This window comes from Rutidosis leptorrhynchoides, chromosome 1 (assembly GCF_046630445.1).
Source record: "Rutidosis leptorrhynchoides isolate AG116_Rl617_1_P2 chromosome 1, CSIRO_AGI_Rlap_v1, whole genome shotgun sequence".
Taxonomy (NCBI): Eukaryota; Viridiplantae; Streptophyta; class Magnoliopsida; order Asterales; family Asteraceae; genus Rutidosis; species Rutidosis leptorrhynchoides.
Genome location: NC_092333.1, coordinates 159,900,335 through 159,972,423, shown reverse-complemented (window position 1 = coordinate 159,972,423; position 72,089 = coordinate 159,900,335). Strand labels below are relative to the sequence as shown.

The window sequence follows — 72,089 nt, the reverse complement described above, 5'->3', positions numbered from 1 at the left end:
CTGGGATTTCTGGTTGTTGAAGTAACCCTGATGGCTTCTGGTGTTCTGCTTTGACCTTAGAACAAGTTAAACACTCCCCAACATATGTTGCAACGTCTGTCTTTAAATTAGGCCACCAATAACGTGTCTTAAGATCTTGGTACATCTTTCCAACTCCAGGATGTATCGAGTATCTTGTCTTATGTGCCTCGTTCAATATCAACTTCCTTAATCCACCCAACTTCGGTACCCAAATACGATTTGCAAAATATCGAATTCCATCTTCCCGTATAACGAGTTGCTTCTCGTACTTCTTCATTATTTCATTTCTTATGTTTTCTTTAGTAAGTGCTTCTCGTTGAACTTCTTTGATTTGTGAGTTGAGATTCATGCGAATTTTTATGTTCATCGCTCGTACTCGAATTGGTTCTCGTTCCTTTCTGCTTAGTGCGTCAGCCACCACATTCGCTTTCCCGGGATGATAACGAATTTCACAATCATAGTCGTTTATTAACTCGACCCACCTACGTTGCCTCATGTTCAGCTGTTTCTTATCAAAAATATGTTGAAGGCTTTTATGATCAGTAAACACAGTGCATTTAACCCCATACAAGTAGTGTCTCCATATCTTCAATGCAAACACGACTGCTCCCAGTTCTAGATCATGCGTCGTATAATTCCGCTCGTGAATCTTCAATTGTCGGGATGCGTATGCAATAACTTTCTTCCGTTGCATAAGAACGCAACCAAAACCTTGTCGCGAAGCGTCACAATATATTTCAAAATCATCGTTCCCTTCAGGTAACGATAAAATAGGCGCCGTAGTCAACTTCTTTTTCAGTAATTGAAATGCACTCTCCTGCTCAGAAGTCCATTCATATTTCTTCCCTTTTTGCGTTAACGCTGTCAACGGCTTAGCTATTCGGGAAAAATCTTGAATAAACCTTCTGTAATAACCGGCTAAACCCAAAAATTGGCGTATCTGCATTGGTGTCTTAGGAGTCTCCCATTTTTCAATGGCTTCAATTTTTGCTGGATCAACCTGAATTCCTTTGCTACTAACAACGTGGCCAAGAAATTGCACTTCTTTCAACCAAAAAGCACACTTAGAAAATTTAGCATATAGCTGTTCTTTTCTCAACAACTCTAATATTAAACTTAAATGCTGCTCATGCTCTTGCTCACTCTTGGAATAGATAAGAATGTTATCAATGAAAACAATAACAAACTTATCTAAATATGGACTACAAACTCGATTCATGAGGTCCATGAATACAGCTGGCGCATTTGTCAATCCAAATGGCATGACCAAAAATTCGTAATGACCGTAACGTGTCCGAAAAGCAGTTTTCGGAATGTCCTCTTCTTTGACACGTAATTGATGATAGCCCGACCTTAGGTCAATTTTTGAGTACACACATGATCCTTGGAGTTGATCAAATAAGTCGTCAATTCTCGGTAGTGGATACCGATTTTTGATAGTTAACTTATTTAATTCACGATAATCTATACACATCCTAAAAGATCCATCTTTCTTTTTAACAAATAGAATCGGAGCTCCCCATGGTGAAGTACTTGGTCGTATGAATCCACGATCCAGTAATTCTTTTAACTGACTCTGAAGTTCTTTTAACTCGGACGGTGCAAGTCTATATGGAGCACGGGCAACTGGTGCAGCTCCTGGTACTAAATCTATTTGAAATTCTACAGATCTAAATGGAGGTAATCCCGACAACTCTTCCGAAAATACTTCAGGAAAATCTCTTGCCACAGGCACGTCATTGATGCACTTCTCTTTTTCTTTCTTTTCGACTTTATTAACATGTGCTAAGATAGCATAGCACCCTTTCTTCAAGCACTTTTGAGCTTTCAAATAACTAATGAGTTTTAGCTTTGAGTTACCCTTCTCTCCATAAATCATTACTGGCGTTTTATTCTTACGAGGAATGCGAATTGCTTTCTTGGCGCACACAACTTCAGCTCCTATTTTGGACATCCAGTCCATGCCGACTATTACATCAAAACTTCCTAATTCTACGGGTATCAAATCAATCTTAAATGTTTCTCCGGCTAAATTTATTTTACAATCACGGCAAATTTTATCGGCTTTAATTAGTTTACCATTAGCTAACTCAATCATGTACTTGGCATCTAGAGGTAATGATGAACAATTCAATTTAGCGTAAAAGCCTCTACTCACGTAACTTCTATCGGCACCAGTATCAAATATAATAGATGCGGATAAGTTATTAATGGTAAACGTACCCGTAACAAGCTCCGGGTCTTCACACGCCTCTCTAGCATTAATAACAAATGCTCTTCCACGTGCAGATCCATTATTCTTCTCTGGATTCGGACACTGGCTCTTATAGTGACCTTGTTTTCCACACCCATAACAAGTAATGGTAGCCAAAGCAGTTCTATTTGCATTGGTGGCAGGAGTCTTGGTACCATTTGTATTTGTAACGAGAGCCCTACAATCTTCAGCAAGATGACCCTTTCGATTACATTTGTTGCATACCACATTACAATAACCAGAGTGATGTTTGTGGCATCGGTTGCATAAAGGATTTTGTCCTTTATAACCAAAGCTTAAACCACTACCCGCACCTCGCGTGATTTCTTGTTTCTTAAAAGATTGTTGTTGGTTACCCCGATCATAATTTCCATTCCACTTTCTTTTGTTACCTGATACCTTCACATCAGTATTGGATGCTTTCTTATCCATGATGACCTGATCCATTAGCTCGTTTGCCATGGTTATAGCTTCATGAATTGTCTTAGGTTTCGATGCTGTAACGTTTGCCTTGACCTTTTTGGGCAAACCATCTTTGTACATTTCAATCTTCCGTTCTTCGGTTGGAACCAATTCAGGACATAGCAAAACTAATTCCATGAATCGCTGATTGTAGTTGGTGATTTCAGTACCAACAACCTTCAGACTTAGTAATTCATCTTCCAACTTCCTAACCTCGTTCCTTGGACAATACTCGTTGATTAACATTGTTTTGAATTCTTCCCATGGAGTATCATAAGCTACATCTCCTCCTACAGCCTTCACATAATTTTTCCACCACGTGAGTGCACTATCTTGTAAAGTGCACGATGCATACTTGGTCATGTCCTTTTCAACACAACCACTGATTTTAAACACAGTCTCCATCTTTTCTATCCATCGGGTTAAACCGATCGGTCCTTCTGTTCCACTGAATGATGAGGGCTTGCAAGCTTGAAAAGTCTTGTAGGTGCATCCTACACGAGGATTTGGGTTAACTGCAGCAGCTCTTGCAGCTTCGACCCATAACATTCTGTCGTTCACTCGCTGGTTGATGAATTCCTCTACTTCTTGTTCCGTCATTCGATTCAATCGCGCCATATTCTTCTATAAGAATGAAAAGAAAATAATTATTCACATGGAATATTATAGATGTAGTGTATATTTACAGTACATTATAGCTTGTTAATAATATGAACCAGGTATTATTATAAAAGCCTTTTCTTCTTATTAGCATTTTATAATTATATCTAGGGTAGTACCTACCCGTTAATGTTCATACTTAATAGCTTAGTACAGAACCAATTACTACCATCTAAATAATACTTAACCATGGAAAATTATTGCATTTCATACTTCACTATTTTACATATGCTTATCTTACATCGAACATTAAGCAAACCACACTAATAATATTATACAAAATATTATATGATCCCATGGTTTAATACGGCAGCGCATCGTTTGGTCTATTTTCTAGGACGTTTAGGTTCAAGGAATGGCCTAACGCTTATCCTAGCTGTCTGCCTATATTTTGGCTGTGGGGCTGAAGAACTAGATGCCGGGATAGAACGAATAGGAATAGCGGGAATAGGGGTGGTAGTGTCTAGTGGAGTTGGTGCCACATCATCCTCTTCGAGATTTGAATTTTCTAATTCATTAGCCTTTCGTTTCTTTCCTAGTTCGAACTTGTCTTTCGTAATTTCCTGTATTTCTTCCTCGGGTTCACTTTCCTCCTCGGGTTCACTTTCCTCCTCGGGTTCACTTTCCGGGTTCCCTATAGTTGGTTCATCCGGAATTTGTGAGTCTTCCCCAAAGATATCATTTTTGTCATCGGATAGGTTAATGACTGGAACACCATCTGAAGATTCTGGTTCGGAGTCGCTGAATGTGATAACAAGTTTTGAGCCCGACATCTATCACACAACAACTAACCCATTAGTACTACATAATATTTACATATAAATTTTAACCAACAATGATAAGCAATGGTTTTTAAATCAGACCCGGTCAAAGTCCAGACTTACTAATGTATCCTAACGACTTATCAGTTAGACACACTAATGCTAACCTGGTTCGCTAAGACCACCGCTCTGATACCACATGTCATAACCCGTCCTTAAGCATAAGAACGAGTTAGATAACGTATGATTTCATTGCGAGGTATTGACCTCTATATGCGACATTTTTAAAAGAACAACTGCATTTATTTTACATTACAAACCATAACTCTTATGTTAATACAAGCTTTAGACAATATAAAGATGATTATCATTTAGCGATAATCTTAGACTTACAAACTTTACATGTGATGATAACAATACGATTTCTAGCATATTTTACATTACAATTCCTCAGATATGCAGTTTTATTTTTGACACAAATATGCATACTCAAGATCTTGCTTAAATTCAACATGTTGCAGCGGAAGCTTTTAGTTATCACCTGAGAATAGACATGTTTAAAACGTCAACATAAAGTTGGTGAGATATAGGTTTAATGCCGGCAGCGATATAAATATATAGACCACAAGATTTCATATATAAACATTTTAATAAAAATATTCTAAGTGGTTGAGCACTTGATAACCATACTTAACATTTAATCACGTCGCATATTCCCTTTATTATGAAATCTTACTACACCGTACCAAGTGTAGTCACGAAACGAAGTACTGTGCAACCGTTGAATACTGGTCGTCCAGTCCGGTTGGGGTTGTCAGGCCCGATAGATCTATCAACAGGATTCGCGTTTACAATACCACTGTAAATAGTAGTTACCAAGCTACAGGGAAGTATGCCAGTGGTACAACTCAACGTAGAATATATTTTTCAGTTACTTGTGTCCATATCGTAAAACATAAAATACATGTATTCTCATCTCGAAATATTTAGAGTTTAAAAGTGGGACTATATACTCACTTTTGCCTTGAAGATATATATATTTTGACTTGGTCTCCGGTTGATATCACGAACCTATCCATATATAATATATCAATATATTTTCATTTTAAACAATCGTCACGCATATATATACTTATAATACTTTTAATGTCTTCTTAGTCCGTAGTTAGCAGTCCGATGTTAGTAATTCAATTTTAATGGTTCATATTTAGGTGTTTAATAAATAAAACCCCCATCGAAATAAATAAAACCCCCATCGTATTCGTATTGGTCGGGATTAATCTTGACCCACGGTACCGGTGTTGTCAAATGACGTGTTGCGTACATAAAGTACCGGTGTTGTCAAATGACGTGTTGCGTACAATCATGGAATCTTATGATTAATCTTCTCGTATTGTTTACGGGTGGTCCTGAAATATATAAAATTAAATTATGAGTACATATATATAAAATATCATGTTATTTTAGAAAGATGTGATTCATTTAATTTTTCTCCAATTATTTTCGTGGCTAAACTAGTTTTGGATATCCGATCTTGTTTTGGTCATAGTTTCTTCGTTACAACTCCGTTTTCGTTGGTTCAACTTGCCACTTCCTTGGATCGAGTTCTTCTTTAAGACTATGAACTATAAATACCTTAGTTTGTATTCGAAATCACAGGTCATAGGTCAAACTTGGGTGAAACTTATGAAGTTAATCATTTTCCCTTATGTAAACAACATTAAATGATTATTTTTCTAAAAATACTTATACTTTGAGTTAAATCATGAAATTTTTATGTGTTATCATATTCATAGTAAATATCATTTTTCCAGAAAATAAACCTCCAATTCAAGGTTCAAAATAGTTTTTAATTATCCAACCCAAAACAGCCCCCGGTTGCACTCCGACGTCGTAAAAACAGTTTTTAAGGTGTTCTTTGAAAAACCAAGTTATACCTTTTTAAATTAGCATATATTTATGATATATTACAGGTCTTGAAGTATTTTAAAAGTTAAGTTAGAAGGATCTATTTAGTTTGCAAACAAGTTTGAAAACATTCAAACTATGTTCTTGTTGTTAAAATTTTATACCATAAAATAAGATAGCTATATATATATGAATCGAATAAGGTTATGAACAAAGTTACTACCTCAAGTTACTTGGACAAGATTTCTGTAAAAGAGGAGTAAAAACCTAGAACCAAAAGAGTGGTGGAGTTGGATCAAAAGGTTGGAAGTAAACTTGTGTTCTTGGAAGGATTCTTGAAGTGTTTTTGTAAGGGTTTTCTTATGGTGATTAAGTGATGTTTTTTTGGCTAGATCTTCATGGTAACTTGCTGAATTGCTTAAGGTGTCTAAGGGTTATGAAAGAGTGTGTGTTTAACTAAGAAATGAGGTTAGAAATTGAACTAGAAATGGTGATCCTTATAGCCTTAAAAAAACGTGTATCATGGAGAACATGATAAGATTTTTAGTTTGTTATTTTATGTAATTAGTCAACAAGCTTCCAAATTCTAATTACCTTATACCTAGGGTAGTAACAAGGGCTGGTTAGGTGGTGATTTGATGTGTATATACCAATAGTAAATACGTATAGAAGCTAGGTATGATACGGGTACATATACCGTAGATATACGTATAGAAATCTTGTGAAAAATGGAATGAGAATTCAAATATAGCTATCTTTTGTGAATACACTTATATTGTTTTATGTATTTAAGTCCTTAAAAAGTGATTAAATACATTACTTATACGATATATGTATAAACATTATAGGTCATAAGTATTTATGTCAAATAACGTTACGTATGGTTATCGTTTTGAAAACTTAAGTTAGTAGTTTCAAAATATACTTATAACTTATTGTTATTAATACAAAATGAGGTATTAAAACATCCTTAGATCATGTTAAATATGTATATATACATATATATACACAAACGTATAATTATCATATATTATATAGTTCGTGATATCATCGGTCAAACTAGACGGTCAAACGTTGTGTAAAACTCTTTTCGAAAACATAAATCTCAACAATTTGGATTGCTTATCATGTTGGTAAGGTTTAATTTAAATAAATATTAATCTTATAAGTATAGAACGATCGAAAAAGTGCGGGTCATTACATTGTATCCATTACATAAGGATAAGTTTTCCTCATAATTCATTTCTGGTCTTTGTGGGAAACCTTGAGTTACAAGTCTAGTTTTGCCTTGTATCTTCATTTGCACATTTCTTTTTCGGATAAAAATTCATTTATATCCCATACGTTTCACATCTTTAAAAGTGATAACGATTGATCCGAAAACTTTTCTTTTATTGAGTGATTCTAATTCAGCTCGTATTGCTCCTTTCTGTTGAGCTCAATCATGTCTATTTTGATATTCAATGACAGATTTTGGTTCCAGATCATCATCTTTATTCATGATGTCATTGTAACATTATATGAAAATATCTCATCAAGATTTTTCATTTCATTTCAGTTTCATAATATTGCATAATTTATTGCAATTTATGTATTTACATTTATCAATATCCTCTGCAGAAGGAGTATTGATTTGTGGTTCTTGTTGAACACTTTCTTTTACCTCATTATCAGCTGATTTTCTTTTTCGAGGATTTTTATCTTTGGAACCAATTGGTCTCCCACGTTTCTGCCGTAGCAAAGACTCATGAGTGACATTATTACCAGCTTTTGTAATTTCAATTCTAGCTGAAGCATTTACTGCTGGTATATATGATTTAGTCACTTATTTTTTATATCTTTAAATGCATAAAGTAATTGATTTGCAAGTTCTTGCATATGCATTATATTTGAACTTTCTTTTCGCATTCTTTTGTGCGATGATCAATATTCCTTAATTGATGTTCACACCATGAAACATCATTTTATTTATATTTCATTTCTCCCCCTAATATAGGGAACAATGTTTCATTAAAGTGACAATTGACAAAACTTGCTGTAAAAACATCACCCGTCATGGGTTCAATATATCTTATGATTGAAGATGTTTCATATCTAACATATATTTCAATCCTTCTTTGAGGAACCATTTGTTGTGGTTGTTCAATTAAAAATACACTGCACAACCAAATGTTCTAAGATGGAAAATATTTGGTCTCCACCAAAATTAAGTTGGTAATGGAGAATATTTATAACTTGCACTTGATTTAATGCGAATTAATGTCACATCATGTAAATTTACATGTCCCCATATAAATATTGAGAGTTTTGTACTCATTTCTAATTGTCTAGTTATTAGCTGTAAGCGTTTATCTATTGATTCAGCTAAACCAATTTTGTGTATGCACATGAGCAACTGGATGTTCAACAACAATCCTTGTAGACATATAATAATCATTAAAAGCTTGAGATGTTAACTCACCAGCATTATCAAGTCTCATCCTTTTAATGGTGTAATCAGAATAATGTGTTCTTAATTTAATAATTTGTGCAAGAAACTTTGCAAATGTCATATTATGGTTTGATAACACACAAACATGAGACCATGCGTTAGATGCGTCTATTAGAAAAATAGTCCACATGGTGGATGAATTGGTCCATATATATACCCTTGAATTCTTTCAAGAAACATTGGTGATTATTTCTCAATGTGCTTTTCATTAATCGCCATATGTGATTTTCATTAATCACCATATGTGTTTTTCGTTAATCACTATATGTGCTTTTCATTAATCACTATTTGTGCTTTTCATTAATCACCATATGTGATTTTCATTAATCACCATATGTGCTTTTCATCATATATCATTTTCACCATATGCGCTTTTAATCATATGTGCTGCGCTTTTCGTCATATGCACTTTTCATTATATGCGCTTTTAATTATATGCGATGCGCTTTTCATCATATGCGCTTTTTATCATATGCGCTTTTAATCATATGCACTGCGCTTTTCATCATATGCGCTTTTTATCATATGCGCTTTTAATCCTATGCGCTTTTCGGTGCTACATATATATTTCTCATTTTCGATTATCATTGACTGATAATCATATCCATTATGATATATATCAGAGAAACTTAACAAATTTCTCTTTGATTTGGGAGAAAACAAGACATTGTTTACCAAAAAATTCGTACCATTTGGTAATATGAAATTTTGCCTTTTTCGTTTCTTATATCAAGTTTGCAAGAGCTGATATAGTATTTATAATTCCTTCATTTGATTTAAATCAATGAAATATTTCTTATATTTGATCATAGTGTGTATGTTACTACTATCTGCAATACATAGGTCTTTACCATTTAATTGATGTTGTATTTCTGCAGGATTCATACTAAAACTTCAAATAAGATATGCAAATAATGAGTTATATTTCAGCAAGATAATCAAATTATATTACCTGCAAACAAGTTATAATATGAAGTACATAAAAGATAACACTTAATAAAACATATGCGTTATGGTCTAAAACCATTTATTTATGAGTGATACATAAAAAAAACTAGGCATCTTAGAAAATTCAAACCATTCAAGTCTCAAGGTAGCTCAGGGTTAATTTAATCAAGATTTGTCAACAGATTCACTCTCGTTTTCTTTTCTTTTGGGACTTATTTGTAGAGCTAAACAAGATGTTCATGTATTCAAGAAATACTAGACTGGTGATCCACGTTACCAGATCATTAATAAGAATCTCCGAAATTCTTATAAGAGCGTCTACTAATATCTTTAATTTTATTCTTTCATGGATCACTGTTATTATTTTTTATTTTTTATTTTATTTATTTTTTATTATTTTTTATTTTTTTATTTTATTTTTTGATAATTAATATCGTATCTATCTTTGAGTATTTTCCATAATACACTTGGATTTTCGATCATATAATAGGTAGATTCTAAGGACTCGTCAATATGTTTGCTAAGAAAAATACTTACTATTGCTTTCTCTTGTTCAGAATAATTGTTATTTTCATTCAGGGTTTCTAAAATACAGTTTGATTCGAGATGTTTTTCTACATTCATAACCCATGTTAAGTAGTTGTTCCCACTTGTTCTAAATGAGCAAATTTAAGCCTTTTCAAATTCGACATTTTCTATTATCATAAAGATGAATAACATAAATCATAATCATAATCAACTTCTATTCATAGACAAATAATAAAATGAAATTAGAATCATTTTAAATTCATAAGCAGCAAACAACAGAATAATGGTATGATTACAAATAATAAAACCACAAGGGCAGGATAGAATATAGGTTCACCCGATGGTATATTAGCAACAATGATGATAGTTAATATGACCAATACAATAGGAAAAATCATCCTTGTGTGAATCATTTTTACAAAAAATTTTTGAGAGTAGTAATCTGAAAAATGAAGATTGATTTGTGAAAATGTGAAAACGGAGATGTTTATTTTATATTTGAAAAATATAGTTGTTGTAACGTCGTCAGTTGACGTTAACAACCGTTATGTATATATGACCGTTGTAACGTCGTTAGTTGACGTTAACGAATAAAGTCACTATATCAAAACGCGTATGAGTAATATAAAGGACAAGATTTTTTTTTTTCTTATTTTAACTTTTAAGATTTACTTTTAATAAAAATACAAACTACTTTTTCTTATTTTAACTTTTAAGATTTACTTTTAATAAAAATACAAACTACTTTTCTTATTTTAACTTTTAAGATTTACTTTTAATAAAAATACAAACTACTTTTTCTTATTTTAACTTTTAAGATTTACTTTTAATAAAAATACAAACTACTTTTTCTTATTTTAACTTTTAAGATTTACTTTTAAGAATAAACATTAGTATGCATGAAATAAATAATGATTAATTGCATAAGTAATCATAAATGTTAGATAATATATAAAGACCCCATCGTATTCGTATTGATCAGAATTAATCTCGACCCATGGTACCGTGTTGTCAAATGACGTGTTGCGTACATAAAGTACCGTGTTGTCAAATGACGTGTTGCGTACAATCATGAGGTCTTATTAACATAAATATAAATGTTAGTGAAGTTAATAAGAGTCAGATTACAGAAAATATAATTCAGGCGGTATAACCGACCATATATAACTTAAATAACATAAATATAAATGTTAGTGAAGTTAATGAAAGTTAGATTACAGAAATATAATTCAGGCGGTATAACCGACCATATATAACTTAAATAACATAAATATAAATGTTAGTGAAGTTAATAAAAGTTAGATTACAGAAATATAATTCAGGCGGTATAACCGACCATATATAACTTAAATAACATAAATATAAATGTTAGTGAAGTTAATAAAAGTTAGATTACAGAAATATAATTCAGGCGGTATAACCGACCATATATAACTTAAATAACATAAATATAAATGTTAGTGAAGTTAATAAAAGTTAGATAATTTCTTACCTTGATTAGTGACGTGTGCTTGCTTAGATAAACCTTGATTATACGGAGCACTTCGTGCTGATAACGTGTTATAATTCAGTAGGCTTATAACTACCTTTAGTGGCCTAGTTCTTGACTGTAGACTACTAATAAGTATATAGAGAGAATATGAGAGAATATGAGAGAATATATTTAGTGTGTGTTTTATAAACTCATAACACACATATTTATACTCAAAAAATCTACTATACAATATCTATAATAATAATAAAATTAACATCCAATTTAACTTTTATAACACTTATTACTTTTATAAAAAATGAAGGAAATAAAAAAATAAGTCATCACATATGTCATATCAGTATTATATTCTACAAAAATACCTCATCACATTTCATAGAGTATAATATCTCACAAAAATACCTCATCACATCTCATCACGCCCTCACCAGTAAATATAGTCTAAATACGAGTATATGTTAATTTGTGTTGTGAACTTGTGATACCATACTTTTTGTTACATAAATTGTTATTCATGTGGTACATAACAAGTTTTTGATGCATTTGTGTTCGAATTTAAGATTTTTTTCAAAAGAAAAATAAAATTAAAAAAAGTATCCAGGGTGGATTATTAAAATGGAGTAAAAGGCACCGACCTTTTGCCTTTGATGAAGGGGGAGTTAGGATCGGTAGGCTCCAAAGATTAGTAACACGTGCCTCCTATTGAGATCTGCGTCATCCTTTTGTATTTCGTTTTCTAGTAATTTACCATATAACTAATACACAAAACTTGTCTTATTTATTATGAATAGTACTATTTAATTTTTTACTTTTTACAAACCTAACCCTCTAACTTTTATTAAAATATAAATCGAACCCCCACTTTATATTTATATTATAAATTATTATTTATCTCTTCACTAACACCAAAAATACTGAATAATAACACCCACCACGCTTTACCGACTTGTACACTGCCCTCAAACAGTAGAACACACATAGGCCACTATTGTGCTTAATTTTTTTTTTGTCTCCAACGATAAAAGAAACAACTTTGTTAAAAGGAACAACCCTTCAATGCTACCAAAAGATGTCGAAAAACATTTTTTTTTACAAAATAGATCAACTAACTTTAACGCTAAAAGAAGCAAACTTTACAAAAGGAACAACCCTTCAATGTTAGATGTCGAAAAAAATTCTTTTTTACAAAATAGATCAAGATTTTTTTTTAACTCGCATTCAAAACGGAGCCCCCAGCGCGAAGCGATGGTTCCACAACTAGTTACGGAGTAATAATCAATTAAAGTTTGTTGTCGTGAGCTTCTTGTACGTAGTTGCTTGTATTAGATTAGCTCACGTAGTTTAATTTTGTACGTTTTAAGAAAATAATTTTTCTTTTGGTTATAAAGTTTTTTGTTTTTACGTAAAAAAAGAATAAATAATAAAATATCCATTTAGAACTCTCTAATCCCCTAATATATCAATATCAATTGTGTTGACAACAGTATATATATATATATATATATATATATATATATATATATATATATATATATATATATATATATATATATATATATATATAGTGGTAGGATCAAGAGGGAAGTAACCATTCGGGGGGAAGCGGGGGGAAGCAAATTTTTTTTTTTTTTTTTCGTTTTTTGAAAAAACTTTGTTCACGAACATTATAGATGAGATGAAAATATGAACATTTAGTAGAGACACTTTGTGATAAATGTTTTTATTTTGGCGGGAAAACTCTCGAAGAAGTAATATATAACAATTATCGTGTTTTTCGAGCGTATTTTGAGGTTTTAGCTATTGGGGTTTAAATATTAGGGTTTATAGGGTTTAGATGTAGTGACCCGAACTTTTCCATGTTTATATATATTAATTGAGATTGATATTTACATGATTAAATGTTTCCAACATGTTAAGCAATTAAACTTGTTAAGACTTGATTAATTGAAATATGTTTCATATAGACAATTGACCACCCAAGTTGACCGGCGATTCACGAACGTTAAAACTTGTAAAAATGACATGACGATATATATATGGATATACATATGGTTAACATGAGATTATGATAAGTAAGTATCTCCATAAGTATATTAACAATGAGTTACATACATATAAACAAGACTACTAACTTAAGGATTTCGAAACGAGACATATATGTAACGATTATCGTTGTAACGACATTTAAATGAATATATATCATATTAAGATATATTAATATATCATAATATCATGATAATATAATAATTTAAAATTTCATTTGATATTATAAACATTGGGTTAACAACATTTAACAAGATCGTTAACCTAAAGGTTTCAAAACAACACTTACATGTAACGACTAACGATAACTTAACGACTCAGTTAAAATGTATATACATGTAGAGTTTTAATATGTATTTATACACTTTTGAAAGACTTCAATACACTTATCAAAATACTTCTACTTAACAAAAATGCTTACAATTACATCCTCGTTCAGTTTCATCAACAATTCTACTCGTATGCACCCGTATTCGTACTCGTACAATACACAGCTTTTAGATGTATGTACTATTGGTATATACACTCCAATGATCAGCTCTTAGCAGCCCATGTGAGTCACCTAACACATGTGGGAACCATCATTTGGCAACTAGCATGAAATATCTCATAAAATTACAAAAATATGAGTAATCATTCATGACTTATTTACATGAAAACAAAATTACATATCCTTTATATCTAATCCATACACCAACGACCAAAAACACCTACAAACACTTTCATTCTTCAATTTTCTTCATCTAATTAATCTCTCTCAAGTTCTATCTTCAAGTTCTAAGTGTTCTTCATATATTCTACAAGTTCTAGTTACATAAAATCAAGAATACTTTCAAGTTTGCTAGCTCACTTCCAATCTTGTAAGGTGATCATCCAACCTCAAGAAATCTTTATTTCTTACAGTAGGTTATCATTCTAATACAAGGTAATAATCATATTCAAACTTTGGTTCAATTTCTATAACTATAACAATCTTATTTCAAGTGATGATCTTACTTGAACTTGTTTTCGTGTCATGATTCTGCTTCAAGAACTTCGAGCCATCCAAGGATCCGTTGAAGCTAGATCCATTTTTCTCTTTTCCAGTAGGTTTATCCAAGGAACTTAAGGTTGTAATGATGTTCATAACATCATTCGATTCATATATATAAAGCTATCTTATTCGAAGGTTTAAACTTGTAATCACTAGAACATAGTTTAGTTAATTCTAAACTTGTTCGCAAACAAAAGTTAATCCTTCTAACTTGACTTTTAAAATCAACTAAACACATGTTCTATATCTATATGATATGCTAACTTAATGATTTAAAACCTGGAAACACGAAAAACACCGTAAAACTGGATTTACGCCGTCGTAGTAACACCGCGGGCTGTTTTGGGTTAGTTAATTAAAAACTATGATAAACTTTGATTTAAAAGTTGTTATTCTGAGAAAATGATTTTTATTATGAACATGAAACTATATCCAAAAATTATGGTTAAACTTAAAGTGGAAGTATGTTTTCTAAAATGGTCATCTAGACGTCGTTCTTTCGACTGAAATGACTACCTTTACAAAAACGACTTGTAACTTAATTTTCCGACTATAAACCTATACTTTTTCTGTTTAGATTCATAAAATAGAGTTCATTATGAAACCATAGCAATTTGATTCACTCAAAACGGATTTAAAATGAAGAAGTTATGGGTAAAACAAGATTGGATAATTTTTCTCATTTTAGCTACGTGAAAATTGGTAACAAATCTATTCCAACCATAACTTAATCAACTTGTATTGTATATTATGTAATCTTGAGATACCATAGACACGTATACAATGTTTCGACCTATCATGTCGACACATCTATATATATTTCGGAACAACCATAGACACTCTATATGTGAATGTTGGAGTTAGCTATACAGGGTTGAGGTTGATTCCAAAATATATATAGTTTGAGTAGTGATCAATACTGAGATACGTATACACTGGGTCGTGGATTGATTCAAGATAATATTTATCAATTTATTTCTGTACATCTAACTGTGGACAACTAGTTGTAGGTTACTAACGAGGACAGCTGACTTAATAAACTTAAAACATCAAAATATATTAAAAGTGTTGTAAATATATTTTGAACATACTTTGATATATATATGTATATATTGTTATAGGTTCGTGAATCAACCAGTGGCCAAGTCTTACTTCCCGACGAAGTAAAAATCTGTGAAGGTGAGTTATAGTCCCACTTTTAAAATCTAATATTTTTTGGGATGAGAATACATGCAGGTTTTATAAATGATTTACAAAATAGACACAAGTACGTGAAACTACATTCTATGGTTGAATTATCGAAATCGCATATGCCCCTTTTTATTAAGTCTGGTAATCTAAGAATTAGGGAACAGACACCCTAATTGACGCGAATCCTAAAGATAGATCTATTGGGCCTAACAAACCCCATCCAAAGTACCGGATGCTTTAGTACTTCGAAATTTAGATCATATCCGAAGGGTGTCCCGGAATGATGGGGATATTCTTATATATGCATCTTGTTAATGTCGGTTACCAGGTGTTCACCATATGAATGATTTTTATCTCTATGTATGGGATGTGTATTGAAATATGAAATCTTGTGGTCTATTGTTACGATTTGATATATATAGGTTAAACCTATAACTCACCAACATTTTTGTTGACGTTTAAAGCATGTTTATTCTCAGGTGAATATTAAGAGCTTCCGCTGTTGCATACTAAAATAAGGACAAGATTTGGAGTCCATGTTTGTATGATATTGTGTAAAAACTGCATTCAAAAAACTGATTTCGATGTAACATATTTGTATTGTAAACCATTATGTAATGGTCGTGTGTAAACAGGATATTTTAGATTATCATTATTTGATAATCTACGTAAAGCTTTTTAAACCTTTATTTATGAAATAAAGGTTATGGTTTGTTTTAAAAATGAATGCAGTCTTTGAAAAACGTCTCATATAGAGGTCAAAACCTCGCAACGAAATCAATTAATATGGAACGTTTTTAATCAATAAGAACGGGACATTTCAGTTGGTATCCGAGCGTTGGTCTTAGAGAACCAGAATTTTGCATTAGTGTGTCTTATCGAGTTTGTTAGGATGCATTAGTGAGTCTGGACTTCGACCGTGTTTACTTGAAAAATGATTGCTTAACAAATTTTGTTGGAAACTATATATTTTTAACATGTGAATATTATGTGATATATTAATCTCTTAACGCATTTGATATTATGTGATAGATGTCTACCTCTAGAACAAGTCCCATTGACTCACCTAATAATAATGAAGAGTCAAATGTAAATTGGAATGATTCATGGACTGATTCACAAGTTCCCGAAGAGGAACCGGAAGAAGAGTCGGAACCGGAAGAAGAATCGGAACCGGAAGAAGAATCGGAACCGGATGAAGAAATAGAACCGGTGGGGGAAATAATAAAACGGTTAAGTAAAAGAAAATCCTCAACCAACCGACCAAGGTTAATTATGGTCAATGGTGTTTCCGCCAAGGAAGCAAAATATTGGGAGGATTACCAATTCTCCGATGAATTGGATTCCGACGAGAATTCCGATGATGTTATAGAAATTACCCCAACTGAATTTAAAAAGGCAAAAGAAAATAATAAGGGAAAGGGCATAAAAATAGAGAAATCTAATTCCAACCTCGATGAACTTTATATGTATCGTCAACCCCCGAAGTCCTTAAGTTGTAACAATGACCCGGGAACCTCTAAACCATCAGGTTTTTCTAAACCAATGTGGAAAATTACGGCTCGTATTAGGGGAACATCATATATCGCTAGAAACTTGGCAAAACGAACCAAAACCGAAGAAGAAGAAACAAGCGAGTCGGAATAAGATAGTTGTATTCGTGTGGTGTAATATATGTAATATAGTGTGCTTATGCTTTATGATGTGTAAAAATTGCTTGTATTAATAAGTATTTTTTTTATGAATCTAACTCTTGTCTATTTTACAGTATAAAAACACAAAATGGATAGACAACCCAATATTTTAAGAGACCTACCCGGAGACATGATTGATGAAATCTTGTCTAGAGTCGGTCAGAATTCTTCGGCACAACTATTTAAGGCGAGATCAGTTTGTAAGACATTCGAAGAACGTTCCAAGAATGCCTTGGTTTATAAAAGGCTTTCGTTCGAAAGATGGGGGATATCACATTGGGAAATCCATAAGTTACGATGTGTTTACTTTGACGCATATATTGTGGGGAACCCAAATGCTATTTTACGCAATGGGTTAAGAAATTATTTTGACTCAATATATCCGAATATTGGACTTCGTGATTTAGAAAAAGCGGCTAACATGCAACATAAAGAAGCATGTTATGCTTACGGATTAGTAATGTTCGCTTCTCACCAAAGTGAGAACAAGAACATCGGGCTACAACTATTAAACAAAACGTTCCCACAAGTGACGGAGTCGGTAATTGGGGTAAGAAATGAGGTTTTTAGATTGTTACGGGACTGTTGGACATTACGTAACCCTCGTCCCTTTGACGATGTTACAACACGCTGTCTTATCAACGGCCATAACGGTTATGTTCCACAAGACCAAGGATGGGAAGTAATCCTAGTAAAACCAGAATGCATGACTTGTTTCTAGACGTATGAATTACGTGTCTTTATTGCCTTTGCTGAACGACTTGTGTACTAGCTAGAATTATCTTCACAACCATCTTGTATCAAATTTATTGTGTGCTATATTTCATGCTATATGTAAAATAAGCGGTATTGTAAGTTTGTAAAATATTGTGTAAAAGTTTGAACGCGAAATATTATTATAATCAGTTTTTCATATAGAATTGTAGTAGTTGAATTGTATATTAGCTACTAAGTATGAACTTAACGGGTAGGTACTACCCGAATTTAAACTTATAAAACGCTAATATGAAGAAAAAGCTTTTATAAATGAGTTCATATTATGCTACGAAATACTATTAACTACTCTTAATATTCTGTATGATTAACTTGTTCCATTTGACTATTTTGAAGGAAATGGCACCGACTACTCGACACACCGTGAATATGAATGAAGAGGAATTCCGTACTTTTCTAGCTTCAAACATAGCCGCAGTACATGCTGCGCTACATACCAACAATAACCTTGGATCTAGCAGTACAGGAAATCGTGTAGGATGCACCTACAAAGAATTCACTGCCTGCAAACCTTTGGAATTTGATGGAACCGAAGGACCGATCGGATTGAAACGGTGGACCGAGAAGGTCGAATCGGTGTTTGCCATAAGTAAGTGTACTGAAGAGGACAAAGTGAAGTACGCTACGCATACCTTCACAGGTTCTGCGTTAACATGGTGGAATACCTATCTAGAGCAAGTGGGACAAGATGATGCGTACGCACTACCGTGGTTAGCATTCAAGCACTTGATGAACGAGAAGTACCGTCCCAGAACCGAGGTCAATAAGCTCAAGACAGAACTTAGAGGGTTATGAACCCAAGGATTTGATATTACCACGTACGAAATACGATTCACAAAATTGTGCCTATTGTGTCCGGGAGCATTCGAAGATGAGGAAGAGAAGATCGACGCGTTTGTGAAAGGATTACCGGAAAGAATCCAAGAAGATATAAGTTCACACGAGCCCGCCTCCATACAACAGGCATATAGAATGGCTCACAAACTAGTGAACCAGATTGAAGAAAGAATTAAAGAACAGACTGCTGAAGAGGCCAATGTGAAGCAAGTCAAAAGAAAGTGGGAGGAAAACGGTGATAAGAATCACCAATACAACAACAACAGCAATTACAACAATAATCGCAACAATTATCCCAACAATCGCAACTACAACAAATGGCCCAACAACAACAACAACAACAACAACAGCAGCAGCAACTACAACAATCATCCCAACAACAATAATAACCGCAACAACAACAACAATCAGAAGCAGCTATGCCAAAGGTGTGAAAAGTATCACTTGGGGTTCTGCACCAAATTTTGCAACAAGTGTAAAAGAAATGGTCATAGCGCGGTGAAGTGTGAGGTCTACGGACCAGGGGTTAATAGAACAAAAGGAACAAATGGTGTCGGAACGAGTAATGGCGGAGCAAGTAGTATCGGAGCAAGTTATGCCAATGTAGTTTGTTATAAATGTGGAAAACCGGGCCACATTATTAGAAATTACCCGAACCAGGAGAACACGAATGGACAAGGCCGCGGAAGAGTTTTCAATATTAATGCGGCAGAGGCACAGGAAGACCTGGAGCTTGTTACGGGTACGTTTCTTATTGACAATAAATCTGCTTACGTTTTATTTGATTCGGGTGCGGATAGAAGCTATATGAGTAGAGATTTTTGTGCTAAATTAAGTTATCCATTGACGTCTTTGGATAGTAAATTTTTACTCGAATTAGCAAATGGTAAATTAATTTCAGCAGATAATATATGTCGGAATCGAGAAATTAAACTGGTTAGCGAAACATTTAAGATTGATTTGATACCAGTAGAGTTAGGGAGTTTTGATGTGATAATCGGTATGGACTGGTTGAAAGAAGTGAAAGCAGAGATCGTTTGTTACAAAAATTCAATTCGCATTATACGAGAAAAAGGAAAACCCTTAATGGTGTACGGAGAAAAGGGCAACACGAAGCTACATCTTATTAGTAATTTGAAGGCACAAAAACTAATAAGAAAAGGTTGCTATGCTGTTCTAGCACACGTCGAGAAAGTACAAACTGAAGAAAAGAGCATCAATGATGTTCCCATTGCAAAAGAATTTCCCGATGTATTTCCGAAAGAATTACCGGGATTACCCCCACATCGATCCGTTGAATTTCAAATAGATCTTGTACCAGGAGCTGCACCAATAGCTCGTGCTCCTTACAGACTCGCACCCAGCGAGATGAAAGAACTGCAAAGCCAATTACAAGAACTTTTAGAGCGTGTTTTCATTCGACCAAGCACATCACCGTGGGGAGCTCCTGTTTTGTTTTTCAAAAAGAAAGATGGTACATTCAGGTTGTGTATCGACTACCGAGAGTTGAACAAACTTACCATCAAGAACCGCTACCCACTACCGAGAATCGACAACTTATTTGATCAACTACAAGGCTCGTCTGTTTATTCAAAGATTGACTTACGTTCCGGGTATCATCAAATGCGGGTGAAAGAAGATGATATTCCAAAGACTGCTTTCAGAACACGTTACGGTCATTACGAGTTTATGGTCATGCCGTTTGGTTTAACTAATGCACCAGCTGTGTTCATGGACCTTATGAACCGAGTGTGTGGACCATACCTTGACAAGTTTGTCATTGTTTTCATTGATGACATACTTATTTACTCAAAGAATGACCAAGAACACGGTGAAAATTTGAGAAAGGTGTTAGAAGTATTGAGGAAGGAAGAATTGTACGCTAAGTTTTCAAAGTGTGCATTTTGGTTGAAAGAAGTTCAATTCCTCGGTCACATAGTGAAAAAAGAAGGTATTAAGGTGGATCCGGCAAAGATAGAAACTGTTGAAAAGTGGGAAACCCCGAAAACTCCGAAACACATACGCCAGTTTTTAGGACTAGCTGGTTACTACAGAAAGTTCATCCAAGACTTTTCCAGAATAGCAAAACCCTTGACTGCATTAACGCATAAAGGGAAGAAATTTGAATGGAATGATGAACAAGAGAAAGCGTTTCAGTTATTGAAGAAAAAGCTAACTACGGCACCTATATTGTCATTGCCTGAAGGGAATGATGATTTTGTGATTTATTGTGACGCATCAAAGCAAGGTCTCGGTTGTGTATTAATGCAACGAACGAAGGTGATTGCTTATGCGTCTAGACAATTGAAGATTCACGAACAAAATTATACGACGCATGATTTGGAATTAGGCGCGGTTGTGTTTGCATTAAAGACTTGGAGGCACTACTTATATGGGGTCAAAAGTATTATATATACCGACCACAAAAGTCTTCAACACATATTTAATCAGAAACAACTGAATATGAGGCAGCGTAGGTGGATTGAATTATTGAATGATTACGACTTTGAGATTCGTTACCACCCGGGGAAGGCAAATGTGGTAGCCGATGCCTTGAGCAGGAAGGACAGAGAACCCATTCGAGTAAAATCTATGAATATAATGATTCATAATAACCTTACTACTCAAATAAAGGAGGCGCAACAAGGAGTTTTAAAAGAGGGAAATTTAAAGGATGAAATACCCAAAGGATCGGAGAAGCATCTTAATATTCGGGAAGACGGAACCCGGTATAGGGCTGAAAGGATTTGGGTACCAAAATTTAGAGATATGAGAGAAATGATACTTAGAGAAGCTCATAAAACCAGATACTCAATACATCCTGGAACGGGGAAGATGTACAAGGATCTCAAGAAACATTTTTGGTGGCCGGGTATGAAAGCCGATGTTGCTAAATACGTAGGAGAATGTTTGACGTTTTCTAAGGTCAAAGCTGAGCATCAGAAACCATCAGGTCTACTTCAACAACCCGAAATCCCGGAATGGAAATGGGAAAACATTACCATGGATTTCATCATGATAATGCTAAAAACGAACATATATTTCATAGCATTATTCCTCAAGAAAGACAAGCTTTTAGTTGCAATTGTTCTATTTACAAGTGATATTCGTTTAAATAATAAAAGGTGAAGACAAAAGACAGATTCGACGAATTGAAGACGCAAACGACCAAAAAGCTCAAAAGAACAAAAGACAATCAAAAAGGTTCCAATTATTGATAAGAAACGTCTCGAAATCACAAGAGTACAAGATTCAAAACGCAAAGTACAAGATATAAAATTGTACGCAAGGACGTTCGAAAATCCCGAACCGGGACCAGAGTCAACTCTTAACGCTCGACGCAACGGACTAAAAATTACAAGTTAACTATGTATATAAATATAATATAATATATAATTAATTATATTAATTATATATATATTATATTTATATATATAAAACCGTCGGCAGAGAAACTCCAAGGGTGTGAGCTGTAATTTCTATCTCCGCGACTCGCGGAGTTTGAAGGGCATTTTGCCGCGAGTCGCGGAGCCCCAATTTTCAACCCTGGCTATAAAGCAAACCGAATTCTGATCAAAATATCATCATCTTTTTCTTCCTCTTCATACGTAAAATTTATATTTATATTTATAATTTATATTTTAATTTTAATTATAATTCTAATAATAAGGGTATGTTAGCGAATGTTGTAAGGGTGTAAGTCGAAATTCTGTCCGTGTAACGCTACGCTATTTTTAATCATTGTAAGTTATGTTCAACCTTTTTATATTAATGTCTCGTAGCTAAGTTATTATTATGCTTATTTAAAACGAAGTAATCATGATGTTGGGCTAATTACTAAAATTGGGTAATTGGGCTTTGTACCATAATTGGGGTTTGGACAAAAGAACGACACTTGTGGAAATTAGACTATGGGCTATTAATGGGCTTTATATTTGTTTAACTAAATGAAAGTTTGTTAATGTTAATATAAAGATTTACAATTGGGCGTCCCTATAAATTACCATATACACTCGATCGGACACGATGGGCGGGGTATTTATATGTACGAATAATCGTTCATTTAACCGGACACGGGAATGGATTAATAGCCACTAGAATAATTAAAACAGGGGTGAAATTACATTCAAGGGTAATTGGTGTAATTGTTAACAAAGTAGTAAAACCTTGGTTTACACGCAGTCGATAACCTGGTGTATTCATTAAACAAAGTATTAAAACCTTGTTACAATTCGAATCCCCAATTAGTTGGAATATTTAACTTCGGGTATAATAATAATTTGACAAGGACACTTGCAATTTATATTTATGACTGATGGACTGTTATGGACAAAAACCAGACGGACATATTGAATAATCCAGGACAAAGGACAATTAACCCATGGGCATAAAACTAAAATCAACACGTCAAACATCATGATTACGGAAGTTTAAATAAGCATAATTCTTTTATTTCATATTTAATTTCCTTCATTTTATATTTAATTGCACTTCTAATTATCGCACTTTTATTTATTGTTATTTAATCGCACTTTTAATTATCGTACTTTTTAATTATCGCAATTTTATTTTATCGCATTTTTATTATTCGCAATTTCATTATCGTTATTTACTTTACGCTTTAATTTAAGTCTTGTATTTATTTTATATTTTACATTAGGTTTTAACTGCGACTAAAGTCTTAAAATCGACAAACCGGTCATTAAACGGTAAAAACCCCCTTTATAATAATAATATTACTTATATATATATTTGTATTTTTATAAAAGTAAACTAATATAGCGTTGAGCTTTGTTTAAAGATTTCCCTGTGGAACGAACCGGACTTACTAAAAACTACACTACTGTACGATTAGGTACACTGCCTATAAGTGTTGTAGCAAGGTTTAAGTATATCCATTCTATAAATAAATAAATATCTTGTGTAAAATTGTATCGTATTTAATAGTTTTTCCTAGTAAAATATAAACTATTTTATATACACCTCGCTTCACATCACATCACAAAATTGCCAAGGACTGCAAGTGGTTTTGATACTATTTGGGTAATAGTTGATCGTCTCACCAAGTCAGCACACTTCCTGCCAATAAGAGAAGATGACAAGATGAAGAAGTTAGCACGACTGTATTTGAAGGAAGTCATCTCCAGACATGGAATACCAATCTCTATTATCTCTGATAGGGATGGCAGATTTATTTCAAGATTCTGGCAGACATTACAGCAAGCATTAGGAACTCGTCTAGACATGAGTACTGCCTATCATCCACAAACTGATGGGCAGAGCGAAAGGACAATACAAACGCTTGAAGACATGCTACGAGCATGTGTTATTGATTTCGGAAACAGTTGGGATCGACATCTACCATTAGCAGAATTTTCCTACAACAACAGCTACCATTCAAGCATTGAGATGGAGCCGTTTGAAGCACTTTATGGTAGAAAGTGCAAGTCTCCGATTTGTTGGAGTGAAGTGGGGGATAGATAGATTACGGGTCCGGAGATTATACAAGAAACTACCGAGAAGATCATCCAAATTCAACAACGGTTGAAAACCGCCCAAAGTCGACAAAAGAGCTACGCTGACATTAAAAGAAAAGATATAGAATTTGAAATTGGAGAGATGGTCATGCTTAAAGTTGCACCTTGGAAAGGCGTTGTTCGATTTGGTAAACGAGGGAAATTAAATCCAAGGTATATTGGACCATTCAAGATTATTGATCGTGTCGGACCAGTAGCTTACCGACTTGAGTTACCTCAACAACTCGCGGCTGTACATAACACTTTCCACGTCTCGAATTTGAAGAAATGTTTTGCTGTAAGCTTTAATATTTTTAGACCTTTTACTATGTATCAATTATCATTCCAATTAGTAATTTCAATTTGCGATTATAATTTTAAGTTAGTTGTAGTAATAAGGTTAGGTTAGTCAAGTATTTTTAAGTTTTGATAAGTTTCTTTTATTTTTCCGTCACCTTTTATTTTTCAACCAATTTTTTTCTTTTTCTACCTTTTGCGACGAACTCTTTTTCTCTCTTATTTCTCGCTATTCTAGTTTTAGGACTTAGAATTTTTTTTTCTACTTCTTATCTAAATTTCTTAAAATTACGAAAATTTATTTTAAGTGGTTAAATTGATAGACATCAAAATTTTCTGGTTCGTAGTAATAGTTGGATTTGTACGTGGACCGGGTTATTGGAGCCAAACAGTCCTCAATTATATTGAGACCAAACGAATCCTGCCCCTCTGCTGCATCTTTTGGCTATTCGAAACGTGGGCAAAATCAGAAAAGTCTATTAATTAGATAACTTATTATAATTTTTCTTTCCTTTTTAAAAACTAATAGGATATTCAGTGAATGCACCGAGCAAGACGTTCATCACCTTTTGTACGTTCACCACCTGTAACTCGATCAAGACATCGTTTAACAAATATAACCGCCGTTGATTTTTCTTTAGAATCATCATCCAGTAGACCAAGTACTTCAGTTCAAATTTCCGATAATCCATTTTTTGAACCCGACCTCACAATTGAGAATCCGGAAAATATTCAGGAACGGTTCGTAGATCCTGAACCATTAAACTTTCCTCCGGAACCACCAATCATTCAAACAGAGATTGTTGAGGAACGAACCATTAAATCAGAATCATCTAGTGATACCGAGTCAACAAATTCAATTATGGAGAATCTGAAACCTTTAAGTATGGAAGACCGAATGAGAGCTAAACGCACTGGCCAAGGTCACGCAATTACTCATCCAGACATTAATGCGCCAGATTATGAAATCAAAGGACAAATTCTACACATGGTGACTAATCAATGCCAATTTAGTGGTGCGCCGAAGGAAGATCCAAATGAACATCTACGTACCTTTAATAGGATCTGCACACTATTTAAAATACGAGAAGTGGAGGATGAACAGATATATCTCATGTTATTTCCCTGGACTTTAAAGGGAGAAGCCAAAGATTGGTTGGAATCGTTACCTGAAGGGGCGATTGATACATGGGATGTTTTAATTGACAAATTTCTTAAACAATTCTTTCCTGCATCTAAAGCCGTAAGACTTCAAGCAGAAATTGTTACGTTCACACAGAAGCCAAATGAAACTCTATATGAGGCGTGGACAAGATATGGAAAGTTATTAAGAGGATGTCCGCAACATGGTTTAGACACCTGTCAAATAGTACAAATATTCTACCGAGGATGCGACATCACTACAAGGAAAGACATAGATATAGCAGCTGGTGGTTCTATTATGAAGAAAACCGAAACTGATGCTTACAAAATTATTGATAACACTGTGATGTGGTAGCGTGAGGGTACGAAATAGTATTATTTTTAATAGGAAATACTACAAAATATGACACAAGTTTTATTAATTTACGGATGGGATATACCTAAACCTTGCTACAACACTATAGGCAGTGTACCTAATCGTAGAGTAGTGTAGTTTTTAGTAAGTCCGGTTCGTTCCACAGGGAGCTGGTGATACTTACTATATTTTTAACTATATTTGTAAAAATATATATATAAATAAGTAGTAGTATTATTATAAAATAGGGGTTTTACCGTTTAATGACCGGTTTGTCGATTCTATATTTTAAGCGCAAAGATAAATGACGATAATTAAAGTGCGTAAAATAATGACAATAAATAAAATGACAGTAAATAAAATTGCGATAAATAAAATGACAGAAAATAAAGATACGATGAGAAATATAATAAAAGAATTATGCTTATTTAAACTTCCGTAATCATGATGTTTGACGTGTTGATTTTAATTTATTACCATGGGTTAATTGTCCTTTGTCCTGGTTTATTTGATACGTCTATCTGGTTTTTGTCCATAATAGTCCATCGGTCATAAATATAAAGTGCGAGTATCCTCGTCAAATTACCCTTATACCCGAAGTCAAATATTCCAACTGATTAAGGATTTAAACTGTGACGCAGTTATCACTTCTGTCAACAATTACACCAGTTATCACTGTATGTAATCCACCCCTGTTTTAATTAGTTTATGAATATTAATTCATCCACTTGATCAGAATGAATAATCAATTACCCAACCCAATTGATTAATTAAATGATTATAACAGATTCCATATGAACGCCACTAAATAGGACAACCATAATCATTATTAATTATTAGGTTAATTAATTTGAAGATAGGTTCGACAGACTCCAATGAGTTGTCACTCAATTAGACAATACCCCCCATCTATTAATAGTCAATAATCCAATTTTCACAAGTGTCGGTCTTTTGCCCAAACCTTAATTATGGTACAAAGCCCAATTACCCAATTTTAGTAATTAGCCCAACATCATGATTACTTCGTTTTAAATAAGCATAATAATAACTTAGCTACGAGACATTAATGTAAAAAGGTTGAACATAACTTACAATGATTAAAAATAGCGTAGCGTTACACGGACAGAATTTCGACTTACACACTCAAACGATCTCTATCATAAATCTTATTATTATCATAATTTAAAATTAAAATTAAGATTATTGTTATATCTGATTACATTAACATTATGATAGAGAATTATAAATATAGATATTGATATTTGATAGATAGAAAAATAAGAAAAAAATAGAAGAAGAAAAAAAGATCGAAAAAATATCTCTCTTCATTTCATCGAACATATCGTTCGATTTATAGGCAAATTAGAATTCAAATTTTCATATACGACCCCTGAACTATGCTCAATTAACAACTTTTTATTATTTAATATTATTCTTATTATGAATTATTTAAATATTATATTTTATTCTTGTGCATAGTTGACTTGTAATTTTTACACCGTTGCGTCGAGCGTTGAGAGTTGGTTCATGTCCTGGTTTCGGATTTTCGAACGTCCTTTCGTACAATTTTATATCTTGTACTTTGCGTTTTGTAACTTGTACTCTTGTCATTTTTAGACGTTCTTCATCAATAATTTGAACCTTTTGAATTGTATCTTGTACATTTGAGCTTTTTGGACGTTTTGGTCTTTCAAATCTTCGTTTTTGTCTTTAAATCTTCATTTTCGAGCGATTTGCGTCTTTCGTCTTCGCACTTATTTATTTAACTATTACAACTAAAAATAAGGAAATTACATTTAAAACATTACATATTGGAACGATATTGCTACTAAATATATGTTCATTTGGAACACTATCAAATATCCCCACACTTGAGCGTTGCTTGTCCTCAAGCAATACAGAACTTGAAATAAAAACATACATGAATCACTTTTTTATTCATCACATTTTGTACATCAGTGATTTTGATATAGCGGTATAAACAATGACAGTAATGATGGTTAAAGGTGGGTGTGTCATCCACAGTTGCCTCGGGTTTAGGTCAACGACACTGGCAATCAAATAGCCGATTTACTTTCGGTTTCCAAAGCAAAGTGCACATTTGAAAGGCGGTTTACAGTCCCACATGACTATAAAAATTTAGATCCTTTAAGGAAATTGGATCTTTATGAAAACATTTGATCTTTTGAAAATTCAAGCTAGATTTTACCCTAGACAAGTTTTCTGATTTGATCCACCATTGGTGTTGCAAAATATATTTGTGGATCAATATTTTGGCTAAAAACATTTAGGTTCGTGTAATCCACTGCTATCCCGGTATCGGAAAGCACACATCCAGTTTACTTGTTCCGTATATTACCTTTCGGCAAACTACCGTCCGGTTGTAAAGGAAAGCGATGAACAAGAAACTGTTAAGGCAATGTCCCGTGACATGCAGATGATTATGGTCTTTTAACGTGTCGGATGCTAGAACTATCCTTGGTAGGAGCGATAGTAAAGATCATCCTATGATTTTTCGGTCTGGCACAAGGTCCTGTCTCCGACCATGCTATGCAACCACCGTTCTTACGGTTGACACCCGATTTGGTTCAGGTGACCTAATGAATTCCAGGTGAATTCCTAGGATTTTACGTTCAATGGTAATGAACGCATTGAAAATGGGTTTTCAGAAAACAAATCGGTTTGTATTTTTGATCAAAATATTTTCTCGTTCATGCTCGAGTTTAGATATCATCGAATTCCATGAGTTTGAATTCTCAATCTTTAAGGTCAATCTCTAGGATTGAGTAATATCAGTCTTAAAAGCTGATTTTTAATCTTTAAGGAGATTATCCTTTCTGGGGATCTGATTCATTAGTCTTATCAAGCTAATTTGCACGGTGCCCCCCCATTATACGAGATAAATCCTTCTCATGGTTAGGATAAATCTGACCACTTGGCAACCCTGTTTGATGCTGAGGTCCGTGGATTTCCTGCTGATTTTAGAGATGACTTTTCTAGATTTTTCGTCAACCTACAGCTGGTCTGGACGACAACTTCATGACCTAAATCAAGAAGCGCGTGTCTTTTTCGGAAGACTTTACTTCCTTCAAATGATGGAATTGATTCATCGTGTAGATCCATCTTTCTTTCAAATGTATTACAGTAAACCGGGTAAAACTGATTAGTATCGTCCAAAGCAAAAGTACCTGCAATAATCTTGTACAAAAATATGTGATATTTGTTTTAAATTGAATAACTTGGTACATTCTTCCCACACTTAGTTTCTTTCTTTGCCTTTTTATTTTCTTTTATTTCATTTTAAATGAATTCAAGCGTTTTAGGGTGTTTCTCAATTTATTTCCTTTCCGAGGTAACGATAATTTCGGTATTATCACCTAGTTTTCACCGTTCATAAATATGTATAAACATGATTTTAAATTCATTTAGTTGAAAATTTTTCAAATTTTCACAAAATTTGGCAAATAAACTAAGTGCAAACCCGAGAGAATTTATAACCCTTCCCCACACTTGAGATCATGCAATGCCCTCATTTGCATGAAATCAGACTATAATTTAAATTCATGAGGGTGATTAGCGTAGAAAAGTGATTAAAAATACCGAGTTTGCAAACATATTGTTATTTCACATTTGATTTTTTTTTTTTTTTTTTGCGTCTTGTCAAAATCAGTAGCTTTTGCTGAACTTCATGACAATCTTTGAAAGTGCGTTGTTTTACCCTGTTTTGTACATAAGATAAAATACAAACATATATATATATATATATTTTTTTGAAGTTTGGTTTATAACCCCACTTTTCAAAAATTTATAAAGTATAATATTTTTGGCATACTTTAAATCAATAAAATTAAAAATAATGATAACAAAATTTGTCGCCCCGCCCTCGGGTAAAGCAATTTCGGCTCAACGACCTAGTCTTTAACTCACGACGAATTTTAGAAATCATTTTTTTAAACTTAATGTAATAAAGTAAATTTTGTTTTTAAAATTCACACAAAACTTAAATTAAAAAAAAACATATTAATTTCATATAAAACCTAAAAAAAAAAAAAACAAAAATTCAGAATGGGGGGAGAAAACTAGTTCTTTAGTGTCTGCTAGCGGAAAAGACCAATCGGATTCCATTCTCGGAACTACACGAGAACAGAACAACTAACTCTAGATAACATTTTCTTAGAACATTTGAATCTCCCCACACTTAGGTAGCTGTGGTGTCGAAATTGTGATTAACTTCATCGTCAATTTCTTTTGGTCCATAATCAACTTGCCTATCTGTGACTTTTTCTTTAAGCCAGTGCCCGGCTTCTTCCGTAATATCCCAAAATTCAACTAGTTTCGCCTTTTCTTTAGGCGACAGATTGGATACTAACCGGTTACATAACTTAAAGTTCCCCTTACTTCTAGCATCGATAGCCCGTTTAAAAAGTTTCTTCATTGAACTGTTAATAACGGGGTCATTTAATTTCGTATCAACAACGGGGTTCTTTGTTATCAGGTCATCATTAGGTGTTACTTCATTTTCCCCACACTTAGGCGTTTTATTATTATTAAGCACTACCGTTGGAGTTGGTAAAACAACATGGTTATTACCAATCGTTTTTATTGGTTCAACGGTTTTGGTTGGTGGAGGTTTAGATTTTCGAATCATAAAGGTGATCGATTTGTCACCACTTTTAAGTGTCATTCTTCCATTTCCTACATCAAATAACGCCCCGGTGGACGCAAAGAATGGTCGACCTAAAATTAGAGGAACGTTTGGGTCCTCTTCTATGTCAATGACAATAAATTCGACTAGAAAGGTTAAATTGCCTACTTGAATGGGTAGGTTGTCAGCAATTCCAACTGGGTGCTTAATGGTTTGATCAAAGAGTCGAACACTCATATCCGTTGGACTTAACTTACCTACACCTAATCTCTTATATAAGGAAAGAGGCATAACACTCACACTTGCACCTAAATCTGCTAGTGCATCATACATGACACAATCACTAAGTAGACAAGGAACAATAAATTCACCCGGATCACCTACCCTAGGTGGAGGTTTTGGTGGAACTGTCTTCACCGGGTTTACTTTTACGGCTTTTGTTTCTTGCACTTTCTTATTCTTTTTCTTCTTCTTCTTTCCAGAGGTATCACAATCTTTATTACTTGTTACTTGCTCATACTCAACTCCTTTTCTTGGAAACGGGATGGGTGGTTTGTATGGTGCCACCACTGGCTTTACATACTCGGGTGGTGGTGGTGTAACTTCTTCATTGTTACTCTCATCTAAAACCTTCCCATCTTCTGATGCTGGTTTTTCAGAATTCGTTGAAACCATATTAACATTCTCATTCCGAGGATTTACTTCAGTATTACTCGGTAGCTTTCCTTGTTCCCTCTCACTCATCATGCTAGCAAGAGTACCTACGTGTTTTTCAAGATTCAAAATGGAAGCTTGTTGAGTTCTTAATGACTGATCAAACTTCTCGTTCGTTTGGGTTTGAGATGTAATGAATTGTGTTTGAGATTCAATCAGCTTTGCCATCATTTCTTCTAGATTTGGCTTTTTCTCTTCGGGTTGTTGTGGTGGTTTATACAAGCTAGGTCTTTGTTGATTGAAAGTGTTGTTTTGAGTTGGTTGGTTATTCGGACCTTGTTGGTTATACCAGTTATTTTCGGGTCCTTTTGGATTGTAAAGAATGTTTTGATTTCGATTTAAGTTTAGCCTTGGCGGTTGATAATTATTCTGATAACTATTTTCCATCCTTTGGTTCATGTAGACAACATTCTCACGTTGTTCCATCGTTTGTTCAATGTGACAGTCTTTCATTAAGTGTGGTCCACCGCATAGCTCACAACTGATTCGTATTGCGTGAATATCTTTATTCATCTTTTCCATTCGTCTTTCGAAAGCATCTATTTTTGCGGAAACGGAATCAAAGTCATGGCTAGAATCGGCTCTAGCCGCTTTAGATGATCGAAAGATATCTTTTTCTTGGTGCCACTCATGCGAGTGGGAGGCTGTGTTATCAATAATTTTGTAAGCTTCAGTTGCGGTTTTCTTCATAATGGATCCACCAGCGGTTATGTCGATGTCTTTTCGTGTGGCGATGTCTACGCCTTTATAGAAGATTTGTACTATTTGAAAAGTATCTAATCCGTGTTGAGGACATCCTCTCAACATCCTTCCGAATCTTTTCCACGCCTCATATAATGTTTCATTTGGCTTTTGCGCGAACGTAACAATTTCTCCTTGAAGTCTCACGGCTTTGGATGCCGGAAAGAATCGTTTAAGAAATTTTTCAACTAAAACATCCCATTTGTCAATCGCCCCTTCAGGTAACGATTCTAACCAATCTTTGGCTTCTCCCTTTAAAGTCCAGGGAAACAACATGAGATATATCTGTTCATCTTCCACTTCTCGGATTTTGAATAGTGTACAAATTCTATTAAAGGTACGAAGATGTTTGTTTGGGTCTTCATTCGGTGCACCACTGAATTGGCACTGATTAGTTACCATGTGTAGGATTTGTCCTTTGATTTCATAATCTGGCGCATTAATGTCTAGCTTAATAATGGCGTGACCTTGGCCCGTGCGTGTAGCTCTCATTCGATCTTCCATACTTAGAGGTTCTAGATTTTTCATGATTGAATTTGTTGAATACGAATCACTAGAGGATTCTGATTTAACGGTTTGTGGTTCAGGAGGAATAATTAGTGGTTCAGGATCTTGGAATTGTCCTTGAATATGCTCCGGGTTCTTAATTGTGAAGTCGGGTTCAAAAGATGGATTATCGGAAATTTGAGTTGGAGTTCTTGTTCGACTAGATGACGATTCTAAAGAAAAATCAACGGCGACAATATTTGCTAGATGTCTTGATCGAGTTACAGGTGGTGAACGTATGAAAGGTGGTGAACGTTTTGCTCGGTGCATTCACTGAATATCCTATTAGTTTTTAAAAAGGAAAGAAAAATTATAATAAGTTATCCAATTAATAGACTTTTCTGATTTTGCCCACGTTTCGAATAGCCAAAAGATGCAGCAGAGGGGCAGGATTCGTTTGGTCTCAATATAATTGAGGACTGTTTGGCTCCAATAACCCGGTCCACGTACAAATCCAACTATTACTACGAACCAGAAAATTTTGATGTCTATTAATTTAACCACTTAAAATAAATTTTCGTAATTTTAAGAAATTTAGATAAGAAGTAGAATAAAAATCTATGTCCTAAAACTAGAATAGCGAGAAATAAGAGAGAAAAAGAGTGCGTCGGAAAGTGTCGAAAAATAAAAAGGTCGAAAAATAGGCGTCGAAAAATAAAAATAAGAAAGTAGTGCGAAATACGGCGTCGTAAAATTCTAAAGCACCTAAAACTTAGTCTAAGGAATAAGCACTTAAGGGATTTTACGGCAAAGCCTAAAAATTCTAGAAGTAAAAATAACTATGGCAAAACTAAACTTAATACTAAAAGTTGCGACTATAGTCTAAAAATCTAAAGGTAATAAAACTAAAAAAAACATTTTTTTTATAGACAAAATTTTAAAAATATATATATTTTTTTTTAATAAATTTTTTTTTTTTTTTTTTTTTTTTTTTTTTTTACGTTTTTTTTTTTTTTTTTTTTACGTTTTTGTTTTTTTTTTTTTTTTTTTTTTTTTTTTTTTTACGTTTTTTTTTTTTTTTTTTTTTTAAACGATTTTTTTTTTTTTTAAAAAAAAAAACGATTTTTTTTTTTTTTTTTTTTTACACAAATTTTTTTTTTTTTTTTTTTTTTTTTTTTTTAAAAAAAAAACGATTTTTTTTTTTTTTTTTTTTTAAAAACGATTTTTTTTTTTTTTTTTTTTTTTTTTTTTAAAACGATTTTTTTTTTTCAAAAAAAAAAACGATTTTTTTTACAAATTAATAATTTTTTTATAATTATAATTTTTTTTAAAACTTTTTTTTTTTTTAATTCATTTACTATTCATGAATAGTAAATGAAAATAAATTAATTAATTTACTATTCACATGAAAGCGACATGATAGCAATTATTAATTATAAGTTACATAATATACCCCTGAAGTATTTAATAAATACGACTTTTTTTTTTTTAAAATTTACGTAAAGATTCTTAAATATTTTTATATTATTATATTCTATTTCAATATTATTATATTATTATATTCTATTTCAATATTATTATAATTAAAAATATAGCGTTTTAGCGCTCCCCGGCAGCGGCGCCAAAAACTTGATGTGGTAGCGTGAGGGTACGAAATAGTATTATTTTTAATAGGAAATACTACAAAATATGACACAAGTTTTATTAATTTACGGATGGGATATACCTAAACCTTGCTACAACACTATAGGCAGTGTACCTAATCGTAGAGTAGTGTAGTTTTTAGTAAGTCCGGTTCGTTCCACAGGGAGCTGGTGATACTTACTATATTTTTAACTATATTTGTAAAAATATATATATAAATAAGTAGTAGTATTATTATAAAATAGGGGTTTTACCGTTTAATGACCGGTTTGTCGATTCTATATTTTAAGCGCAAAGATAAATGACGATAATTAAAGTGCGTAAAATAATGACAATAAATAAAATGACAGTAAATAAAATTGCGATAAATAAAATGACAGAAAATAAAGATACGATGAGAAATATAATAAAAGAATTATGCTTATTTAAACTTCCGTAATCATGATGTTTGACGTGTTGATTTTAATTTATTACCATGGGTTAATTGTCCTTTGTCCTGGTTTATTTGATACGTCTATCTGGTTTTTGTCCATAATAGTCCATCGGTCATAAATATAAAGTGCGAGTATCCTCGTCAAATTACCCTTATACCCGAAGTCAAATATTCCAACTGATTAAGGATTTAAACTGTGACGCAGTTATCACTTCTGTCAACAATTACACCAGTTATCACTGTATGTAATCCACCCCTGTTTTAATTAGTTTATGAATATTAATTCATCCACTTGATCAGAATGAATAATCAATTACCCAACCCAATTGATTAATTAAATGATTATAACAGATTCCATATGAACGCCACTAAATAGGACAACCATAATCATTATTAATTATTAGGTTAATTAATTTGAAGATAGGTTCGACAGACTCCAATGAGTTGTCACTCAATTAGACAATACCCCCCATCTATTAATAGTCAATAATCCAATTTTCACAAGTGTCGGTCTTTTGCCCAAACCTTAATTATGGTACAAAGCCCAATTACCCAATTTTAGTAATTAGCCCAACATCATGATTACTTCGTTTTAAATAAGCATAATAATAACTTAGCTACGAGACATTAATGTAAAAAGGTTGAACATAACTTACAATGATTAAAAATAGCGTAGCGTTACACGGACAGAATTTCGACTTACACACTCAAACGATCTCTATCATAAATCTTATTATTATCATAATTTAAAATTAAAATTAAGATTATTGTTATATCTGATTACATTAACATTATGATAGAGAATTATAAATATAGATATTGATATTTGATAGATAGAAAAATAAGAAAAAAATAGAAGAAGAAAAAAAGATCGAAAAAATATCTCTCTTCATTTCATCGAACATATCGTTCGATTTATAGGCAAATTAGAATTCAAATTTTCATATACGACCCCTGAACTATGCTCAATTAACAACTTTTTATTATTTAATATTATTCTTATTATGAATTATTTAAATATTATATTTTATTCTTGTGCATAGTTGACTTGTAATTTTTACACCGTTGCGTCGAGCGTTGAGAGTTGGTTCATGTCCTGGTTTCGGATTTTCGAACGTCCTTTCGTACAATTTTATATCTTGTACTTTGCGTTTTGTAACTTGTACTCTTGTCATTTTTAGACGTTCTTCATCAATAATTTGAACCTTTTGAATTGTATCTTGTACATTTGAGCTTTTTGGACGTTTTGGTCTTTCAAATCTTCGTTTTTGTCTTTAAATCTTCATTTTCGAGCGATTTGCGTCTTTCGTCTTCGCACTTATTTATTTAACTATTACAACTAAAAATAAGGAAATTACATTTAAAACATTACATATTGGAACGATATTGCTACTAAATATATGTTCATTTGGAACACTATCACACTGCTTCCCACTCACATGAGTGGCACCAAGAAAAAGATATCATTAGATCATCTAAAGCAGCTAGAGCCGATTCTAGCCATGACTTAGATTCCATTTCCGCAAAGATAGATGCTTTCGAGAGACGAATGGAAAAGATGACTAAAGATATTCATGCTATACGAATTAGTTGTGAGCAGTGTGGAGGACCACATTTGACAAAAGATTGTCTCAGTATTGAATTAACAATGGAACAAAGAGAGAATATTTCATACATAAACCAAAGGCCTGGAAATAATTATCAGAATAATTATCAACCGCCAAGACCGATTTACAATCAAAACCAGACTTATAACCGAAATATTCCATACAACAACCAACAAGGTCCTAGCAATCAACAAGTATCCAATAATACTTACAATCAGCAAAGACCGAATTTTCAAAACAAACCACCACAACAAACCGATGATAAAAAGCCAAATTTAGAAGATATGATGACGAAGCTAGTTGAAACTCAAACGCAGTTTTTCACATCTCAAAAACAAACTAATGAACAAAATGCTCAAGCATTTAGAAATCAACAAGCTTCTATTCAAAATCTAGAACAAGAAGTAAGTAACCTAGCAAGGTTAATAGGTGAAAGAAAACCGGGAAGTTTACCAAGCGATACAAATGCTAACCCCCGGAATGAAACAGCTAAAGCTATTACCACAAGAAGTGGTACAACACTTAAACCACCTGAAATACCTGTAACTTCTGATGAAACTATTCCTACTCCACAAGAACCACAACCTGATCAAGATAAGGAAAAAGAACCGGTAGTTGAAAAGGTTAATGAAGATAACACAGTTAAGGATAAACCTTATGTTAAACCATACCAACCACCACTTCCTTACCCGAGTAAAATGAAGAAAGAAAAACTTGAAGCCGAGCAATCCAAATTCTTGGATATGTTTAAACAGATAAATGTAAATCTTCCTTTCATTGATGTGATTTCAGGAATGCCTAGATATGCTAAATTCTTGAAAGATCTAATCACGAATAGAAAGAAAATGGAAGAACTCTCGGCTGTTACTATGAATGCTAATTGTTCAGCAGTGCTGTTGAATAAGATACCAGAAAAATTATCTGATCCAGGAAGTTTCACAATTCCATGTTTTCTGGGTAGTCTTAGTTCAATAGAAGCATTAGCAGATTTAGGTGCTAGTATAAATCTAATGCCGTATTCACTATACGCTAAACTAGACCTTGGAGAATTGAAACCAACCAGAATAAGCATACAACTAGCCGATAGATCAATAAAATATCCTAGAGGGATAATGGAGAACATGCTAGTTAAAGTTGGTACTTTAGTATTTCCAGTAGATTTTGTTGTTTTGGACATGGAAGAAGATTCTCAAGTTCCTCTCATATTAGGAAGACCATTCTTAAACACGGCTAAAGCAATGATAGACGTGTTCGGTAAGAAATTGACCCTAAGTATAGAGGATGAGAGTGTTACCTTTTCAGTGGATAGAGCAATGCAACAACCACAATCTGCAGATGATACATGTTATTATATTCAAACTATAGATGCACATGCAGAATTATTAGAAGAATTTCCAGAATTACAAGGAATAGGAGAATGTTCTTTAGGAGAAGGTAATGAACCAATTGATGAAGCTGAAATGTTAGCTACACTTATAGCTAATGGATATGAACCAACAACAGAAGAAATTCAAATGCTAAAAGAAGAAGACAGATATCGATATAAATCGTCGATAGAAGAACCTCCGAAATTAGAGTTAAAGCCACTTCCAAACCATTTGGAATACGCTTATTTACACGGTGAATCTGAATTACCTGTAATAATATCGTCTTCTCTTACTAAAAATGAGAAATCACAGCTCATTTCTGTGTTGAAAGCTCATAAACCAGCCATTGCATGGAAGATTCATGATATTAAAGGAATAAGTCCTTCGTATTGCACACATAAAATCCTTATGGAAGAAGGTCATAAAACGTATGTGCAACGCCAACGAAGACTAAATCCTAATATGCAAGATGTAGTTAAGAAAGAGATTATTAAACTGCTAGATGCAGGTTTGATATATCCAATTTCTGATAGTCCATGGGTAAGTCCAGTTCAATGCGTACCTAAGAAGGGTGGCATGACTGTTATTACAAATGAGAAAAATGAGCTTATTCCTACTAGGACTGTAACAGGATGGCGTGTATGTATTGATTATAGAAAATTAAATGACGCCACCAGAAAAGATCACTTTCCCTTACCTTTCATAGATCAAATGTTGGAAAGATTAGCCGGAAATAGTTACTATTGTTTTCTAGATGGATTTTCCGGATATTTTCAAATTCCAATAGCACCGGAAGATCAAGAGAAAACCACATTCACGTGCCCTTATGGTACGTTTGCTTACAAACGCATGCCATTTGGACTTTGCAACGCCCCTGCAACCTTTCAAAGATGCATGATGGCGATTTTTCACGACATGATAGAAGAATGCATGGAAGTATTCATGGATGACTTTTCAGTCTTCGGTGATACATTTAAATCATGTCTAGTTAATCTGGAACGAATGCTAATTAGATGCGAAAAATCAAATCTAGTACTTAATTGGGAGAAATGCCATTTCATGGTTAAAGAAGGCATCGTTCTTGGACATAAAATTTCAAAAGAAGGAATTGAAGTGGATAGAGCTAAAGTAGATGTAATTGATAAACTTCCACATCCCACCAATGTTAGAGGAGTTAGGAGTTTCCTAGGGCATGCCGGTTTTTACCGACGTTTCATAAAAGATTTTTCTAAAATTGCCACTCCTATGAATAAACTCCTAGAAAAGGATGCGCCATTCATCTTTTCAGATGAATGTATCAAATCTTTTAATATTCTTAAAGAAAAACTCACTAATGCACCAATCATGATAACACCAAATTGGAATCTACCATTTGAACTAATGTGCGATGCAAGTGATTTTGCAATGGGAGCCGTTTTAGGACAAAGGATTGAAAAACGATTTCAACCTATATATTATGCTAGTAAGGCGTTACAAGGAGCACAAACGAACTATACAACTACTGAAAAAGAACTCCTTGCTATTGTCTTTGCTTTTGACAAATTTCGATCATATCTCGTTCTAGCAAAAACGGTGGTCTATACCGACCATTCTGCTCTTAGATACCTATTTTCAAAACAAGATGCTAAACCAAGATTAATCCGTTGGATCTTACTCTTACAAGAGTTTGATATTGAAATCCGAGATAAAAGAGGAGCAGAAAATCTCGCCGCTGATCATCTTTCTCGTCTTGAAAATCCCGAATTAGAAGTTCTGAATGAATCAGCCATACAAGACAACTTTCCTGATGAATATCTATTGAAGATAGATTATAAAGAAATCCCATGGTTTGCAGACTATGCAAACTACTTAGTTTGTGGATTCCTTGAAAAAGGATTATCGTACCAAAGACGAAAGAAATTCTTCAGTGATATAAAATACTATTTCTGGGAAGATCCACATCTGTTTAAAAGTTGTCCCGATGAAATAATACGCCGATGTGTATTTGGAGATGAAGCTAGTAAAATTTTAAACCATTGTCACACAGGACCAACAGGAGGGCATTATGGGCCTCAACTAACAGCAAGAAAAGTTTATGAAGCTGGATTCTATTGGCCTACAATTTACAAAGACGCACACCTTCTTTGCAAATCTTGTGATGCATGTCAAAGGACCGAAAAAATAAGTCAACGTGATGAAATGCCACAAAATGTCATCCAAGTATGTGAAGTATTTGACATTTGGGGTATTGACTTTATGGGTCCATTTCCAAAATCTCATAATAATCTATATATACTCGTAGCCATTGATTATGTATCTAAATGGGCGGAAGCACAAGCTCTCCCAACTAACGATGCACGAGTTGTAGTCAACTTTTTAAAACGTCTTTTTGCAAGGTTTGGAACACCGAAAGCTTTAATAAGTGATCGGGGTACTCATTTCTGTAATAATCAACTTGAGAAAGTTCTTAAAAGATATGGAGTAACTCATAAAATCTCCACCGCATATCATCCACAAACAAGTGGACAAGTTGAAAATACCAACCGAGCTTTAAAACGTATTCTAGAGAAAACCGTAGGATCAAATCCGAAGGAATGGTCCATTAAATTGGAGGATGCACTCTGGGCTTTTAGAACGGCCTACAAAACTACAATTGGAACCACACCTTTTAGACTTGTTTATGGAAAAGCATGTCATCTTCCAGTAGAAATTGAACACAAAGCATTTTGGGCTTTGAAAACATGTAATCTTGATTTACATGAAGCCGGACGTCTACGATTAAGTCAACTAAACGAATTAGAAGAATTAAGACATGAAGCATACGAAAATTCGTTAATCTATAAAGAAAGAACGAAGAAATGGCATGATAAAAGAATCAGAAGTTCAAAAGAATTTAAAGAAGGAGACAGAGTTCTTCTTTTCAATTCACGATTCAAGCTATTTCCTGGAAAATTGAAATCAAGATGGTCTGGACCATTCATAGTCAAAAGAGTTTTCCCATACGGAACGATAGAATTAATAAATTCAAATGGGATTGAATTTAAAGTTAATGGTCACAGAGTTAAACATTACATACATGGTCCGATGGAAGTTGACAACGAAGTTAATCACAATTTCGACACCACAGCTAACTAAGTGTGGGGAGAATCAAGTCTTTAAAGGATAATATGTATTTCTGTTAGAGTTAGATTGTCTGTTTTCGTGTAGTTCTCGAAAATGGAACACGTATGGTCTTTCCCTAGCAGACCCTAAAGAACTAGTCTTCTCCCCCCATTCTGAATTTTTATTTTTTTTAGGTTTTTACGAAATGAAGACTGCCTGTGAATTAAACCATGGTCTAATGCTACACGCTTTGATCACTAAACGTAATAATGACATACTACCGAGCGAATTAGTATCAGTAATCAGAGAAAGAATGGACGGAGTTAGAAAAGGATCCAGATGCGAAGATAATAAGTCACAATTTGGTAAAGGAAAATCAAAATCCGCAGCGAAAAGAAGAGCACGACACCTAGAACGATGTCACAAATGCGGAAAATGGTCACATGGAGGTAAATGTTCAAATAATCAAACCTATTCAAATACCGAATTTGTTACTTTATGCAGAGACGGACCGTTCATATGTTTAGAAGAAAAGACAATGAATGCTCGAGGTTACGCCTATGCAGCCATGGAAAACCAATTAAACCGACTATCTTATGAATATAATAGATCATATAACTAAGAAATCTATTTCACAGGTATGTCTGTACAGTTTTTATTTTTATTTATTTTTAACCTTTTGATAATAAACGCTAATTTGTTCGCTAAAAAGTATTAAATTGGTATTGAATAAAATTAGGTTTGGCGACCGAAATTATTGATATCATTCAAAAATTTATTACATCACTGCGAAATTTAACGTTTATTCTTAAGGTATAAATATCTTTAATCAATCAACCCAAAATATTTCAAAAATTCGTCATGAGTTAAATTAGGTCTTGGAACCGAAATTACTTTACCGAAAAGAGGGGCGCATATTTTTGATAATATTTGATTGATTAAAGTGGGATAAAAAGACAAAAAGATTTTTAATTTTATTATGTTTTTAAAATTAATATTTAAATCTTAAATTAATATTGTAAACTTTGTAAAAACAATATATTTAAAATTGTAAATATTTGAAAAATTAATATAAGTTTGATATGAATTTATGAATTTTTAAATTAAGTTTGGTGTGAATTTTTAATTTTTAAAATATGAAATTTTAATTTTATGCATTTCAAATTTTAAGTTTGGTGTGAATTTTTAATTTTTAATTTTGAATTTTATATTTAAGTTGTGTGAATTTAAAAACAAAAATTTACTTTATCTCATTAAGTTAAGAATATGATTTTTAAAATTCGTCGTAAGTTGAAGACTAGGTCTTTGAACCGAAATTGCTTTACCCGAGGGAGGGACGAGAACTTTTATTATCATTATTTTTAATCTTATTGAATTAAAGTATGCCAAAAACATTGAAAAAACCCAAAAATCTTAGCTTTTAAAACAATCGCTACAAAAAGACAAATTTTAAAATTTTATCGAAGGACGGACTAGGACATCGATCCGAAACGACCTCGTCCTAAATAACAAGGGAAACAAAATTTTAAAATTAATTTCTTAATTGTTTTATAAGTTAATGATTATATAAAAAAAAAAAAAAAAAAAAACCAAACTCCGCGACTCGCGGAGTTTGGAGCCTAAATCTCCGCGACTCGCGGAGGGATCAAAACCCAGAAAAAAAAATAAAAATAGCTGAACGATCAGTATACTCAAAAACACAAAAACACCCCAAAATAACAGCGAAAAAGAACCCGAAAATACACCCAAAAACACCCCAAAAATCTCAATTTTTAACCGTTAATCACCAAATTTTTTGCTAAAATCATGTTGAGAAGGATGCTATCTAAGAATTTCTCAAGAAAAACGGTAAATTTCTACACCTAAACACCATTAATTCGAAATTAGGTGTTCTTGAGCTATTTTTCCCCAATTTGATTTTGATGCTTTTTAGTGTAATTAGACTTAAATTGTTTATGTATTATGCTTGTATAACCTAGATTGATGCTGTTTAACATGATTAGAAGCCTTAAACTTCAAATTTTGAATAATCTAGGGTTTGTGTTCTTGAGCAATTTGGGGCTTTTTGATATAAACAGGTTATGGCCGATTTTTGTCATGAATTGTTGCTAAATTGAGTAGTGTAACATGTCTAGGTAGTTAAATGATCCAAACTTTGAGCCTAAACATGATTTTGAGAATTAAAGTGGACTTTTTCAAGTCCAAAATTCATGAACTTGATTTTTGAAAGATAATGCCATTTGAGACTTGTTTATTTGCTAGTAATGATTATTTTGACATGTTATTTGAGTTGAATGCTTATGAACTTGGCGAAAATTTTCGTATATGCTTATTTGAAAAAGTGTAGATTTGATAAAAATATGAAAATAAGCTTAAGTTTGATATAAATTGATAATGTCATTGTAATTATTTTGATTGATGATTTTGCTGACACTAATGCATATTTGGATGCACAAAATTTGTGTTTGATGTGTTTTGCAGAATGAAAGGGGTGAATCTTCATCCCAAGCCCGCCATGCTCCTGCTGAGAACTTGGAACAACAGGAGGTAGATAACTACTACAAGCAGGATGTACCTCATCCAGTCATGACCTTTTCCGATATGCATTTGGAAGAGTTGCACCCGAACCTGAGATTTGACAGACTTTGGATAGATTATCCAAAATATCAACGGGGTTTGCATACTCTTCATTCCAAGGTTGTTGAGGTACCGAGGGTCATAGAATGGGGACCCTTGGAAGCTGTAGAATTGGCCGGGCCAATTAGGGAATTACTAGTACAGAGGTATGGTAATTCTTCTTTTAATGACTGGATATGTTTATTCACCATACGCAGACCTGTATATAAAGTATGGTGTGAAGAGTTGTTATGTAGTATAGAGTTGAATGATCGGGTAGCTAGTTTAACCGATCGTTCTTTTATTAGATTTTTGTTAGGCGGTTCGATGCGCCACATGTCTTTACTGGACATGGCTCAGGCTTTACGTATATATACGCCTGAGGAATTAGCGTCTGCCGATTGTAGAGGATTGATACTAAACGGTAGAAAGATAGATGAGAATTTTGATACACACGGTGTGTGGAGTCAAATGACAAGCCATCACCGTTTCAAAGGGGGAAACTACTCTTATTTGGATATAGATAGGGCCGAATTAAGAGTAATACATAGGTTTTTAGCTAATTCGATTACACAAAGGGGTAAAAACAAAGAAAAGGTAAATGAACAAGATTTGTTTTACCATATGTGTATTCGAGACCCACAGAGCGCTGTAAGTATACCATATTGTGTGGGTTATTATTTATCAGCTATGGTTCGGGGGATGCGACCACATAGCATAATAGGAGGTGGTATTTTTATTACTTTGATTGGTGAATATCTCGGTGTGGATATAAGTCGGGGGGGATTATTACTAGAAGAGCCGGAACCCCGCGACACTATAGGTTTAAATGTATACCATGGTGCGAAAGTTTTGAAGCGGCGAAATAGCGCCGCAGTACGATACCATGGTAGACATCCACAGGTGGAGAGAAACCAGGAGCAAGGTAATGTAGGAGGGGGGAATGAGATGCAAGAAATGCATAGGTTTATAGCTTCTCAGGAATACGAAAATGCTAGACAGAGAGCATTTGAAGATTGGCAAGTTCATCAGAACCAGATCATAGCGCATTGCCAACATATAGGTAGAAACTATATTCCTACACCGAAACCCGTCTTCCCTCCTTGGTCGATAGAGATGCAGCCACCATATCCTACGTATGACCCTGCCGAAGCATTCTATAGCACTTATGGTTATGCCTGGAACCCCTATTGGTACCAATATCATCCTTAGTTTACTTTTTATTTTTTTTTTATTTTGTAATTTGTAATTATTGATACATTTAATATTTTTGTTAATATTGTAATCATTTTTATAATTATCTAACTTTTATTCTTAGATTTTAATAATTTTTGAATGTGGGGTAATATACCAAACTTCAAAAATATGTATATATGTTTGCAGTTTATCTTATGTACACAACAGGGTAAAACAACGCATTTTCAAAGACTGGCATTAAGTTCAGCAAAAGCAACTAATTTTGACGACAAGATGCAAAATATATGTGAAATAACAACAAGACGGAATGAACAAATGATGTGCACCATTTATCATTCAGCAAACAAACGCCAATATATTTGGAAACTATGGTAAAAATTTAATCATTTTCACAAAAATCACCCTCAATAATTTAAATTGTTACTGATTTCTTGCAAATGAGGGCATTGCAAGATCTTAAGTATGGGAAGGGGTTAAATTCTTTCGGATTTTAAAATTTTTATATTAAACACTTGGTTACCATTAAAAATACTAGTAAAGCAGTAGTTGTATTAGAATCTAGTGCTCTCTGATAAAAAAGAACAGCCCTAGTCTTATATACTGACTACCCAATTCTAGTAAAATTTTTCAAAATTTTCAATTAAATGAATTCAAAATCATGTTTATACATATTTATGAACGATAAAACTAGGTTTTAACACCGAAATTATTGTTACCTCGGAAAGGACATAAATTGAGAAACAAACTAAAAGGTTAAAATTCATTTAAAATGGAATAGAGGACGATAAAAAGGAAAATAAAAGCCAAGTGTGGGAAAATTTACCAAGTTATTTTAAACATATGTCACATATATCTGTAACAAATAACTGAAAATACTTTTGCTTTGGACTAAACTAAACTGTTTTACCCAATGAAAGAAAAGAAGAGATGGATCTACACGATGAATCAATTCCATCATTAAAAGGAAGTAAAGTCTTCCGAAAAAGACACGCGCTTCTTGATTTAGGTCATGAAGTTGTCGTCCAGACCAGCTGTAGGTTGACGAAAAATCTAGAAAAGTCATCACTAAAATCAGCAGGAAATCCACGGACCTCAGCATTAAACAGGGTCGCCAAGTGGTCAGATTTATCCTAACCATGAGAAGGATTTATCTCGTACAATGGGGGAGGGCACCATGCAAATTAGCTGGATAAGACTAATGAATCAGATCCCCAGAAAGGATAATCTCCTTAAAGATAAAAAATCAGCTTTTAAGACTGATATTACTCAATCCTTGAGATTGACCTTAAAGATTGAGAATTCAAACTCATGGAATTCGATGATATCTAAACTCGAGCTTAAACGAGAAAATATTTTGATCAAAATTAATAACCGATTTGTTTTCTGAAAACCCTATTTTCAATGCGTTCATTACCATTGAACGTAAAATCCTAGGAATTCACCTGGAATTCATTAGGTCACTTGAACTAAATCGGGTGTCAACCGTAAGAACGGTGGTTGCATAACATGGTCAAAGACAGGACCTTGTGCCAGACCAAAAAAAATTATAAGGGTGAGCTTTACTATTGCTCCTACCAAGGATAGTAATTGCGTCCGACACGTTATAAACCATAATTAAAAGCATGTCAGGGGACATTGCCTTAACAGTTGCTTGTTCAACGCTTTCCTTTACAACCGGACGGTAGTTTACCGAAAGGTAATATACGAGACAAGTAAACTGGACGTGTTGCTTTCCAAATACAAGGTTAGCAAGTGGGTGACACAAAACCGCAAGTTTTGAGCTAAAATTTTCAAATCTGAAACCCACCAAACCCACAAAAATATTTTGCAAACACCGGTAAAGGGTTATTCCGGAAAACTTATCTAGGGTAAAAACTAGATTTAATTTTCAAAAGATCAAATGTTTTCATAAAGATCCAATTTCCTTAATGGATCTAAAATTTTATAGTCATGTGGGACTGTAAACCATATCGTTACTACCATTGTTTATACCGCCATATAGAAATCACTGATGTACAAAGTGTGAAGAATAAAGAAGTGATTCTAGTATTTCAAGACAATATTGCTTGAGGACAAGCAACGCTCAAGTGTGGGAATATTTGATAATGCTAAAAACGAACATATATTTCATAGCATTATTCCTCAAGAAAGACAAGCTTTTAGTTGCAATTGTTCTATTTACAAGTGATATTCGTTTAAATAATAAAAGGTGAAGACAAAAGACAGATTCGACGAATTGAAGACGCAAACGACCAAAAAGCTCAAAAGAACAAAAGACAATCAAAAAGGTTCCAATTATTGATAAGAAACGTCTCGAAATCACAAGAGTACAAGATTCAAAACGCAAAGTACAAGATATAAAATTGTACGCAAGGACGTTCGAAAATCCGGAACCGGGACCAGAGTCAACTCTTAACGCTCGACGCAACGGACTAAAAATTACAAGTTAACTATGTATATAAATATAATATAATATATAATTAATTATATTAATTATATATATATTATATTTATATATATAAAACCGTCGGCAGAGAAACTCCAAGGGTGTGAGCTGTAATTTCTATCTCCGCGACTCGCGGAGTTTGAAGGGCATTTTGCCGCGAGTCGCGGAGCCCCAATTTTCAACCCTGGCTATAAAGCAAACCGAATTCTGATCAAAATATCATCATCTTTTTCTTCCTCTTCATACGTAAAATTTATATTTATATTTATAATTTATATTTTAATTTTAATTATAATTCTAATAATAAGGGTATGTTAGCGAATGTTGTAAGGGTGTAAGTCGAAATTCTGTCCGTGTAACGCTACGCTATTTTTAATCATTGTAAGTTATGTTCAACCTTTTTATATTAATGTCTCGTAGCTAAGTTATTATTATGCTTATTTAAAACGAAGTAATCATGATGTTGGGCTAATTACTAAAATTGGGTAATTGGGCTTTGTACCATAATTGGGGTTTGGACAAAAGAACGACACTTGTGGAAATTAGACTATGGGCTATTAATGGGCTTTATATTTGTTTAACTAAATGAAAGTTTGTTAATGTTAATATAAAGATTTACAATTGGGCGTCCCTATAAATTACCATATACACTCGATCGGACACGATGGGCGGGGTATTTATATGTACGAATAATCGTTCATTTAACCGGACACGGGAATGGATTAATAGCCACTAGAATAATTAAAACAGGGGTGAAATTACATTCAAGGGTAATTGGTGTAATTGTTAACAAAGTAGTAAAACCTTGGTTTACACGCAGTCGATAACCTGGTGTATTCATTAAACAAAGTATTAAAACCTTGTTACAATTCGAATCCCCAATTAGTTGGAATATTTAACTTCGGGTATAATAATAATTTGACAAGGACACTTGCAATTTATATTTATGACTGATGGACTGTTATGGACAAAAACCAGACGGACATATTGAATAATCCAGGACAAAGGACAATTAACCCATGGGCATAAAACTAAAATCAACACGTCAAACATCATGATTACGGAAGTTTAAATAAGCATAATTCTTTTATTTCATATTTAATTTCCTTCATTTTATATTTAATTGCACTTCTAATTATCGCACTTTTATTTATTGTTATTTAATCGCACTTTTAATTATCGTACTTTTTAATTATCGCAATTTTATTTTATCGCATTTTTATTATTCGCAATTTCATTATCGTTATTTACTTTACGCTTTAATTTAAGTCTTGTATTTATTTTATATTTTACATTAGGTTTTAACTGCGACTAAAGTCTTAAAATCGACAAACCGGTCATTAAACGGTAAAAACCCCCTTTATAATAATAATATTACTTATATATATATTTGTATTTTTATAAAAGTAAACTAATATAGCGTTGAGCTTTGTTTAAAGATTTCCCTGTGGAACGAACCGGACTTACTAAAAACTACACTACTGTACGATTAGGTACACTGCCTATAAGTGTTGTAGCAAGGTTTAAGTATATCCATTCTATAAATAAATAAATATCTTGTGTAAAATTGTATCGTATTTAATAGTTTTTCCTAGTAAAATATAAACTATTTTATATACACCTCGCTTCACATCACATCACAAAATTGCCAAGGACTGCAAGTGGTTTTGATACTATTTGGGTAATAGTTGATCGTCTCACCAAGTCAGCACACTTCCTGCCAATAAGAGAAGATGACAAGATGAAGAAGTTAGCACGACTGTATTTGAAGGAAGTCATCTCCAGACATGGAATACCAATCTCTATTATCTCTGATAGGGATGGCAGATTTATTTCAAGATTCTGGCAGACATTACAGCAAGCATTAGGAACTCGTCTAGACATGAGTACTGCCTATCATCCACAAACTGATGGGCAGAGCGAAAGGACAATACAAACGCTTGAAGACATGCTACGAGCATGTGTTATTGATTTCGGAAACAGTTGGGATCGACATCTACCATTAGCAGAATTTTCCTACAACAACAGCTACCATTCAAGCATTGAGATGGAGCCGTTTGAAGCACTTTATGGTAGAAAGTGCAAGTCTCCGATTTGTTGGAGTGAAGTGGGGGATAGATAGATTACGGGTCCGGAGATTATACAAGAAACTACCGAGAAGATCATCCAAATTCAACAACGGTTGAAAACCGCCCAAAGTCGACAAAAGAGCTACGCTGACATTAAAAGAAAAGATATAGAATTTGAAATTGGAGAGATGGTCATGCTTAAAGTTGCACCTTGGAAAGGCGTTGTTCGATTTGGTAAACGAGGGAAATTAAATCCAAGGTATATTGGACCATTCAAGATTATTGATCGTGTCGGACCAGTAGCTTACCGACTTGAGTTACCTCAACAACTCGCGGCTGTACATAACACTTTCCACGTCTCGAATTTGAAGAAATGTTTTGCTAAAGAAGATCTCACTATTCCGTTAGATGAAATCCAAATCAACGAAAAACTCCAATTCATCGAAGAACCCGTCGAAATAATGGATCGTGAGGTTAAAAGACTTAAGCAAAACAAGATACCAATTGTTAAGGTTCAATGGAATGCTCGTAGAGGACCCGAGTTCACCTGGGAGCGTGAAGATCAGATGAAGAAGAAATACCCGCATCTATTTCCAGAAGATTCGTCAACACCTTCAACAGCTTAAAATTTCAGGACGAAATTTATTTAACGGGTAGGTACTGTAGTGACCTGAACTTTTCCATGTTTATATATATTAATTGAGATTGATATTTACATGATTAAATTTTTCCAACATGTTAAGCAATTAAACTTGTTAAGACTTGATTAATTGAAATATGTTTCATATAGACAATTGACCACCCAAGTTGACCGGCGATTCACGAACGTTAAAACTTGTAAAAACGACATGACGATATATATATGGATATACATATGGTTAACATGAGATTATGATAAGTAAGTATCTCCATAAGTATATTAACAATGAGTTACATACATATAAACAAGACTACTAACTTAAGGATTTCGAAACGAGACATATATGTAACGATTATCGTTGTAACGACATTTAAATGAATATATATCATATTAAGATATATTAATATATCATAATATCATGATAATATAATAATTTAAAATCTCATTTGATATTATAAACATTGGGTTAACAACATTTAACAAGATCGTTAACCTAAAGGTTTCAAAACAACACTTACATGTAACGACTAACGATGACTTAACGACTCAGTTAAAATGTATATACATGTAGTGTTTTAATATGTATTTATACACTTTTTAAAGACTTCAATACACTTATCAAAATACTTCTACTTAACAAAAATGCTTACAATTACATCCTCGTTCAGTTTCATCAACAATTCTACTCGTATGCACCCGTATTCGTACTCGTACAATACACAGCTTTTAGATGTATGTACTATTGGTATATACACTCCAATGATCAGCTCTTAGCAGCCCATGTGAGTCACCTAACACATGTGGGAACCATCATTTGGCAACTAGCATGAAATATCTCATAAAATTACAAAAATATGAGTAATCATTCATGACTTATTTACATGAAAACAAAATTACATATCCTTTATATCTAATCCATACACCAACGACCAAAAACACCTACAAACACTTTCATTCTTCAATTTTCTTCATCTAATTGATCTCTCTCAAGTTCTATCTTCAAGTTCTAAGTGTTCTTCATATATTCTACAAGTTCTAGTTACATAAAATTAAGAATACTTTCAAGTTTGCTAGCTCACTTCCAATCTTGTAAGGTGATCATCCAACCTCAAGAAATCTTTATTTCTTACAGTAGGTTATCATTCTAATACAAGGTAATAATCATATTCAAACTTTGGTTCAATTTCTATAACTATAACAATCTTATTTCAAATGATGATCTTACTTGAACTTGTTTTCGTGTCATAATTCTGCTTCAAGAACTTCGAGCCATCCAAGGATCCGTTGAAGCTAGATCCATTTTTCTCTTTTCCAGTAGGTTTATCCAAGGAACTTAAGGTAGTAATGATGTTCATAACATCATTCAATTCATATATATAAAGCTATCTTATTCGAAAGTTTAAACTTGTAATCACTAGAACATAGTTTAGTTAATTCTAAACTTGTTCGCAAACAAAAGTTAATCCTTCTAACTTGACTTTTAAAATCAACTAAACACATGTTCTATATCTATATGATATGCTAACTTAATGATTTAAAACTTGGAAACACGAAAAACACCGTAAAATCGGATTTACGCCGTCGTAGTAACACCGCGGGCTGTTTTGGGTTAGTTAATTAAAAACTATGATAAACTTTGATTTAAAAGTTGTTATTCTGAGAAAATGATTTTTATTATGAACATGAAACTATATCCAAAAATTATGGTTAAACTCAAAGTGGAAGTATGTTTTCTAAAATGGTCATCTAGACGTCGTTCTTTCGACTGAAATGACTACCTTTACAAAAATGACTTGTAACTTATTTTTCCGACTATAAACCTATACTTTTTCTGTTTAGATTCATAAAATAGAGTTCATTATGAAACCATAGCAATTTGATTCACTCAAAACGGATTTAAAATGAAGAAGTTATGGGTAAAACAAGATTGGATAATTTTTCTCATTTTAGCTACGTGAAAATTGGTAACAAATCTATTCCAACCATAACTTAATCAACTTGTATTGTATATTATGTAATCTTGAGATACCATAGACACGTATACAATGTTTCGACCTATCATGTCGACACATCTATATATATTTCGGAACAACCATAGACACTCTATATGTGAATGTTGGAGTTAGCTATACAGGGTTGAGGTTGATTCCAAAATATATATAGTTTGAGTTGTGATCAATACTGAGATACGTATACACTGGGTCGTGGATTGATTCAAGATAATATTTATCAATTTATTTCTGTACATCTAACTGTGGACAACTAGTTGTAGGTTACTAACGAGGACAGCTGACTTAATAAACTTAAAACATCAAAATATATTAAAAGTGTTGTAAATATATTTTGAACATACTTTGATATATATATGTATATATTGTTATAGGTTCGTGAATCAACCAGTGGCCAAGTCTTACTTCCCGACGAAGTAAAAATCTGTGAAGGTGAGTTATAGTCCCACTTTTAAAATCTAATATTTTTGGGATGAGAATACATGCAGGTTTTATAAATGATTTACAAAATAGACACAAGTACGTGAAACTACATTCTATGGTTGAATTATCGAAATCGAATATGCCCCTTTTTATTAAGTCTGGTAATCTAAGAATTAGGGAACAGACACCCTAATTGACGCGAATCCTAAAGATAGATCTATTGGGCCTAACAAACCCCATCCAAAGTACCGGATGCTTTAGTACTTCGAAATTTATATCATATCCGAAGGGTGTCCCGGAATGATGGGGATATTCTTATATATGCATCTTGTTAATGTCGGTTACCAGGTGTTCACCACATGAATGATTTTTATCTCTATGTATGGGATGTGTATTGAAATATGAAATCTTGTGGTCTATTGTTACGATTTGATATATATAGGTTAAACCTATAACTCACCAACATTTTTGTTGACGTTTAAAGCATGTTTATTCTCAGGTGAATATTAAGAGCTTCCGCTGTTGCATACTAAAATAAGGACAAGATTTGGAGTCCATGTTTGTATGATATTGTGTAAAAACTGCATTCAAGAAACTGATTTCGATGTAACATATTTGTATTGTAAACCATTATGTAATGGTCGTGTGTAAACAGGATATTTTAGATTATCATTATTTGATAATCTACGTAAAGCTTTTTAAACCTTTATTTATGAAATAAAGGTTATGGTTTGTTTTAAAAATGAATGCAGTCTTTGAAAAATGTCTCATATAGAGGTCAAAATCTCGCAACGAAATCAATTAATATGGAACGTTTTTAATCAATAAGAACGGGACATTTCATTAGATATTAGGGTTTAGAAATTTAGGGTTTAGGGTTTAGATTTAGGGTTTAGATTTAGGATTTAGATTGAGTTTTTAACACGAATGGTTTAGAGTTTAGGGTTTAGGGTTTAGGGTTTGGTGTTTTGGGTTTATGGAATAAACCCAAAACACCAAACCTTAAACCCTAAACCCTAAACTCTAAATCGGGCTAAATTTTACTTCATAAAATATGAAGAAAAAAAACGTTCATATTCTTCACGAACAATATTATCTTGAATGTTATTTTTATCGATCGTTTTCCCGCCTAAATAATAACATTCATCACGAAGTGTCTCTTCTAAATGTTCATATTTTCGTGTGATCTTGATGTCGGAAAAAAAAATTCAAAAAAAACGAATTTTTTTTTTTGCTTCCCCCCGCTTCCCCCCGATTGGTTACTTCCCCATTGATCCTCCCCTATATATATATATATATATATATATATATATATATATATATATATATATATATATATATATATATATATATATATATATATATATATATATATATACTGGGTTTTTGAGCCCGTGCGTTGCACGGGTGTGTAAAAAACCGTGCAAAAAATGTAATTTGAAGTTTATATTGGTATGTAAATAGCGATACTAAAAATAGATTAAATATAAGAATTAATTAAGAGTCTGTGGTGTTGACAAATTTTTAAAATTCTTTTGAGTTTAAGAGCCCGTGATGTTGAGTTTAGCCTCACGCAAAAGGTGTCCGTGTGATGCCCCGTACAAAACCATCGTGTACGAATCATCAACAACAGGATCATTACAAGGTTAAGTATTATATGCTGTAATAAAAGAAGTTGCATTCACGATAAAAAAGATGACATCATAACCGACGTCAATTGTTTTACACCAACAGTATGCTTCTACGAATAGCAAGCATGAATAAATGTATGTGACCCTTAGGTCGTTACAAAACATAGTTTCAAATGTATTAAAGTTTGAATGCAAGATAAACAGTTCATGCGGTGATAACACTAGAGCAGCGGGTGTCTACGGAAAGACTAGCACGACAGCGGAAGCAAATAACCTTAAGCACCTGAGAAAAACATGCTTAAAAACGTCAACACAAAGGTTGATGAGCTATAGTTTAATTATAACAGTATGTAAGGTAGGCCACGAGATTTCAGTGCTACAAAGAGCGTTTCAAAACAGTATGATAAAATATATGTTAACCGTGGGCACTTGGTAACTAACTTAACGTTTATACCCCCTGAAAGTACACTTGGCAAGTGCGTATGTTTACGAAGTATTAAACACTCGTTAAATGCTAGCGCTACTAGCCCGAGTGGGGATGTCAAACCCTATGGATCCAGATCTAAGATTCGCGTTCACCGGTTCAAAAACCAATGACTAAACGTTACCGAGCTAAAGGGAATGTTTCTGCCGTTGTATAACCCACACATATATAAGTTTAAGTACTCGGGGCCTACCTTACATACTGTTATACTTAAACTATAGCTCACCAACCTTTGTGTTGACGTTTTTAAGCATGTTTTTCTCAGGTGCTTAAGGTTATTTGCTTCCGCTGTCGTGCTAGTCTTGCCGTAGACACCCGCTGCTCTAGTGTTATCACCGTATGAACTGTTTATCTTGCATTCAACCTTTAATACATTTGAAACTATGTTTTGTAACGACCTAAGGGTCACATACATTTATTCATGCTTGCTATTCGTAGAAGCATACTGTTGGTGTAAAACAATTGACGTCGGTTATGACGTGAAAGGACCGCTACTAATCCATCCGGACGAAGTCCATATCGATTATAAACGAATCACAATAGTTGGTGACATTGCGAGGTGCTTGACCTCTATATGATACATTTTACAAACATTGCATTTGTTTTTAAAAGACAAACTTTCATTACATTGAAAGTTGACAGGTGTACATAACATTTTATAGCATCCAAATGACCTATTCTGTCATTTACTTAATAATATTCTCTAATGAACTTCAATGACTCGAATGCAACGTCTTTTGAATATTGCATGAATGACCCCAAGTAATATCCTGAGTATGAGCTAATGCACAGCGGAAGATTTCTTTCAAGTCCTGAGAATAACATGCTTAAAAATGTCAACATAAAGTTGGTGAGATATAGGTTTAATGCTAGCAGCGTTATAAATATAGACCACAAGATTTAATATACATAAACGTTTTAATAAAAATATTCTAAGTGGTTGAGCACTTGATAACCATACTTAACATTTAATCAACGTCACATATTCCCTTTATTATGAAATCTCACTACACCGTACCAAGTGTAGTCATCGAAACAAAGTACTGTGCAACCGTTGAATACTGGTCGTCCAGTCCGGTTGGGGTTGTCAGGCCCGATAGATCTATCAACAGGATTCGCGTTTACAATACCGCATGTAAATAGTAGTTACCAAGTTACAGGGAAGTATGCCAGTGGTACAACTCAACGTAGAATATATATTTTTAATCACTTGTGTCCATAACGTAAATCATAAAATGCATGTATTCTCATCCCGAAATATTTAGAGTTTAAAAGTGGGACTATATACTCACTTTTGCCTTGAAGGTATTTAACTCGACTTGGTCTCTGATAGATATCATGAACCTAACCATATATATAATATATCAACATATTTTCTTTTCAAGTAATCGTTACATATATATATATACTTATAATACTTTTAATATTTTCTTAGTTCGTAGTTAGCAGTCCAATGTTAGTGGTCCACAATTAGTTGCTCAATAAAATAAATAAAGACCCCATCATATTCATATTGATCAGAATTAATCTCGACCCATGGTACCATGTTGTCAAATGACGTGTTGCGTACATAAAGTACCGTGTTTTCAAATGACGTGTTGCGTACAATCATGAGGTCTTATGATTAATCTTCTCGTGTTGTTTACGGGTGGTCCTGAAATATATAAAATCAAATCATAAGTAATTATATATAAAATATCATATTAATTAGAAAAGATATGATTAATTTACTTTTTCTCCAAATATTTTCGTAGCTAAACTAGCTTCAGATACCCAATCTTGTTTTAGTCGTAGTTTCTTCATTACAACTCCGTTTTTATTGGTTCAACTTGCTACTTCCTTGGATCGAGTCAAATTTTAAGAATATGAACTGAAAATACCTTAGTTTGTATTCGAAATCACAGGTTATAGGTCAAACTTTGGTGAAACTTATGAAAGTGATCATTTTCCATCATAAAAACAACATTTAATGATCATTTTTCTAAAAATACTTACACTTTGAGTTAAACCATGAAATTTTTATGTGTTAACATATTCATAAGAAATATCATTTTTCCAGAACATGAACTTCTAATTCAAAGTTCAAGATGGTTTTTAATTATCCAACCCAAAACAGCCCCCGGTTGCACTCCAACGATGTAGATTCAGTTTTAAGGTGTTCTTTGTAAAATCAAGTTGTATCTTGTTAAGTTAGCATATCCTTATGATATATTACAGGTCTTGAAGTGTTTTAAAAGTTAAGTTAGAAGGATCTATTTAGTTTGCAAACAAGTTTGAAATCATTCAAACTATGTTCTTGTTGTTAAAATTTTACAACACAAAATAAGATAGCTATATGAATATGAATTGAATAAAATTATGAACAAGGTTACTACCTCAAGTTACTTGGACAAAGTTACTGCAAAAGATAAGAAAAATCTTGGAATCAAAAGAGTGGTGGAGTGGGATTGAAAGGTTGGAAGTAAACTTGTATACTTGGAAGGATTATTGAAGTGTTCTTGAAAGGTTTTTCTTATGATGATTATAGATTGGTTTTTGATCTAGTTTTTGATTTAAGTGTTGAAGGTTTGCTGAATGGTTTGAGTATATAATTAGAGAGTGTTTTAGAGATATAAAATTTGAGTTAGAAATCAAAAACATGGAATGATATATAAATAAATATGGAATGTGATATATGTATGTAAAAACAAAATCCTAATTTGTAATTTTGTATAATTATTGTATGCTAGAGGTCAAAAAGTGATTCCCTCTCATTTAGGTCAGTACTTTTGGTGATTAAGATTTTGATTTGATGTGTATATACTAATAGTAAATACGTATAGAAGCTGGGTATGATACTGGTGCATATACCCTAGATATACATATAAAAATCTTGAGAAAACGGAACGAGGATTTAAATATAGATATCTTTTGTAAATATACATATATTGTTTCATGTATATAAGCCCTTTAAAAGTGATTAAATACATATCTATACGATATATGTATAAGCATTATAAGTTTTAAGTATTTATGTCAATGAACGTTACGTATAGTTATCGTTTTGAAAATTTAAGTTAGTAGTTTCAAAATATACTTATAACTCATTGCTATTATTACACAATGAGATGTTAAACCATCCTTAGATCATGTTAAATATATATAAATACATATATATACACAAACATATAATTATCATATGTTATATAGTTCGTGATATCATCGGTCAAATTGGACGGTCAACCGTTGTGTAAAACTCTTTTCAAAAACATAAGTCTCAATAATTTAGATTGCTTATCATGTTGGTAAGGTTTAATTTAGGTAAATATTAATCTCATAGGTATAAAATGATCGGAAAAATCCGGGTCGTTACAGTACCTACCCGTTAAAGAAATTTCGTCCCCGAAATTTGATCGAGGTCGTCATGACTAACAATAAAATGTTTTTATGATGAATATGAATTGATAACTAGAGTTTTATCACCATTTAGTAATAGTGGTAAAACAATTCGATTATGTGAAGCGTACGAGTGAAGCTGTCACAAGAGATTGAGATAGAGATTTAACTTTTGACGTAGTCACAGTGAACTTCCGGAATTTAAGGGATTTAAAAGAAAATCTTGGAAATCTAAAAGATTTGATTCTTCGGCGAATAAGGAAATTATGATCTTCTTTGATTTAATGCGCCAATCTGTTTCGATTTCTCTGTCGGATATTTCACTATAAATCCACTCCCTTTGTTTCTTTATTTCCACAGCTCACACCTTCTATTCTTTCCCCCTCACTTCATACTTTAAAACATTCGTCAGTATGCACCATCCCGTTCTGATTCTTGTTATACTTCTAACTTTTATATCTTTTATTCTTCTCTTTCATCTCCCGCCAGAAGAATCTATTCACTTCTATTATTTTCTTAGAATTATAATGTTTTTAATTCTCCCGTGTCTTTACGTTGCAATACGTATTGATATACACGGTTTGTAATTTCTGGGAGGTTGTTGGGTTTTATATCTTCCCTTATACTTCGATGTCCCTGCTTCTGTCTTCTATAATCATTATCATCCACAGTTAATGCTCCCTCCTATTTGCTACGATTTATACTCCAATTTCAATTTTGGAGCTTCATTCTTTCGTTTCTTCTTCTTGCGATTAAGCATCTCTTGTAATGGTCCAGAATTTGTAGCTACGGATTCCAAAATGAACACAGTAAATGTTCTAAGAAGGAAATCGTAATGGTGCGATTTTTATTTGTTAAATTACCAGAATACCCTGTAGAAGACCGAGTCATCAAGAAGAATATTTTCTTGATATGTTTGGAGATTAGATAGAATGTAAGAGTCGTGTAAATGATATATGATGACGGTACTGTGAATCATCACATTCCATTAGAAACTCAACATGACTTACTGTAATATAATGACGTTGATCAAGTATCATTATATTATACTAATTCATGCTTCAGTTCGCAACACTACTTCAAAACATTCATACTTCAATTTCGAAGGTTTCAGATTTTAGAAACTGACATAGTTTCTTTTATGTTGTAACACAGATATTACGGAGAGAGAATTGATTTCAGGTAAGAACGTTTATGAAAATATCTTCAGAAATATCGAGGATATTTATAATGAAAGATACGATAATATCTTTGAATATCTAAGATCAAAGGATGATAGAGACTATTGTCCGCAAGGGTTTAGAGTAAGGAGCAAGATATTCGCTAAAGACTTCAATAGGCATTGAATTATTTGAATTCTTTGAAGTCAAACTTATTCTTTGTGATTTGTCCACGGCTTCCTTCATAGTTTTGCATAATCCGCTTTTCAGTACTAAATTTTTCTATTGAGTGTTTCCAATACTCCATTCTTTATCATCAACTTTTGGCCATTAAGACCATCTACAACATTCTGCTTCGTCAGCATTTTCAGAGTTAACGGATCTGGGTCATCGGTTATCAAACCGAGGTGGTTTCAGGAGAATTGTGTTTTTAGATGATTAAACGCTGATGGTAATATGGTGGATTATAAAAGGTTCTCCGGTAACAATAAAAGAGCACACATATATATCAAAGTTATAATAAGGCTGTTCCGAACGAAAAGTCGAAGTTGACTTGCTGGAGCTGTGACAAAATTGGCTAATTTGGAAAGAGATTGTAAGATTGTTTTTGCTAATAAATGATAAGGGATTCACGCGGTTACTTGTTAAGCTATGATTTTGGGTTCGAGAGTTTTTCAGGTACAAGACTTCGGGTAATGTGTGGTTGGTTCACTCTCTCGATTGCGGTGTTTTCAAGAATCATGAAAGGTTTGAATGCGGATTGTAATTGTCGAGGTACAAATGAGGTTTAAGATGAAATCAAGTGGCAAACTTGAAGAATTGTTTAGTTTCATATGTTATAATCAATATTTTAATCCCTTTTAATTGTCCAATGTTGATAGTCCTCAGTTGATAGTCCACAGTTAACACTCCAATAATTCATAAATATAATATTCGAATTAATTAATACGTTTCGTGACCCGTATACGTCTCAGACTCGATCACAACTCAAACTATATATATTATTGTAGAATCAACCTCAACCCTGTATAGCTAACTCCCGCATTACTGCATATAGAGTGTCTATGGTTATTCCAAATAATATATATAGATGCGTCGATATGATATGTCAAAACCTTGTATACGTGTCCCGATATTTAAAGTGCGTAAAAAAAATAACAGAAATTTGATGACGATAAATAAAATTGCGAGAATGTAAATTGCGATAATTAAACTGCGATAAATAAAATGTAATCTGTTAGCTAGGAACAATTAGCTAGGAACAGTTAGCGTGGATTCTTAACAAAATTCTCATAGTTAATTTGTTTGTTTCTAACAAATTTTATTTTGTCCAATGTTTCTTCATTATGCCACTTGTTGGATTCTGATAGATCAAAATCCAAATATGAAATTTGAATGGAAATGGTTATTCTGTGGTGAACAGATAAGTATATCAGTGAATGTAAACAGGGTAATAGTTGATCATTGAATCAGATTTAAAAAAATGTACAGTGTAACTTATTAATGTGAAATCTCAATATTCCTCGAGTACTACCTACCCGTTAAAATATTTTCATCATTAACAGTTTGTACGGAAGAATTTTTAATTACAATCTTTATGAAAACATATATACATATATATATATATATATATATATATATATATATATATATATATATATATATATATATATATATATATATATATATATATATATATATATATATATTTTTTCATTCAGATGTAATCATGGATTTAATGAGTCAATAGGATATTAAACTCATCTGTTTTATCGTTAATACTAGATTACATGATCTCTAAAACATTAGAGATTACATAATCGTCATGTCGAACGAAGATAAATGAGGTAGAACGATATGTAAAGCGAAGATAATCTATGTAGAACGATATGTAAAACGAAGATCATACTCGAAGTACAGATGGGGTTATCGAGGCGTGTGATGTTGATATCCGAGATACAGATTATGATGTTGAGGTTTACGACGTGGTTGTGGTTGGGGGTAATAAGGGTACTATTGGCGTTGATGATGGTGGTGCTGATTATGCTGCTGGTGCTGCTGCTGGTGTTTGTAACCTTCGCACCATATTCTCTAAAGCCACTACCCGAGCGCGAAGTTCGTTGACTTCTTCTATTATACCAGGATGATTGGCAGTTGGAGCGAGCGGATGAATAAGATTCGAAATATGGGATAGTATATAATCGTGACGAGATACTCTAGAAATGAGAGAGAAAATGGTGTTTCGAATAGGTTCGCCGGTAAGTGCTTCAGGTTCATCACCAAGAGGGCAATTCGGTGGATGGAAGGGATCACCTTCTTCTTGTCTCCAATGATTGAGGAGGCTACGAACCCAACCCCAATTCATCCAGAATAGATGGTGACTGATTGGTTGATCCATTCCGGTCACACTGCTTTCGGAGCTTGAGTGGTATTCCATATCGGAATCTGAGGAACTTGAACTGGTGGCGAGTTCCATTTCGCACGTTTGAATAAAGGATTTTTTGATATGAAATTATTTTCGAATATAAAATGATATTCTAACTTCATAGAATATCTATATATATAGTACTAAAGATTCCGTAGACTACGGAGGAATTTACGGCATATGTCAGGCAAGTCTACAGTAATAGATACGCTAGGATATGAATTTGTCTATACACTATTCATGCAATCAATGCAGCAAGATGTGTCTAGACTAAGAATGATAAGCAGGTAATTTTCTAAGGATGATAAGCAGATGATTTTCGACTAGAAATGATAAGCAAAACTTTTGACATGTAGACACGGTCGAAGTCCAGACTCATTAATGCATCCTAACAGCTACTAGTTAGACACACTAATGCAAGACCTGGTTCACTAAGACCACCGCTCTGATACCAACTGAAAGGACCGCTACTAATCCATCCGGACGAAGTCCATATCGATTATAAACGAATCACAATAGTTGGTTACATTGCGAGGTGCTTGACCTCTATATGATACATTTTACAAACGTTGCATTTGTTTTTAAAAGACAAACTTTCATTACATTGAAAGTTGACAGGTGTACATAACATTTTATAGCATCCAAATGACCTATTCTGTCATTTACTTAATAATATTCTCTAATGAACTTCAATGACTCGAATGCAACGTCTTTTGAATATTGCATGAATGACCCCAAGTAATATCCTGAGTATGAGCTAATGCACAGCGGAAGATTTCTTTCAAGTCCTGAGAATAACATGCTTAAAAATGTCAACATAAAGTTGGTGAGATATAGGTTTAATGCTAGCAGCGTTATAAATATAGACCACAAGATTTAATATACATAAACGTTTTAATAAAAATATTCTAAGTGGTTGAGCACTTGATAACCATACTTAACATTTAATCAACGTCGCATATTCCCTTTATTATGAAATCTCACTACACCGTACCAAGTGTAGTCATCGAAACGAAGTACTGTGCAACCGTTGAATACTGGTCGTCCAGTCCGGTTGGGGTTGTCAGGCCCGATAGATCTATCAACAGGATTCGCGTTTACAATACCGCATGTAAATAGTAGTTACCAAGTTACAGGGAAGTATGCCAGTGGTACAACTCAACGTAGAATATATATTTTTAATCACTTGTGTCCATAACGTAAATCATAAAATGCATGTATTCTCATCCCGAAATATTTAGAGTTTAAAAGTGGGACTATATACTCACTTTTTCCTTGAAGGTATTTAACTCGACTTGGTCTCTGATAGATATCACGAACCTAACCATATATATAATATATCAACATATTTTCTTTTCAAGTAATCGTTACATATATATATATACTTATAATACTTTTAATATTTTCTTAGTTCGTAGTTAGCAGTCCGATGTTAGTGGTCCACAATTAGTTGCTCAATAAAATAAATAAAGACCCCATCGTATTCATATTGATCAGAATTAATCTCGACCCATGGTACCATGTTGTCAAATGACGTGTTGCGTACATAAAGTACCGTGTTGTCAAATGACGTGTTGCGTACAATCATGAGGTCTTATGATTAATCTTCTCGTGTTGTTTACGGGTGGTCCTGAAATATATAAAATCAAATCATAAGTAATTATATATAAAATATCATATTAATTAGAAAAGACATGATTAATTTACTTTTTCTCCAAATATTTTCGTAGCTAAACTAGCTTCAGATACCCAATCTTGTTTTAGTCGTAGTTTCTTCATTACAACTCCGTTTTTATTGGTTCAACTTGCCACTTCCTTGGATCGAGTCAAATTTTAAGAATATGAACTGAAAATACCTTAGTTTGTATTCGAAATCACAGGTTATAGGTCAAACTTTGGTGAAACTTATGAAAGTGATCATTTTCATCATAAAAACAACATTTAATGATCATTTTTCTAAAAATACTTACACTTTGAGTTAAACCATGAAATTTTTATGTGTTAACATATTCATAAGAAATATCATTTTTCCAGAACATGAACTTCTAATTCAAAGTTCAAGATGGTTTTTAATTATCCAACCCAAAACAGCCCCCGGTTGCACTCCAACGATGTAGATTCAGTTTTAAGGTGTTCTTTGTAAAATCAAGTTATATCTTGTTAAGTTAGCATATCCTTATGATATATTACAGGTCTTGAAGTGTTTTAAAAGTTAAGTTAGAAGGATCTATTTAGTTTGCGAACAAGTTTGAAATCATTCAAACTATGTTCTTGTTGTTAAAATTTTACAACACAAAATAAGATAGCTATATGAATATGAATTGAATAAAATTATGAACAAGGTTACTACCTCAAGTTACTTGGACAAAGTTACTGCAAAAGATAAGAAAAATCTTGGAATCAAAAGAGTGGTGGAGTGGGATTGAAAGGTTGGAAGTAAACTTGTATACTTGGAAGGATTATTGAAGTGTTCTTGAAAGGTTTTTCTTATGATGATTATAGATTGGTTTTTGATCTAGTTTTTGATTTAAGTGTTGAAGGTTTGCTGAATGGTTTGAGTATATAATTAGAGAGTGTTTTAGAGATATAAAATTTGAGTTAGAAATCAAAAACATGGAATGATATATAAATAAATATGGAATGTGATATATGTATGTAAAAACAAAATCCTAATTTGTAATTTTGTATAATTATTGTATGCTAGAGGTCAAAAAGTGATTCCCTCTCATTTAGGTCAGTACTTTTGGTGATTAAGATTTTGATTTGATGTGTATATACTAATAGTAAATACGTATAGAAGCTGGGTATGATACGGGTGCATATACCCTAGATATACGTATAAAAATCTTGAGAAAACGGAACGAGAATTTAAATATAGATATCTTTTGTAAATATACATATATTGTTTCATGTATATAAGCCCTTTAAAAGTGATTAAATACATATCTATACGATATATGTATAAGCATTATAAGTTTTAAGTATTTATGTCAATGAACGTTACGTATAGTTATCGTTTTGAAAATTTAAGTTAGTAGTTTCAAAATATACTTATAACTCATTGCTATTATTACACAATGAGATGTTAAACCATCCTTAGATCATGTTAAATATATATAAATACATATATATACACAAACATATAATTATCATATGTTATATAGTTCGTGATATCATCGGTCAAATTGGACGGTCAACCGTTGTGTAAAACTCTTTTCAAAAACATAAGTCTCAACAATTTAGATTGCTTATCATGTTGGTAAGGTTTAATTTATGTAAATATTAATCTCATAGGTATAAAATGATCGGAAAAATCCGGGTCGTTACATGACGTCATCTTTTTATCGTGAATGCAACTTCTTTTATTACAGCATATAGTACTTAACCTTGTAATGATCCTGTTGTTGATGATTCGTACACGATGGTTTTGTACGGGGCATCACAGTCCGCTTTGGATCATAGAATGCTTTTGATCATAGATTTTAGAGCCCGTGCGATGCACAGTGAGTAAAATAATCGTGCAAATTAATTAATTTTTTGAATAATTATTCTTTTGAGTTTATGAGCCTGTGGTGTTGACACTTTCTAAAAGTTTTTTTTTTTTTTTTTTAAATCTAAGAGCCTGTGGTGTTGACAATTATTAAAAATTCTTTTGAGTTTAAAAGTCTGTGGTGTTGATAAATTTTAAAATTTTTTGGATGATGTTAGTAACTTAACGTCTACAATTTTTTTTATATTGTAACTAAATCATATTTATATTGTAAATGTTATTCAGATTGTTGGACTCGGTATATTGCATACAATTACAATATATGTTACTGTATACGGTTGCTTTAGAAAATAAATATACAACTATTAAAATCAAACTTACATACATATCTTATTAGTCTATTACACTTAAATTAATATCAGATTATTTATATTATTGTGTGTATTCTTCAAATAGTGTTTACGAAGTACTAAATACCAGATTATAATCAAATAATGCTTTAAATAATGCTTAATATGTTTTGGGCTTTTTATTAACAGACACTACTAATACTAATTAATCCGAGTATTAGTAATAATAATAATCTTGATGATGAAGATGAAAATGACATGTGACATATATATGTTTTATACAAGAATTATTGTATAATGATAACATTCAACAAATATAATTTAGACCTTACTAACGTATTTTCATTTGACACGTTCTATGACAAATTTTCAATGGACTTATATTTTCTCTAAATATGATGTAGTATATAATTTATAATTTATATCTAATTAAAAAGATATTAATGGAGGGAAAAAAATTGTAGACGCTAAGTTACTAACACCGTCCAAAATCACTTTTTAAATTTGTCAATACCACGAGCTCTTAAACCAAAAAGAACCTTTAAAAAATTTCAATACCATGGTCACGGGCTCATAAACTCAAGAATAATTGTTTGAAAAAATCAATTTTACCCACCCGTGCAAATCATGGACTCCAAATTTTTATTTGTTTTTGCTATTTACATATTTGAATGATATAATTTGCTACGGTTTTTGCACGACTTTTTACACACTCGTGTAACGTACGGGAAGATGAAGATGACATGTGACATATATATGTTTTATACAAGAATTATTGTATAATGATAACATAAAACAAATGTAACTTAGACTTTACTAACGTGTTTTCATGTGACACGTTTCATGACAAATTTTCTACGGACTTATATTTTCTCTAAATAATACGTAGTATATAATTTATATATATGATTAAAAAGATATTAATGGAGAGAAATAAAAAAAAATTGTAGACGTTAAGTTACTAACACCACCCAAAACCACTTTTTAAATTTATCAATACCACGGGCTCTTAAACTCGGAAGAACTTTTAAAATTTATAAATACCACGGTCACGGGCTCTTAAACTCAAGGATAATTGTTTGAAAAAATCAATTAATTTTGCACAATACTTTTACCCACCCGTTCAATACACGGGCTCTAACGTTTTATTTACTTTCGTTATTTATATACTTAAATCATATAATCTGTTACGATTTTTGTACGGTTTTTTACACACCCGTGCAACGCACGGGCTCTAAAACCTAGTATATATATATATATATATATATATATATATATATATATATATATATATATATATATATATATATATATATATATATAGCCAAAAGTTCAAACGAGAATCATAAAAAAACGAGAACTGCGAGAACTTTTGATTTATAAAGATTTTCACATGTAAATAGATTGAATCACACATAAACCTTGATCAAGAGTATGAATGATCATTAAATAGTTGAAAAACACTTATATTTTACCTATATAATTAAATATATTCTTTCTCGTTCACATGTGCATATTTGTTTCCGAACATGTGAACAGTTTCATATAATTAACAATTTAACATGTAATTTGAGCTAATGAACATATGTTTGTTAATGATATGTGTATTAAGTAACATTTGCATGTAATTTGTTGCATTTAAACGCATAAAAACTATTAAATTAAATAGTTCTCGCAGTTCTCACCTTTTTAGTGGTTCTCGTTTGAACCTGCCCATATATATATATATATATATATATATATATATATATATATATATATATATATATATATATATATATATATATATATATATATATAATAGAGGTATTTATATTAAGTTCAAAATTAACTAATATTATTTATATTAAGTACAAAATTAAAAAAACGTGCAATTTTATTTAGTTAGGATATTAAAAACCACATATATATTCAAGTTAGGATATTAAAAACCAGTACTGAAATCAAGATTGTGGTCATAAAAATCTGTGGACTACAAAAACAATGAAGAATAAAAGAAATGCACGAAACTACAAAGAAAATCTAAATCTAGCTGTAAGAAAAATATCTCGCACGATAACAACATTGCAATTTCATATCATATTTTCAAGTTTATAATTTCGCATGAAATATTCCCAAATTTGGGAATATATTTCTAAATATTTAACTAGTACACAAATATACAATATATTTCTGATTTATCCCATCAAGGAGGTTTTATTAAAGGTATTCAAATTAATATTAATCTAATCACCTCGCTAAAGTAATTCGTTAAAGGATTAATAATTAATAATATAAATATAATACAATATAAATATAATATATAATATGGATTAATAGTAATATAAATATAAATGTAATTATACACACACATTGTGCAGTGTATATAAAGGCATCCTCATTGAATTTCAATCGCCTAAAGCAACATTCAATCTATACCGGTCGCCGGAGAGTCTTTTTCCGACTCCGGGGAACGGTGGAAGCTGCGAGTTTCATTTTTAATGGCTGCCATCCTCTGTACACTTATGCTCATCATTTTTTCAGGTAATTAACTTTTTTTTTTATTGCATTTCTCTTCAACAGTTTTCTAAATTTCAAATATTCTTGTAAGTTAATGATACAAATATAGAATTTAAAGCATTATCATGCGAAAAAGATGTAACCTTTTTTCAATTCTATAAATTTTTAAATTGGATTGTAGATGTATCAGGATATCAAGATTCAAAATTTCTTATTTTATTTATTCACTTGATGCATTTTTATTGCATTGAACAGTGGCGAAGCCAGAACTTTTTGTCAGTAGTGTCACAAACTAACAATGATTTTTTTTTCCTAAATCACTCTAACTCAGTTAATTATGGCTTAGTGGTACGTTGTCTTAGATGCTGAGGTCCACCATGTAAAAAGCCTTTGTCAAAATGGGTTCGGGTTCGAGTCGCACTCTTAGTAAGGATTTACGACCCTTCACAAAGTGGGACTATACTTGACCTACCACATGGGAGTATTCGGTGGAGGTTTTTTTTATACCCATCCGACTATGGGTTGAGTTTAGTGGATTTCCAAAAAAAATATAGGATTTGAGTGTTAGTGCTGATCAACACGTGTCAAGATATAAATATTAATCATTAACTAAATAATAAAGCTCACAAATAAAGTATTTGCTTATTATAAACTATGGATCATAATCTGAGATCATGTAATGAAAAGGCAATTATGAATGAAAATGAATATTGAATTTCAGAAAAGGAGTAAACTAAGTTGGTTAAATTTTACTTCAACTTATATTCTGGAAAATATTTAGCATATAAATTTAATACTCCGTAATTATAATGGGGTCATATGACATATACTGCTAAATACTACTAATTGACACTATAAAGCCTAATTAAATTTACACATAGCAAGCTATTTTCAGTGGGGTCATTTGACCCCAGTACATATAAGGTGGCTACGCCACTGGCATTGAAGCTAAAGAAACTAGACTGCAAAATCAGTTAGGCACACATTATAAATTTTTAGTAAAAATATAGTAGTATCAAGATTCAAGAACTCTTGTTTTTTGGCTTTTCTTTTTGTACCACTAGTAAATTCAATTTTTAGCATTGATGCTAAACTTTTTTTTTTTAATATGATTGCATACTGATTAATTACATCATCATAAGGTTATACTACAGGGAAATCAGTAATCTTTCCAATATGGGATTGAATCTGGCTAATTTAACTATCAACGGATTATTTTTCTTATAGTACTATGGAGTATATATTATCTATTATAGTTTTTTAAAAGATTAACAATTAACAAATATATGAAAATTCAACAACTTCTAAAAAGGGTTTTGAATCTGGAGTCAAAATGATCACAAAAAAAAGCTAACTTTTTACTGTAGGTTCATGTTTTCAGAATCTTGGATCTTGATTCTTGAAAGTAATCAAACTTTATTGATTTTGATGTCATCCAGATTCATTTGCTGGTACTTTCAGCCTTGGAGTTGGGATAAATTATGGACAAATAGCCAACAATCTCCCATCACCATCGCGTGTATCTACCCTTCTCGAATCTTTAAACATCAGCAGAGTTAAACTATACGATGCAGACCCGAATGTATTAACTGCATTTGCCAACACGAATATCGAATTCATCATAGGTTTAGGAAATGAATACCTTCAAAAGATGCAAGATCCTCAACAAGCACAAATATGGATTCAACAAAAGGTACAACCTTATATTTCACAAACTAGAATCACTTGTATAACCATAGGAAACGAGATTTTAGGCGGTTCAGATCCTCAATTACCATTTTATTTATATCCTGCCATGAAAGCAATGTATCAAGCTTTAGTGAATTTAGGATTAAACTCACAAGTTTACGTGACAACCGCTCATTCACTTCAAATCTTGAAAACATCTTTCCCACCTTCATCTGGTGCGTTTCGAGATGATTTAATTCAATATATTCAACCAATTCTTGGATTTCATGCGCAAACAAATTCCCCTTTTTTGATTAATGCATACCCTTATTTTGCATATAAAAGTGACCCAAAAAATGTAGCTATTGAATACTTGCTATTTGAGCCAAATGTGGGGAGTGTGGATCCGGTTACAAATCTTAAGTATGATAATATGCTTTATGCTCAAATTGATGCGGTTTATTCGGGTATAAAGGCATTGGGTCATAGTGATGTTCAAGTTAGGATTTCTGAAACCGGGTGGCCTTCAAAAGGTGACGTGGATGAACCGGGGGCCAGTGTTCAAAATGTGGGGATTTACAATAGAAATTTGTTGCAAAGGATGCAACAGGGTCAAGGGACCCCGGCGCACCCATCACAACAAATTGATATTTACGTTTTTGCCCTTTTTAATGAGAATTTGAAGCCCGGTCCAACGTCTGAGAGAAACTATGGCTTGTACTATCCTGACGGTACGCCCGTTTACAACCTTGGTGTTCAAGGGTATCTTCCTAGCATTGATTATTCGTCTTCGGTGAAAAATGTGAGTGAACGCTAGTTTTTCCCTTATATGTTTTCGGGTTTTCATAATTCTTTTCTAATTGATGTGTGTTTTTGCAGACACTGTGTATGTACCGGCTTTTGGTATTGCTTCTTGGATCATCCATCCTATTTGCATAGATTGATAGATACTTCAACTAACTTTACATGGAAACTTCAAAATCCTTAAAAGGGGGAGTCATCAATATAGGTAATCTTTAGCTTAAATATCTTCACTTATTATTGGTATACATGAGTTTCGGACTCGTTTTATGAGCTGACTAATGTTAAGGCTACTAAACGCTTTGCGAACAACCCATAGTAATCGTGATGGCACATATTTGTCTTTACATATAGTTTTTATTGTATGTACTTTTATAGCAATATTATGGTATAAAGTAGTGACCTTGAAGTCACAATGAGTGGCATATCTTTTTGGAATCATTCATATATGATAAACTATAAGCAAAAACACAATTTTTTTTCGGAATATATTGATGGAATCTCTAACTATTGGCGGTACTTAAGGTATCTCAAAGGTGGTGTCCGCCCACCCTGGATTTTACGGAAAAAAATTTTTTACACTAAAAAAATAAATTACTAAAAAATAAGGTTTTTTTTTTTTTAGTGTTCGTCTCTGCTGAATATGAAAGAATTAAAAAAAATTTACACTCGCCCCACCTGTATCCGAGTTCAAGTTCCGCCGCTGTTGAGAAAAATATCCATCTTTTGTACTACATTGGGCTTACCAAGTACAATACTTTAAATGTACAAAAATGACATCTTTCTAGTATCTTATATAAAAACTCCAACTTTTTAACAAAGCTAGTAATTTATAATTGCAATCATGCTTATTAATGAAGTATATCATTAATATTCATATTTTTTTAGGGTATGATTATATGATAGCTAGGCTATTCGATGAACGTTATGACTAATCACCACGACGTTTTTCAGGGAGAATAATGGCACGGATGATTCAAGACTTTTGCCCTCGTATAGTGTCCACCAACACCAAGAACCACTGGTGCCAATGCTTTTCCATGCCGTCATATCTGACTCGGCCTTCGCGACAACATAGTACTTGCCATATACATACATATAAGAAATTCATCTAGTACACTAACACTAAAAGCTACATTTATAAGGAAAATTGGGATCTTTTTCCCAAGTATATCAACATTTAATTTATTTATATCCGTATCATCTTATTTTAGATATGAAGTTCTTTAGTGAAGGTGTAGTAGTTTTTGCTTGAGTTTTGGCTATTTCACGCAAAAGTTAATGTACATGATTAGTATAATTCATGATGTAGTATATAATATAGTATATAATTCATGTCATGACGAAGTATATATAATATAGTATATAATATAAGTTCTTTATTATAATATTTTTGTTAAATTAATCATTATTTTATAATTATATTAAGTTAAATATAAATGTAATAATAAGGATATTGCTAAGAATAACTTTCACTACAAGAAATTCATTCTTTTGCCACGAAATCATTTGTGGCGACATAAATATCGCCGCAAACAACCCGCTAAACGACAAAAAATTCCTACTTTTTGACTTGTTGAGTCAAACTTAACTTTTGTGTCGACATGTCGCCAAAAAAGTCGCCGCAAATTTAATTTTGCATTTCTTTTCCATTTTTCTTAATAAAAACCTGGTCAAAGG

At 32.8% G+C, this 72,089-nt stretch overlaps 1 protein-coding gene and 1 non-coding gene across 2 annotated transcripts; both read left to right on the top strand.

Moving 5' to 3' along the window:
• The first annotated feature begins 32,545 nt into the window (after positions 1-32,545).
• On the top strand, positions 32,546-32,652 carry LOC139887386 (small nucleolar RNA R71). Its single transcript, XR_011773221.1, has one exon. It is a non-coding gene; the product is annotated as a small nucleolar RNA R71 (small nucleolar RNA).
• Positions 32,653-67,921: 35,269 nt separating this feature from the next.
• On the top strand, positions 67,922-70,547 carry LOC139890663 (glucan endo-1,3-beta-glucosidase 14-like). Its single transcript, XM_071873570.1, has 3 exons — positions 67,922-67,964; positions 69,380-70,410; positions 70,488-70,547. Exons 1-3 carry the CDS (start codon positions 67,922-67,924, stop codon positions 70,545-70,547), a joined length of 1,134 nt encoding a protein of 377 aa, XP_071729671.1.
• Positions 70,548-72,089: the final 1,542 nt, after the last annotated feature.

Coding starts and splice junctions, on each gene's coding strand:
- LOC139890663 (XM_071873570.1), top strand. CDS start 67,922: ATGGCTGCCATCCTCTGTACACTTATGCTCATCATTTTTTCAG. Junction 67,965..69,379: donor TATGCTCATCATTTTTTCAG/GTAATTAACTTT, acceptor GATGTCATCCAG/ATTCATTTGCTGGTACTTTC. Junction 70,411..70,487: donor ATTCGTCTTCGGTGAAAAAT/GTGAGTGAACGC, acceptor GTGTTTTTGCAG/ACACTGTGTATGTACCGGCT.